The following is a 72089-nucleotide window of genomic DNA, read 5'->3' on the forward strand; positions in this document are numbered from 1 at the left end:
GGAAAAACTGGCAGAAGTGACAGACCCCACGACGGACCGTCATGGGCACGACGGACCGTCGCAGGGTCTCGTTTCAACACTTAGAAAATCTGAAATTGGGTACTGAAAATCGACTCTCTGAACTTCGTAATGGAATGGCAGGACGGACCTTCACAGGCTTGACGGACCGTCACAGATTATTCAGTGGAAATTGAGTCTCTGACCCTTGCGACGACCTGCAGGACGGACCGTCGCAGGCACGATGGGCCGTCGCAGGTTGCGCAATCCCAGTCTGGGTCGGATTTCTTGATACGTTTTAAGGGACGTTTTTTACTATTCTTGCCTTAATTATAAAGTTAGTGGGTTAATGTTAATAAGTCTAATTACTTGGGGGTTAAAAGAGGTAACCTTAAGTTAATTAGTGGGGCATTATTGCCATCTTTTATTCTTAATTATATACTAATTAGGGTAAAAGAAAGAGGGTTGGAATAAGAAAAATAAGAAAGGACAAAGAGAGACAGAAAAAGAAAGAGAACGAGTAGAGAGAGAGAGAAACGAAGGGGATAGCAAGGATTTTGAGATGATAGCTTGTTGATCGCAATTCTTCGGTGGAGGTAGGTTATGGTTTTCATGCTTTCATAAGTAAACTCTTAATAGTGAATGATATGTATTAATGAAACTTTAATATACATTATTAATGATGAGGCCTTGGTATAGAAGAAGGCTTGATGAATTAAAGTAATGGGATTGATGATGCCTTGGTATAGAGAAGGCTTGATGATTTACAGAATGATATTAGTGGATCGGAGTGTCACGTTCCGACACATAGTATTAGTGGATCGGAGTGTCACGTTCCGACACATAGTATTAGTGGATCGGAATGTCACGTTCCGACACATAGTATTAGTGGATCGGAGTGTCACGTTCCGACACATAGTATTAGTGGATCGGAGTGTCACGTTCCGACACATAGTATTAGTGGATCGGAGTGTCACGTTTCGACACGTAGAATTAGGGGGTCGGAGTGTCACGTACCGACACATATAGGGGATCGGAGTGTCACGTACCGACACATATAGGGGATCAGGTGTCACGAAACGATATGTAGAATTAGGGGATCGGAGTGTCACGTACCGACACATAGCAGTAGGGGATCGGAGTGTCACGTACCGACACAAGAGGAAGAAAGATAATGAATCTTGAAAGATGATAATATACTCAACTTAATAAACTTAATTCCCAAATGAGTATGGTGTTGAGGCTTGAGCCCTCATGGATGAACTTGATGGTACTTATTGATGATTATAGTACTTGTTGTTGCTACATGTTGAGTTTTATAGTTGATTTACGATAATATTTGATATATACTGTTCCCTATTTTGAGTTGGCCGATGATATCTACTCAGTACCCGTGTTTTGTACTGACCCCTACTTTTATGTTTTTCTTCTTGTTATTTATGGAGTGCAGCAAACGTGCCGTCATCTTCGACTCAACAGTAACTCAAGTCAGTCTTCGTCACATCGGAAATCCAGGGTGAGCTAATGCTTCTAGCTTGGACTGGATCTTCTTCTCCAAGTCTTGATGCCTTGAACCTCCGGCATGGACTAGCTTCTTATGTATTTTTAGCTTTTAGAATACTCTTAGTTTAGTCATTTGATCGTAGATGTTCTTGTGATGATGACTTCCAGATTTTGGGGATAATAATAGTTATTGATTTTATTAATGAGTTTAAGTCTTCCGCATTACTTTTGTTGATATTATATTGAAATGTTAAGGTTTAGATTTGGTTGGTTCGCTCACATAGGAGGGTAAGTGTGGGTGCCAGTCGCGGCCCGGATTTGGGTCGTGACAGACAATTGTTGACACCCAATTTTTAACCTCCACAATATAAATTAATAATCAAGCTTTCATCAATTTTGAATTATTTGGAATAACAGTTTTATTAAAAAATTAAAAAGTATTTTAAAGTTATTTTTCATTAATTTTTTTCATTTTTATAATTTGTAAGTAATGTATATGTTTTATATAATTTTGTATATAATTAGTATAGTTTATAAATTTTGGAAAACCGTCTCAAAAGTGTTTTGTTAAATATTTGATTAATTAGTTTAGCTATATAATAGTTATATTTTGAATTATTTAGTTTATAATTAATTTAAATATTTTTATTTCTTTCACATTAAAAAAATCATTAATCAATTTATATTGATTCGTCTATTTTAGTTTTTAGCCGAGTCACCAAATAAACCCAATTTGGCTAAATTTTTAACTCTAAAGGGATACAATTGAAATTTATATGGCCATTTTCTTGATATAAATTCTAACCACTTCCTTCCATTCCTTAAACATGATTTTAAGAGACCAAGTTTTGGTCTTATTCCTTTCGAGCAACCCATCCTTCTTAATTCCAATCAGCCCATTTCCCAACTCTTATTCGCAATCTTAGCACACAATTCCAATTTATAACACCCAACAACAATACAACAACTTACAATAGAAACAAACTAGACAACACCAGCGCGTCTTCTTCCCCAGACGTGAATAGAAACCCAGAAACAAAAATGAGCTAGACGCGGCAGAAAAAATTGCGAGAAATCGCATCCACCAGCCTAAGAGTCCCTCTCCTCCATTCTTACCCATTAAGATAATTTTCCATGTGTCTCCATTTCGCGCTTCAATCGTCCTTCTGAAAAAATCAATGGTCCTCCTCGCGAATATGTCGAGAATGGTACGAATTTCAACTATTGGAACTTTATATTCTTAGGAAAAATTTGAACTTTGAATTCAAGTTGGCCCCCAATCCCTCTCGTTTTCCCATCACCGAACCCTAGCTTTGCTCTGTATAAACTCTTTTCTTTCACAGTATTAGAGGTTGAGGGAAAAAAGAAATGCAAAGGATATAGAAAAAAGATATTCATAGCAAATACCAATTTTAAACTCGTCAAATATACTCAACAGAGGTTCTCTTTTCTTTGTTTGTCGTTTGCTGAAGCTCGTTGGAGTTATCAGAGACTTAAAGTGTGGTGGAATAGTTTGCCTCCTGATCGCTTTGGTCTCAGCCCACTGCTCCAAACAAGGTAACACTTCTTCCTAATGCTCTTTGCTAAAAAAGATTTTGTTAAATATTTGGTTGATTACCTTAGTTATATAATGTTGTATTTTAAATTATTTAGTCTATAATTAAGTTAATTATTTTATTTTGTTCATATTAAGAAGTTCATTAATTAATTTATATTAATTCATCTTATTTAGTTTTTCGCCGAGTCATCAAATAAACCCAATTTGGGTAAGTCGTTAACTCTAAATGGATACTATTGAAATTCATATTGTTATTGCTTAATAGCGATTCTAACGATTTACTTCCATTCCTTGAACTTAATTTTGAGAGACCAAGTTTTGGGCCTTATTCCTTTCCAACAGCCCATCCTTCATAATTCCAATCAACCCATTCCCCAACTCTTATTCCTAATTCCAACGAACAATTCTAATCCAAAATACTCAGCAACAATACAACAACATGCAACAACAACACACTAGACGACCCCATCACGTCATCTTCCCCGAGACGCGATGAGAAACCTTGAAACAATAATCACCCAAACACGACTGAACAAAATTGCGAGAAATTGTGTCCACCAGCCGGCACATTCCTCTCCTCCATTCTAATCCATGTATATGAGAATTTTCTAGATTTCTCCATCTCCGCACCTCAATCGTCCATGTGAAGAAATCAATGGTCCTGCTCTCAAATCCATTATGAATAGTACAAATTCAAGGTGTTGGAGACTTATCTCTAAGGAAGAATTCAAATTTTGAATTCAAGTTGGCCCCCAATCCCTCTTATTTTCCCCTTCACCGAAACTTAACTTCGTTTTGCATAAACTCTCTTCTTTCACAGTAGTAGGGGTAGGGGAAAAAATAAACAAAAAGGATCAATAAAATAGATATTCATAGCAACTACTAATTTTAAACCTCCATATTACCCAACAAAGATTCTATTTTCTTTGTTCGTCGTTTGCCGAAGCTCATTTGAGTTTTCAGTCTTGAAGTTTGGTGGAATAGTTTGCCTCCTGCTCGCTTTGGTCTTAGTTTGTTTCTCCAAACAAGGTAATACTTCTCCCTAACGCTTGTTGCTCAAAATGATTTTGTTATATAATTAGGTAATTAGTTTATTTATATAATAGTTATATTTTTAATTACTTATTTTATAATTAAGTTAATTATTTTTATTTCGTTCATGTTAAGAAGATCATTAATTAATTCATATGAGTGCGTCTTATCTATTTTTTAGTCGAGTCATAAATAAACCCAGTTTGACTAAATTTTTAGCTCTAAATGGCTACAATTGAAATTCATATGGTCATTTTCTTAATACTAATTCTAATTACTTCTTTACATGACTTCAACTCAATTTTAAGAGACCAAGTTTTAGGCCTTATTCCTTTCCAGTAGTCCATCCTTCTTTATTCAAATCAGCCCATTTCCTCAACGCTTATTCCCAAATCTAGCCCACAATTTCAATCCAAAACACCCAGCAACAAGACAACAGCGTGCAACATCAACTCACCAGACGACCACAATGCATCTTCTTCCCCATACGCAACAAAAAACCTAGAAAAAAAATCACTTAGATGCAATTGAACGAAATCACGAGAAATTTTGTCAAACAGCCTGAGCGTCCCTCTCCTCCGTTCTTATCCATTTGTACAAGAATTTCCAGGTGTCTTCATCTTCCCGTCTCAATCGTCCTTGTGAATAAATTGACGGTCCTCCTCTCAAATCTGTTCAGAATGGTACGAGTTTCAGCTGTTGGAACCTTATCTTCTAAGGAAAATTTTAAATTTCGAATTAAATTATTCCAATCCCTCTCATTTCCCCCCTTCACAGAACTCTAGCTTCCCTCTGTATAAACTCTCTCTTTCACGGTATCAGGGGTTGGGGAAAAAACCTAAAGGATTTTAAAAAGAGATATTTTTATTTAAAATAGCCATGTATACTTAACATAGGTTTTCTTTCTTTGTTCCGCACTCCAAAGGTCGTTGAAGTTGTCGATTCATGATGTGTGGTTGAATAGTTTTCCTCCAGCTCGTTGTGATCTCAGTTCGCTGCTCCAAATAAGGTAACACGTCTTCGTAACACTCGCACTTCATTTTTCGTTCTTTCTTTTCAAATCATTTGTGTAGCTTTGTCATTATTCGAAATATCTTGAGGTCTTATTACAGTTTGAATGTTGCAATATGTAGTTTTTTCTGTTTTTTTGGGTGATTTTGTAGGCTTAGAAATGATATTAGACTTCGATATTTTCATGAGTATGTTGCTAAACTAGTGTGCTTCGCTTGTGCTTTGCTCTGTCTTTGAGTATGATCTCTCCTAATTTGTTGTTGTTGATGTTGTTTTACTTGTAAAGACAAAATTTCAACTAATTTATCTACTGCCTAGCATGATTCGTGTTGATAAGATCTATGTCATTTTCTGCCTAATTGCTTTTTTAATGTGGTAGAATTTAAGTTTTGTTCTTAAGATTACTTGAAGCATGAAAATATTGGCGTTAATCTTTCATGTGTATGACGTGTTGACTTCTTTTACTATAAAGTCATTAACAGTGGTTTAGTTATGCATTGTATGGCTCATGCACTGATCTATTTAAATGAGAAAGTGAACATATGTCTTAATGAATTTCAATTAATGTGTTAATGAGATTTTTACAGAACATGTGGGTTGATGGAATCATTTTAGGCCTCATTAAAATTGTCTTCATTTTTGCTTGGCATCTGTCGTTTGTTTTGCTTTAACTATCTAATCTTCTTATTCATTTTTCTTTAGCTTAAGGTGTTAAGTGGTAATTCCCTTGATAGATTTATTATTTTGGGATTGGTTAAGTGCTAGTTTGGAGATATCATTATTTGGTTCTAATTTTTTTTCTAGTTTTTGTTGCATGTGAAATCTGTCCGAGTTCGTCATACTCCTCTCCTTGCATTTCCTTGTTGTTTGGCTCAATGCTTCCGTTATCTAGTAGGCTTTCATCATTGATTGTTTGAGTTTCAAAAGCTAAAATAGCAAGATGAAATCTAGAATATAGGTCTCAACAGCTTAAAAATAGATTGTATACATTCATATACATATAATATACAGGAACGAGGGCTGATATACAACAGTATACAAATGTATACAGAAACTGTATTCAATGTTGGGAAACTGAGAAATGGGTTTCAATCCCATGATTTTTGTTACCATCAGGTCCAAGCAACTTTTTTTAAAAAAAATATGGGTTGATACCCATTTGTTACTAGCAAACTTTAATTTAAAAGATAGAGAAGAGACCAAGATCCGTTGATGGCCCAATTTCGAATTCGGGCAAAAAGCCCAAGTTTGGGATTATTTATATTTATTTCTTTACTATTATTTATTATAGTGTGTATTGATTCTAACCCTTTTATTTGACTTGGTTTTAATTTAATTAAATTTCTAAAAGAAAGTCATGTTTCTTTCTTATGCTTGATTTAAAAGATGTTTATATTTTTATTTATTACTTAGATTTAGTTTTTTTGCAACACATGAATCAGTCTTTCCTGAAAATTTTTCAGGTTTATTTCCTTGTAAAAAATAAAAAATGGATTTTATTTAATTAGTCAATATCTTTCAAGTTAGTCAAATCGTTGGTCATCCTCACGTTCGCGGACATTCCAAGGGACTAATACCTTCTCAGAATGTATATTGAGCTCGACCCCTTTTATTTTCAATTGATTTTTATTCCATTTAAGTCATTTGAAAAAAATTATAAATTTTCTTAATTTCCTATAAAAATTAAGTGGTGACTCTATTTTTGAAAATTGATTTCTCTTCAAGTCTTGAGGCTACTCAATTTTTCAAATCAAGTCCTTTTTAGCTTATTTTTTGAGTAAAACAGAAATGACGACTCCGCTAGGGATTTAATTAAGTTCTAACCATAAGAATTTGTTTGATTACTTGCTATTAATTGTTGAATTGTTTATATGCTTTACTTGTTAAGTTGCAATAATCTATTTCATTTATAGGATGACATACTCCGTCAAAAGACATTTATTTTATTTTTTTCACTTAAAGGGAGATTATGCGGGACACAGTCATTCGTTAACCAATTTTTTCTTGGGGCACCCTGAAAAATGTAGTTAGTCATTGGATGGTCACCGGTCGTTAACTGACTCAGCTTATGTTGTCCGCTTGGGTCACCTATATACTACAAATAAAACTCAATCCTAGCCCAATTAGTGTAGAGACAAAATCAATCCCAAACTTTTAACACATTGGCCTAAGTTAACCCAATACCTAAGGCATGTAGGGACCATTAGAGACCACCTTAAGTCCAAAATGGCCCATGACATAAACGAACGCTCATACTTATGTGTTTAAATTCAAAAATTGTACACGTCGTTTGAGAGGTCTTGTCCCTTAGGTTGGGGAGCAGATTTTAATAGGGGAAACTTACCTAAATATACTATAAATAAAAAATATTTACCATTTATAGCAATAACTTTTTTTTTTCAGTTGATCACTTTTAGTACATTTATAATACAAATTTAATTCATATTAGAAAGAACAATTTATTATTCACATATAATACAAAGTTTTATTGATTGATTAATATATTTATCACACATTTTAATACACTTATAAAGCAATGTGTCTACTTCTTACCAAACAAACATAATATATTTTCTAAAACAGTTATAATACATATATATTGCATACTTAATTCACTTTTAATACATATTGTAGATTTAACGTAGTATTGTTATAAATGGTAATAAATAAAAATATCGCTAAAATTTATAATTATTTATTAAAAGACACTCATTCAAGTAATTTTTCCTTTTAATAGCGTATTCCAGTCAAAGAAGGAGTTTCACAAGATACTATCTAAAAGGAGTGGACATCCAGAAATGAAGAGAAATAAAAAAAAAGAAGAAAGGCCTTCCATGGAGGCATAAGTAAGGATGGTACCCCTGCGTGGGATGGATTATTTATATTTCGTTTTTCTTATTATGTATCCCCATTCAACTTTATTCATGAAGTTTGTATAAATTTGAGTTTTGGGGCAATGGAATATTTCAAATGACGTTATACATCCTTCAAATCGTTAGGCCTGCCTTTGGCACAAAAGGGTCATATATTTGTATAGAAAGAGCAATATTTGTTTATGTATTATAACTGCTTCAACGAGTACGTTCCTTTATTTGGAAACTTCCTAGCCTACTCTTTTTGGATTATATCTAGAAACCCCTAAGCACAAATATCAAGTCACTATGAAAGTGTGTCCAAATATTTTTCAAGTCTTTAGTTTCTCAACAAAATTTTATCTTCATTTTTTCATATCTTACTTTTGCATTTCAGAAAAAGGGCTAACCCATTATCTCAAATTGAAATGATATTCACGAGTCGAACTACGCAGGACCTGAATTTTCTTTTCTGAGATACCTAGGCAACTTTCAAGGTTTGGTCCCCATTTTTGATAAATTTATCTTTTCTACCTTTTGCAAGGAGTCTAGAGTTTCATATCAATCGAAAATCAGAAGTCGAGATTCCTTATTTATTAATCCCAAAATTAAATAGACAAATTCTTATCTATTTAGCTATATCTCGACACCTGTGGGATAGTTTTATCTTTGAATGAAGAAACTCTCGTGTGTTTGCACCTCTGTGTGATATCTTGTATTATTTGTCACATATAAACACAAAAACAATTACCTTTTGAGTTATTTTTCTTTGACATGCTCTTAGAATTTATTTGTGTTAGTAAGATGATTGAACAACTGTTCTTTATGAGATCCAAATTTCCTATAAATTCTCTCTGTAGTCGAGATCTATTGAAAAGGAAGCGATAAAGGTTGATAACACTGAAGCTATTTTCTTAATAGCAATTGTAACTACATCCTTCCATGCCTTCAACTTAAATTTGAGTGACCAAGTTTTGGACCCTATTCCTTTCCAGCAGCCTATCCTTCTTAATTCCAAACAGTCCATTTCCCAAACTCTTATTCCTAATTCTAGCCATAATTCCAATCCAAAAACCCCAGCAACAACACAAGAGCGTGCAACAACAACATACTAGACAACCCCAACGTGTCTTCTTCCCCAAACAAGACCAAAAAACTAGTATTAAAAATCACGTTGACGAGACTGAACAAAATCGTGAGAAATTGCGTCCAGCAGCCTTTTCGTCCCTTTCCTCCGTTCTTGTCCATTTGTATGTGAATTTTCTAAGTGTCCCCATATTCTTTTATTAATCGTCTTTACGAAGAAATCGAATGTCCTTCTCTCAAATCCTTTGAGAATGGTATGAGTTCCAACTATTGGAACCTTATCTTGTAAGAAAGAATTTGAATTTTGAATTCAAGTTGGCCCCCAATCCCTCTAGTTTTCCCCCCTTCACTGAACCCTAGCTTCCCTATGTATAAACTCTCTTCTTTCAGTATGAGGGGTTGGGGGAAAAAGAAATGAAAAGGATCTAGAAAAGAGATATTCATAGCAAATACTAATTTTGAAATAGTCATATATACTCAAATAGGTGCTCTTTTCTTTCTTAATCATTTGCCGAAGCTCGTTGGAGTTCTCGGAGGCTTGAAGTGTGGTGAAATAGTATGCCTCCTACTCGCTTTGGCTTCAGTTCGCTGCTCCAAACAAGGTAACATTTTTCCCTAACGCTCGCAGCTCAAAAATGTTTTGTCAAATATTTGGTTAATAGTGTAGTTATATAATAGTTATATTTTAAATTATTTAGTTTATAATTAAGTTAATTATTTTTATTTCATTCACATTAAGAAGCTTATTAATTAATTTATATTAATTCATCTTATTTAGTTTTTAGCCGAGTTACCAAATAAACCTAATTTGAGTACATTTGTTGAGTTTGAACTTACATTTGAAGCAAGTATTATGAACTTGAGAATCTTTGATGATGGTGAATCATAACTTAAATATTTGAGTGCACAGTTGATCCTTCCATAAGTAAGTTAAGTCTTGTTATGTGCATTCATGATTGGGTCTTTTGTAGCACTATTTGATATTTTCTTTTTGAACTTTTGAACTTGGGTTTTACTTCACGAGAAACGAAAGTTTAAGTTGGGCATGCTGATGAGTCTGAGATCTGAACTCATTTAGGGCTTTAGTTAAATATGTGTAGTGTCCTCAAATGCTTATGTTGTGCCAATAACTGATATAAAACCCTTAATTTCAAGGTATATAGATTGAGGAACACAGCAAAGCCATTAATTTGCAAAAAGGAACAAAGTTATTTGAAAGAATAGAGAAATGCAAGACTTGATATTGCCAAGTCCACTTAGCGAGTTGCTGAATGGCCATTTGACCACTTAAGGTTCTAATGTTACAAGACCTGAGGAAATAAATTAAGTTGACGATGGAAAGAAGTAGATGGTGAATCACCGAGTAGTACCGCGATGTAGTGTTGGATCGCCCAAAGTTACAGAACTTGAGGTTATAGAATGCCAAAGCATAAAAGCGTTGAAAATGACCAAATGGAGGCTCGCCAAGTGGTTCCGCGAGCTCGACTTTCTTCGCCAAGTGTCTTTTTGAAACATATAAATACATTTTTGAACATTTAGTTTAGTATCTAATACCATAATATCTTATTATATTAGTTAGTTTTTTGCTCCGGAGACAAGTTTTATCTAGCTTTTTATAAGCTTTGGAGAATTAAAGTATTTCACTTTTGAGAAATTGGAAGTGGGTCTTTGAGATTCTTCAACTTGTAACATTTTAAAGACGAAATCAATCTTACCAATTGATTGAAACTCAATTTGGAAACAATATTTATCTTTTCATGATGTCTAGCTAAAACCCCAATGCTTGGGGAGTGATTATGGTCTGATTTAGTTTATGGGTGTAGCTAATTTTTAGTTTAAATTCTATTTATAAGTGAGTTCAATCATTAGTTATGGTTTATTTTAAGAATTTAGTTGTAAATGCAATTGTACCATTGTGTTTTTGGCTTGCTAGAGAGAGAGATTTTAAAACTAAACTTATTGATTAATGGTTAGTAGGTATTGGATTGATATGAGTTCAACTTCATTCAGGATAAATTGTTCAAGAGAAAGTTTATCTCCTCTGTATTCTAGGTTACTGACTAATATCTAGCTATTTTCTGATAGTTGCAATTAACTATTTAGTTTATAATAAAATCACATCCCAAGAACTCGTCTCATTATTGTTATTTTTTATTCTTTACCACTATTTGTAGTTGGTTATTTTTAAACAAAAACCTCCATTTAACATTCGTTTCACCCCCTGATTTGCATAATGTCTTTATTTCTATTTATACTGTGGATAGTCTATTTTTTAGAGCGAGCGCGAATTGGATGATTCAACAAACAATTCATCAGTTGTTGAATCATGCCATTTTGCCGCTCCCTATGGGATTCGACCCCAACTCATTTAGTTGGATTATATAATGATTAACGACCGTTGAAACTTAGAATTGGATGAAGTGTCTTTGATAATGTTAACTACTAATCAATATGCTCATGTATAAACTATCTTATGGTTACATTATATAGCATTGAGTATCGCTCATATGTAGGATTTAGGCTCATGACATGACAAATTTGGTATCAGAAAACTATGTTTTTAAGTGTCTTAAGATGTCTATGAAGTCTTACCTAGTATCGTCCTTCTTCTAGGTGTGAAGTATACCACATCTATAATATGGCGGCTATAGGACATTATGAAATTATATCATTCTTTCATATTGTAGTTCGTATGATAGAGTTTAACTCTACGAAGTCTCTTTTAACTTGTGCGTTCACATATTTCAGATCATGCCTCCAAAGTGTTCTGCTAGTAAGAGAAATACTACAAGTGTTAGCGATCCTGTTGGAACTAATGCAAGAAGTCTACCTTTATAGAAGTACATATATCGGGAACGAAACTTGCTCGATAGATTAAGGCACAAGTGTCGAGGCTCAAGTTTTGCTTGCTAACTAATGAGTCGAGGATTTTGGATTTATTTTGAGTTTCCAGTTAACCAAAGTAATTTTATAGATGCCCATTTATATCATTCCCTTATCAAAATGTGCTTGTATTTCAGCTATGAGAGAATAAGGATGATATGGAGATGACAGATATCAAAATAAGACAGATTTTGAAAAATAGGCAAAGGGTAATGCTGAGGATTGCCTAAGTTAATTCACCACATCACTGAGTGGAACAAACCATGGATCGTTGATAGAAAAAGTTTAGGTGAGGTTTTATGTTGAATAGGAGGGAGAAAAATGTGAGAGAGAAAATATAATGTTAATGCTTCAAAGAAGGTAGAGTCACTATAATCCAAAATTTTCCTACCATGCCCATCAACCCCATCAAAAACGTTGAAATACTTTTATGATTCCAATGGATCTATCTCATTCATCATTAGGGATGTGTTCAAGCATATGATTAGAAGTATGCATGTTATTCTTTTTGCGAGCGTGAGATTTTTAGTGATTCCTAAATTGATAAATGCTAATGGTTTGTGAGAGAATGAGATCATTCATTGTGTGAGGGCATTTAAATATTTTTGTTGAGCATAATTTTGCATCTTAGTAAGCTAGTGTGAGCATTTATTTTGATTGATAAAGGCTATTCATTACTTGAGGCTTTTTGTAACACCTCGAAATCAAGTATATTTTGTTAGGGGTTAAGTTCTAAGTCAAGGCCTAGAAGAATTTACATTGGCATCCTCCACAAGTTCCCACACGGACCGTGAAGCATCCTACGGCTCGTGGGAAGGGACGTGGAGCTTAAGAAGTAGCTATCCAAGGGAATCTCACCTCCCACGAGATCCAAGATGGATTTTGGTGGTCACCGCAGATCATGGTGCCACTCGTGGAGGTGATACAATAAGCCTCCAAGTCTGCCCACAAGCCCATTGATTGCTCGTGAATGACACGACGTTTGTGGGAGGTGTCGTGGTCTTCACATAGTTTTTAGGGGTGAAAGGGATGTATTCCAAGCTACTGATCGAAGACCATTATGGGGACCACAACTTGCGGTAGGGACCACAACTATGGAGATGGGCAGTGCACTATAAGTTGGAGCTAGGATCAAGGTCAAGTCTCCATAACTGAATCATTTATGGGATTATAATTAAGGTATGCTGTCTTTTCATCCATGGAAGCGTTTCTTCCATGGAGTCCCTAAGTTTTGCCCAATTGAGAAGATGAATTTCCTCAATTTGAGTTAGAGTTTATTCCAATGTTGTGGATATTGATGAATGTTGATCCAATTGAGTGGATTATAATTGTTTATGATTAAATTGATAGGAATACTTTTTTTAGGATGAAATTACATGTACCCATGGCTAACTCATGTCTATAAAGATGAAATGAATGTAAATGAGTTTTATGCCATGAAAAGAGAATTTATGGGCTTAAATGTATTCAACTTAGGATTGATGAGATACATTAGAATTGAAGACTCTATGATGAATCATTATTATGATTTCTTTGTGATGGAAGCTTATGATATGATTATGATATTGAATTTCTTGAGATTCAACATAGAATGATTATGAGATATAGTGCTTTGGGAGTAAACCTTATGTTGTCAATTGTTGAATATTGATGTAATTATTGTGGAAGGATGGTTCCCACATGAATTGTGTAAGTATGAATGTGAAAGGATTGATCACATTGAATGATTTTAGGTTGACATGATTTGTCACATAAAATGAATGTAAACTAAAATGTTAAAGAATAGATGAGGCAAGATGCGTATACCCATGACCTCCAAATGAGAGGGATATGAGGTGATTCATCGTATCCCATGAAGTAAGATAAAGAGGTGATTACCCTTGTTCCTTAAAGTTGAACAAGAGGTGACTCCCCGTGTTCTTAAGATATGAATGGAAAAAAGGAGAGTACCCATGATACTTATAGAATGACAAGAGCCAAATACTCATGTCTCATGATGTTGGAAACAAGGAGAATACCCATGATCCATATGTTTAGAAGGACTAGAGGCAAATACCCATGTTCCCCCATGTTTATAAAAGATAAGCTAGACTATGTTATGATGTATGATTAACTTGGATTGTCTCTTGAGTTGCCTTCCATAATATGTTTGACTAGAAGTGGATGACCCAAGTCTTGACTAAGGATAAGTTGAGGTTACTTCAAGAAGTATTCTTCCTATGTTGATATGAACTATGATATGCATTGACTATGCTTTATGACTTATGTTGTTATTTCTTATGCTCATATTGATGTTTATGTTATTTATCATAGATAGTACATGTTTTTACTAACGCATACTCTTTCCTACATTTCTTATCCAAATGTAGGGTCTGGCGGTATCGACTCTCATCCCTGTGGCTAGGATCTTAGTAGAGCTAGACTTGAAGGTTGGTGAATCCTCATGGTATTCGATGATATGGACACCATTTCTCTTATGTTCTGTAATTTTATGTTTTGAAAACCATTGTATGGGTTGTTTCCCAAGATATTCATGTTTTATATGGTTTGAGACAAGTGTAATAGACTTTCTCTTTTTGATATAAAACTTTTATGTTTGTTGTAAAGTGTTTTAAATTTCTGCTCATCTCTATTATCTTATGTTATGAAAGGTAAGTGTCTTATATGAGGCCTCTCGGGGTCTTGTGTATCATGTTATGTCTAGGGGGTTTCCGTGGATCATGACACTTTAAATGCATAATTGGAAGTTGTAAACTTAGAAACTGACTTTGTGATAGAACTAGCATATTAGCTCTCAAAAAGCACTCTTCATAGAAATCTTTGTCAAACTGATTGATGTTATGTTTTACTTGAGGACAAACAAAAGTTTAACTTGGGATGTCGATGAGTCGGGAATTTTGGACTCATTTTAGGCTGCTTGTTCACCAAAGCAATGTCCTCAATATCCATTTATATTTTTTTCTAATCAAAATGTGCTTTTATTTCATCTATGATCACATAAGGAATATATGGAGATAAAAGAGATCAAAACAAGCCAAAGACTAAGAAAAATAGGCAAAGGGTGATGTTAAGGATCTCCCTAGTTAACTAGATGCATCATCGAGTGGAACAAGCATCTATGAAGGCTACTGTCTTAACCCCCAAGTCTATGTTTGGTGATGGAAATGAGAAGTCAGTGTATGACCAAATTGACTAGGTGAAGAACATTGGTGTCACAGAAAGTTACATGCAATTGGAGGAAAGTCTAAGCACTTGTGTCATTAGCCATCTAGTACGTAAGAATGAAATTGGGTCTAGCCCATACATAATCTCAAAAACTAAAAGAAAGAAAATTGAAAATGATGAAAAATTTTCCTCGAAGCATGAGGACTCACCAAAGCTCGAAATCTCTTAAATCAACCTCTAGCCACGAAACTGAGAACCCTGACTATCGGACCCTACATTTTGGGGAAATGTAAGCAAGAGTATGTGTTAGTACAAACATGTACCAAGTATGATAGTCATGCATATAAACATATAAATCATGCTAAAAAGAGACATTTTCATGATTATGCAATGATTAAACTAAAACATGAGTCTTCGATGTTAGAAAACATAAGTCGTATCATGAAAAATGCAAGTGACATCATCTTAAAACATGTATGAGATACTTACTTGTAGGAAGTAGACTTAACCTACATATATAACCATGAGAGTTATCATCACGGAATGTAGTGTCTACCCCACACGGAAAATGAATCGTCCTTCTTGCTAAGGTAAGAAACTTCTAGCTTACATGGATCCACTAGCTAGTGTCTATCTAGACAATCCTATGTTGACACATAGTTATGGGACATATGTAATCACCACTTGTCCACTTGGTACTAATCTTAACTTCCACGAAATAGTTCTTAATCCTATTCATCTTAGCTCATGAAGGAACATGGGTAGTCGACTCTTGTCTTTTACTTAGAGAGCATGGGTAATCACCTCTTACGTCAACATTGGCATAGTCAGAACTTATTGGTTCATTTTAGGTGAGAAGAACTTTCAACCACAAAACCCTTATTATGTGAGAAATCCTTTCAAATCATGTTTTCCTGTGTGTATTAGAAATCCTTTCAAAAAGACAACAACAATAATATTATTGATACTTCACTCTCAAAGTCTCAAAGTATCCTTAGAACATTTACATCAATTTCATAAGAGCATGCATGATTCCATACTTTAGCTTTCAAGGTTCAAAATTTGTTTTCAATCATCAACGTCTAGAAAAACATGAGTTAGACATGGGTTCATAGAAACTCATCATAAATTCATGTAATTCTATCAATTCATGCTTGACTTCACAAAAATTTTCTTTCATAATCCAAGACCCACATTATATGCTTATAACTTGGAAAACATGGAATTCAATGAGTTCATGGGATCATCATAAAAACATGAGATTATCTCAATTCATACATCATAGATCATAAATCAATCAATAATTAAGAGAACCCATATATAGAAGAAACCCTAACTCAATTGGGGAATTCTAACTTTGAAAATAGGAGAATTTGGGAACACCGTGAATGGAAGGAATCCATGGATGAAAATTGAAAACTATCATACATAAACGCCAATTGCTTAACTTGAATAGTGGAATTGGAGACTTGTCTTCAAAACCCTAGCTTTCTTCTTGAACTTCTAGATTGAGATATATTTTACAGGAAGACTTGTTCTTCTTTTACGAATTTGAGAGAATGATTTAAATTGTTGAAATTAGGGGGTAAAACACTTATATTGGTCTTTAGGTGAAGGGTAAAATGACATGATATTGAAATAAAATAATCTAAAAAAACCTAGAAGACCCCGACTTAAAAACTGAAAACAAGAAACGCTAGAGCTTGCCAAAAGCTACTCAGTGACTCATTGAGTGAGCCTTTAGCTCGTCGAAAGTTCCAATGAGTTGGCTCATGGACTAAGCCAACTAGGTGATTGGGAATGTATTTTGGCGACTCGCCGAATTGAACCGCGAGCTCAATCCAGCTAGCCTAAAGTTCCAGGACAACTGGATGTAGAAATCAAGTCATAAAGGCTAGAAGTTCTACTCGGCAAATCGTCGGGCCGTTTGGCATTCTCGAGTTACATCGTCGAATCGGTTGTGAATGAATAGTTTTCCCTTCTCTGAATCTGAGGTGTTACATTTTATTCCCTTGGAACATTCGTCCTCGAATGATATTCAAGACATCAAATAGAAGGTAGGAATCTTAATCTAACTGTCAAATATGCTTGTAATCACATAAATGCGCATATCCGAGGAGGAAACATCAACTCCGAGCTAAAAGAAGTTCAAAAACATCATATAATGAAGTCTATATGCATCTTACATTCAGATGCACACAAACAAGTAGAAATCATCAAACTGACTCGTCTTCTCAAAAACTTAAGCTTTTCATGAACATGCATAAATATGAAGAAATCATGGAATATCTAAGACACATGACAAAATAAGAGTAACCTATGAGGAACTCATTACCTCAAGCTAGAGTAGGGGTAGAAGGAAAGAGATTAGTATTATTATTAACCAAGAAGTTATAATCTCAAATAATAAATATTTGAAATTACATGTCAACATATGTTAAGGATCATATCGCTAGGTCGGACTACTACTCTATGTGCTCACGGTGAAGGGAATATTATGGATCCACATGCCATGTTACTCCCTAGGAATGTACATGGTGGCTTGCAAATCAGACAATGATGGGACACAATGAACCCAAGTAGTGTTATGTTGGTTATTTAATAATTTCCCCAACAAAAGTTAATGTTTTATGAAAGATGATACAAAATTTGATATTCAAGATGATCTACATTTTAGATACCAATGGGTTCCATTTGTTGTGGAGCATAATTAGTCTGTTCAATTGATTTACTGTATGGTTATGGTGGAGGGCTTAGCCAGATAAATAATTTATTCAGTCATGTTAAAGATTTCATGGACAGACGAGTCTAGAAGTTTCAAGTTAGTGATGAAATTTTCTTTGGTCTTCACGTCACTGTATCTTATGAGAAGTAACACTTATGAATTGATTTCTTTTAGAAGGCTTTAGATTATAGTTTGAACTATTCCCATCGCTTTCTGCTTATGTTTCTATATCACGTTATGCTAGTTGGTTCGCCCTAGCAAGATAAGACATCAAATGCCGATCTCGCCAAAGTCCAGGGTCGAAAAAAACGCCAGAAAATACTAGTAGAGTGTAGCAGAGAAACTGCCAAGTGATATTCCACCATGATTTACAAGAAGAGATTGAAAGATATTTTACAAGTAAATGGACACCGATAAAGTTGAACATTTGCAGTGTTTACCATTGATGTCTTCATTATCCTACCAATGAATGGTTCCAAGGGCAGTTGAAGTCATTACATAAGAACGTAATTTGCATCTTGAATGAACTTATCACCAGCTGTTGGGGGCAAGTTATGCCTCGAGATATGTTTATGAACCTGTGCATGCGTCTCAGCCTCATGTTGGAACATGTTGACCAGCTCCTGCAATTCGAGTTTCCTAATTTCGACCTGTTCTTCACTGATAGGCTTTTTTAACCCAAGGTATAGCAACCCAACAGCAATAAGCACGACACCTAGGACGACAAGGAGGACTGAGAATAGACCGAATGCATATGGTGTGTTTTGAGCTCCAGGGATCCCATCCACATTGATTCCAAAAAGACCGGTGATGATTGTAAGAACAAGGCCACATCCACCAAAGACAGCCAAATTATGAGAAACTCTGAGGCTCTTATCCTAGAAATTGGAATGATGGGCCAAAACATAACATTAGATTTTTCTCAGAACTCTTATGAAAGGGTCTCTAGAGAAATTAAGTTTGATCATCTGGTATTAGAATGAAATTGAACCCTCCTAGTTTATTGAACATCAAACAAACCTGCAACCACGCGCGGAGATTGCTCTGCATGACATCTTGAATAGTAAATAAGCGTCCACGAACTGCTTCTTGCTCTTCAATCATTTCCCTCGTACTCTTTCTTATTCCTTCAAGGAGAATTCTAGTTGTATTTCCTCTCAAATGCTGCTGAAGTTCAAAAATAATCTCTTCCCTAGCATGAAGAGACCATTTCACTCTGATAACCTGTGTTTACACCATATAAGCAGTGTCATTCAAGAACACACCAACTTATATGACTTGAACACTCAATAAAACATGAAAAAGACAAGGATAAATGGCCCTATTTACTTCAAGTTAATTTACTAAAAAAATTGTTTAGAAATTCTGAAAACTACAGAAATTCCTCTTTTGTTTGGCGATTTCTTATGATGAAACGTTTCTCTTCTTGTATTATCTTCTAAAGGGAATACAACTGAGTTACAAATCCAACACTGTCGTAGGTGATTCATCTTCAACAAGATCAAATTCTAGAGTAGGTCATATTTCTCAATTCGAGAGAAATTTTCATGATGCAAGCAAAGTGCATGCTTCAAAGTTCATTGTGTATCTACCAAGAAATGACCAATAAAATATGCAATTAAGTTATGATTGATACACTCTATTTGATATAGAAAAGATTTGGAAAAGTTAAAATTTACTCATGGTGCAAGATAGACCTGTCTTGATAATCTTCTGATTTCCTGGTTGAGAATTATTACTAAGAGACTCAGATCTTCCTTGATCCTCCTATTATAAGAAAAGAAGATATATTTATAACAGAATATGCTACATGAAAGAGCAATATAACTTCAAGGAATCTAAAATATGAGATGCGAATCCTGCACCTGTTAACAAACTTCAATTCCACTTCATCTGCTGCACCAAATATCAATTTCCGAAACAATCTTCACATGCATAAGCACAAAATAAAAGATAGATTTAGAATTAACCACTTTACGGTGTCAAGGTGTTTCTTCATTCTGATGCTTAGAACCCTTATAGAGCAGTTAATCATCCAAGAGTTTGTAAACATGCATTGAAAGTGACCAGCATCAATGTCACCAATCATTTAGAACTCCTCCCACATCCCTAAGAAAAGATAAGGTATTGAACACTTCAGTGCCCACTATGAGTTCGAAAAGTAACACGTGAAGCAGACAACAGCGATAGATCCATCCAGATTGATGCACTTTTTGGTGTCCTCAAGCTGACAAATGCAAGAAAGTGTACCCTTTGGCGAAGTCAAATGAACTGGAGCGAACTTCCCAACAGAATATTGGCAGTTATGACAAAAATGAAACGAGGCAGTCTTACAAGGTTGTAACAATGCCACATAATGATGCTGCTCAGGTGAAGGAAGTGCATATAAAATTGTCAAGTTAGCTGAAATCAAGTATATCCATTGGACCTTAAAAGGAGTGTTGAAGTGGGACTGTGAAATTAGGTCTTAGGCCTAACTCATACACCAAAAGCTAGCTCAAAGGGAGGAAGATTGTTCAAGTCTGCCCATCATTCATTTTGTTCTTTTGATAATTATTTTCTTATTTTGACAAGTTATTGTTAATTGTTCGTTTTCTATATTATATGGTTTAACTTTTTCTAACCATTTTATTCCTAAGGTATATCCAAAGAAGACTATCAAAATGAAGAATTATCAGAACAAAAAATTATAATTGATAATACAATTTTTGAACAAATAAAAGGAAAAGAATTAGACCTAAGTGTAGAAAATATACTTGAAATACCTATATTAAGGAATTGGTTTAAAAGACAAAAAGATGAATATTATGTAGTTAGCAAGAAAGAACACATCATAGATTGCAAATATACAAAAGGAAAGACACAAATACCTATACTAAATAAGAGGATAATTAATAAAGAAATACAAGATATAAAAGGTAAAACACCCATAAAATACGTACATTTAGGAGGAATGCTTTATATGTAATCATACTTCCTTCATTATTAAATCCTGTTACTATCATAGGTGTTTTTAATTTTTTCCATATATCTTCTGGCAAACAATTATATTTACATATATTTGTTTCTGCTCCTGTATCTATCATAGGGGTATAATATCTGTTGTGGTATCCTTCTACTATAATTTTTGCAAGTATATATATTTTCATCATTCATTTTGTTCTTTTGATAATTATTTTCTTATTTTGACAAGTTATTGATAATTGTTCGTTTTCTATATTATATGGTTTAACTTTTTCTATCCATTTTATTCCTAAGGTAATATTTTGGTTTCCTTGATAAATTTTAAATGGTATTATTAATGGTATTCCTCCTATAATTATTTCTTTTTCTGTTATCTCTTCATTTGTAGTTACTATCTCACTAGGTAATCCAGGGCATAAGTGTCTTGTTTTTATAATTTCTGTTTCTAATACCAATTCTCTCGTTATATAATTCTCTTCTTGTCCCGTATTTATCAAAATTTTATATCTTCTTTGGTCTATTATTCCTGTTATAAAGTAATGGTACGGTGTTATCTCTTCTTTATCTAATAAATTTTGTGAGATTTCATAGTTTCTTTTAGATGTGCTCATTCTTGATGAGGTAACTCTTGTTAATGTATTTGGTACGCTTGAAGTGCTTAATATCTTTTTTACAGTTTCTAAATCTTCTTCTATGTCAATTTCTTTATAGCTATAGTCATTATTGTCTATTATAGTAATTATTTTTTCAAAAGGATTTTCTATCTTTATTTTATCAATTTTATTTCTTGCTGTTACTTTATGTTTTGTTGGTAATATATATAGGTTTTTACATCTTGCTGTAAATATTTTACTGCCTGGTGCTAGTTCTATTCCAGACATTTTCCAATATAAAACTAATGATTTATCTATATTTCTATCTGTTAATGCTACCGAGTAGTTGGCACTTATTATGAATTGAAATATTTGGTATATTAAGTTTCCTTTTACTTCACTGATTACGCTTTTTTCTATAGGGTGTATAATTCTATCATCTGCTAAATATATTTCAATGAGTGTATCTATTCCTTCTCTAAAAGAAGCTTTTATTAATATTTCTGTTCCTCCTAAATGTACGTATTTTATGAGTGTTTTAGCTTTTATATCTTGTATTTCTTTATTAATTATCCTCTTATTTAGTATAGGTATTTGTGCCTTTCCTTTTGTATATTTGCAATCTATGATGTGTTCTTTGTGGCTAACTACATAATATTCATCTTTTTGTCTTTTAAACCAATTCCTTAATATAGGTATTTCAAGTATTTTTTCTACACTTAGGTCTAATTCTTTTCCTTTTATTTGTTCAAAAATTGTATTATCAAATATAATTTTTTGTTCTGATAATTCTTCATTTGATAGTCTTCTTTGGATATTATTTTTATGTCATCTTCAGACATTAGATTTCCTCTTCATTATCTAGATCAATATTTTCTTCTTCATTTTAAGTTTCTATACCTGATACTTCATATATACTATCATTTTCACTTAATTCATAGTCTATATATTCTATTTGCATGTATTCATCATTATCTATAATTACTTCTGCAATTTGTTTTCTTTTTGGATCCTTGGGTAACTTACAATCTCTAGCTAAATGTCCTATCTTTCCGCAATTGTAACAAGTACATTCAGATAGTTTTCTCTTTGGTCTATACGGTCTTTTTATTTTATAATTTTTTACATAATATCTTTATCTTGGTTTTTTGTATTTATATCTAGTTGTGGTTTTTCTATAGTTTTTGTGTCATTTAGTTCTTTGTTTTTTATAAATATTTATTTGTGCAACCAAACTGTGGTGCTGTTTTATCTTTACAACATGCTAGATTTTTAATTAGTAGTTTCTCCATTTTTCTTTTTTCTTTTTGGTTTTCGCATAATTGTACAAACCATTGATGTAAAAATTTTATTCTAGCTCCTAAAGTATCTGTTAATCCTTCATTGTTCCAATCTTTAATTATTTTTGTACTAAATGGTTCTGGTAGTTTTGTAAAATATTGTTGTCTTATTTCTTTTGCTTCATTTATATCATATCTTGCTTTGTAATAATATTCTTTGAATGCACGTGTGTATTCTTCTATATAAGACATTTTACATATTGCCAATTTTGTCAAGTTGTCTATTCATTGTTTTTTCTCTATTTTGTTCTTTTATTTCTGTGGTCATACCTTTAAATTCATTTCGTATTGCTAATTCGTATTTATCTAGTATATCTATATTTGTTGTTGATGGAAATCCATCTATTTTCTTGTCACTTCTAAGTGTTTCTAGACTTTCTGGGGGTAAATTTCCTATCCATAATTTTGTTGTTCCAACACATGTTCTTTCTATATATCCTGGTGTTCCTTTTATTGTTATTTTGTTATCAATTAATTGTTTAGATATATTTCATACCCATAGTAATATTGCTTTATTTATATCTGTAATACAATCTAGATTTAAAAAGTTATATTGTTCAGTTATTGGTCTAGGCGTCCATTTTTTATTTAACCTGCTATTCCATATTGCATTTGTTCTATCTAATCGTTCATAATTCTCTGTATAATAAGTTGGTGTTGTCCATCTACGACTACTTCTAGGACTATTATCTGGGGTTTTAACTCTTGATGTGCTGTGTATGTTTCACTTATATCACTCATTTCTGATTTTTGATCATTCGTTGTATCTGATTCATTTATTTCATCTATTTCGTCTATTTCAAGATTTTCATTTAATTTTTGTTTCATCTTATTTATTTCATTAGTTAATTCAAGTTCAAGTTCTTTATCTTTTTCTATTTGTTTTTCTTTTTGTTTTGTTTCATATGATAATTTTAATTTAGCTAATTTTTTTTCTAATTCACTTATTCTTGTATTTTTTATTTCTTTTTCTATGTTTTAACTCTTGTCTTTTTTCAATTATTTTCTCTATCAGTTGTTGCTTATATGTTTCTTTGTTCATATTGTAATAATTCATATTCTATGTATAAGGTTTTTAACGTTTTCTGTGTCTTTCGTACTTTTCTTTCTATTTTAGTTTTTGTTATAGTAGTTACTTTATTTGATGTTTGATTATTCTTCATAGTTTTAAGAATAAAATATTTTTTCATAATATTCTTTTTTAAGTAGATCTAATCGTTGTATTTCATTAGCGTTGTTTGCAATATATTCTAAATATTCATTTTCTCTAGTTCTCAAATATTTCAAATATTTGTATAAGTTTTAAATTAGTAATTTTTCAAGTAGTTCTATTTCTTCTTTAGTTTCTTTCCAGAATTGTAAGTATAAATAATCTATCATTGATCTATGAATAATTCTATATCATCATATAAATCTATATCAAAATCATCTGGTATAATTAATTCTGCCCAACCTTGGGTGTTTCCTCTATTATCTCATACATCAATACCAAAAGCTAGCTCAAAGGGAGAAGGATTACCCAAGCCTTATAAGGAGTCCACCCATCTCATTAATCACTGATGTGGGACTTTGTCATTATTTAACAAGAACTATCTCATCTAAAAGTTTAAGATGCCAGAGAGAATTCTCTTTTATTTACTTAATTATATCCTTCTTTTATACTTCATTATATATTTAACAGAATGCAACCAAAACAAGTGCTAGTTTCATGAGCTTGAAGATGCTAACTGCATTTATGACATGCTACATAGTGACAAGAACCTAGCAATTACTTATCATATTAGAGTTAAAAACTTCTCGTTCAACCTTACATGAATGAAAGTTTCTCACTGTAGCATGCAATATGATCTAGTCTCATAATTATTACTCCCTTCATTCTTAATTTTGAACATGAATTCGGACTAGAATCTTTAAGTTTTTAAATAAATTTATTACGTAATCATTTTTTACTTTTGAAATCCAACACCACCACATAAATTGAAACAGAGGGGGGCAGAAGATAACAAAATTTGTAAGGTGAATCTTGCACCATCACATTTCAAGGTTTCCCGAAGTTCCCCTCTAAGTGGAATCGGCTAAGACAGAGATCTTTCACAGACTCAAGTGGAAGGGCCACTGCCCGCAAGTGAAAGGCACACTTGATACATTAAGAATTTGATGAGTTTCTTCCTACACAAGACTATTTTGAAACTGGTTGCTGGGACAATGCAGAAAGCATCTGGAGAAGTTAGGCTTCAAATTTTTTTCTGCAACCAACTGGTTCTTTAAGGTGACATAGTTCAACTATTTCGCATCAGAGAGCAGTTCTCTTACCTGTCATCCCATCTAGCAAGGCGGCTAGCTAAATGAGCAATGACTTCATGTACTGTCCGTGGTGCATTATAGCCACCAGCGAGAAGTTGTTCCTATAATGAAGAAAGCAACAGATTATAAGTAGCCATAAATGTTAAGAGTTAGACCCAAACTACTTCTGCAACCACAAACCAGATGAGTCAAGTTGAGATAAGAAGGATGTAAAATTGAACAAGGATTAATAACCAATTGCACCAACATATACCAGTGCAATCAACTTTGCCAAAAATCCAGTACAACATAAGAAAACTAAACACATTAACATTCGTCATCAATTTCTTAGTCATGAGCAAGGGAAATGTTTAGCGTCTATAGGAAGGACGACCTGAACTTCTGTGATACCCAAAACGTTGAGGTTTTCTGCTGATCCTTTCACGTGCAAAACCGTAATTAAAAAGTTCTGTGCTTGCCAAGAACGAATCACAACAGGGATGTCATCTTCGTCAATATTTGGATCACCAGCAGATTGGCCCAACAGCTCAAATAACAGCCCTTCAGCCACCCTTACTGGGACCTAATAAAATCCAACCTGGGTTAAAATGGCAAACATGATTTCATCTCTGAAAGCAGAAAGAAGCAATCCTTTTCATTTTAGCTTTTTATATTATGATATTAGGCTGTCAGTTGTCACTGATACAAATAAGATTATTATCTCTTTACATCCAATTTTCAGAAAAAAGATTATTATCTCTTTACATCCTCAGTTCACAATGACAAGAAGTAGAGCCATGAAGCAGAAAAGAAATTTTGAATTCTATTTGGTATATTACTTAACGCAAATCCAATAGTTAAAACTAAAACTGTTAAATTAATCTTATTACGTGATTGGCCTTGAAAAAAGAATCAGCCCCGCGCGTGAGAGGGTGTACTGAAAATATAATTAAATAATAAGAAGTGTCTCTCTCTTACAAGTTAAGCTTTTATATGAGATGGTCACATACTTTAACTAGGTATCAGAGCAGGCAGAGGCCCTATGATTGAATCTCACAGCCACCCAAATTAAAAAGAATTCTAGTGCTTGGCCCATGAAAAAGAATCAGCCCCGCACATGAGGGGGCGTGTGAGATGGTCACACACTTCAACAATTGAAAAGGAATGTCACAGGAAGTTAGTTAATAAATAATATCCAATATGGATAGAAACATAAATGTTAATTCAATCACTAATTACAATAGTCCCAGCTGAATGGTTGAGAAAATCCATATGTAATACTCCCTCCATCACAATTTATATAACACTCTTTGTCAATAGTGTCAGTAGGTCCTAATCATAAATAGTAAGAGTCAAGTTACTGTGTAAATAGTAAAGGTCAAGTAAGTGTGTAAATAGTAAAGGCCAATTGTCTTTTAGAAAAGATGGAGGTCATTATGTATGTGTATAAATAGAGGGTTTCCCCTCATAAATAAAATCATCAATCTTCCAATCAATCCTCCACCATCCTCTTCTCTCTACAATGTTTCCTCTTTCCCGCTTCCACCAAAAAATTGGTATCAGAGCTAGCTAACTAACTAAGCTAATAACTATGGAGAAATCTGAAGCTACAAATCTACAAAATCAGGTATACACTCTTAAATTTATGAGTAGCTAAATAAATTTATTCCTGAAAATCTCTTGTTGATTATAATTGTTTATCATGACTTAATAATGCTCTAATAAGCATCTTTAGAAGGTTTGCTACAGAAATATTCTTCGAATAAGTATGCCCAGACTATGCCATCCTAAAGTTGAAACCAGTAGGCAAAAAGGCCGTTTAGGGGAGTAAACAATGTTGAGGCGCTGTTAGGGTAACTAATCAAAGAAGAAAGCTGTAGTAGTGACTAGACGAGATGATTATTAAATCATTATTATTTCATAATAAATAAGTATAATCCATTAAGAGGTTGGAAGGAATAAAAACTTTTAGCAAAAATGAGTACCTATTTAATAGATAATGATGATAATTATAAGATATTACTACTCTATATATTAAAAGATCTGAGTACTGATATAAAAAGAGAAATTTATGACAAATTGGTAACATATGAGATAATAGAAATAACAACCCAAGGTTGGACTGAGCTAACCATACAAAGTATACAGGATGAACTTATTATGATATGTATGATTTATAAGATGATATAGATATAGACTAATGATAAATTACGAATACTTACAATATTGGGTAAAAACCATAGAAGATATAGATCTACATGAAAAATTACTAATAGAAAATCTATTCGATTATTTGAGAACTAGAGAAGTTGAACATCTAGAATATATTACAAACAATGCTAATGAAATACAACGATTAGATCTACTTAAAAGAGAATATTACAGAAAGACATTTTATGAAGGATAATATAATACCAAGCAAAGAAACTAAAATAACAAAAAACAATATAGGTAAAAAAATAAGAAAGACATGGAAAAAATTAAGACCCTTATATATAGAATATGAACTATCACAACTAGTCAAAACAGATAACGATAAAAAAGATCATTTGATAAATATAATTTCGAAAAAAGAATACAAATATGTTCGCTATTTGAAAAAACAGTATGAACAAAGAAATTCATAAACAACAATTAATAGAAAAAATAACTGAAAAAGAACAAGAATTACAGCATAGAAAAAGAAGGTTAGAAGAAAATACATTAGCAGAAGTATGTAATAAATCAATACTAGCACAAAGAAAAGATATATCTATGTTAAAATTAGAATTAGATTGTCTTGAATATGAGTTACAACATAATATAATACATAAATTATAATGAATAAAGAAGAATTTGCAGTAGACGAAAAAACATATGAAAATCAAGACGGAATGATAATAAAAATAATATTTTCAAATCTAGGAAGAAGATATAAAAAAATAGGAAATAATTTATATTTAATGTTAGAAAAAGAAACAGCAAAATTAGAAGATAGCTTAACAGCTATGGTAAGAATAACAAAAGAAAATGAAGAAATAGACAAATCAAAAGAAATTGAAAAAATAAAAATACAAGCAAAACAAGAAGTACAACATTTAGAAGAAATAAAAAATACAAGAATAAGTGAATTAGAAAAGGAATTAGCTAGGTTAAAATTATTATATGAAAATAAGCAAAAACAAAAGGAAAAAGATAAAGAGCTTGAATTAACTAAAGGAAATGGAACAAAAATTAAATGAAGACATTGAGGTAAATGAAATAGATGAAAATGAAAATGACCAAAAATCAGAAATAAGTGACATAAGTGAGACATATACAGAAATCTTAGAACAGACAAATAAAATAAAAAAATTGGAAATAAACACAGGAGATATGAATAGACCCAGTACGTCAAGAGTCGAAACCCCAGATACTAGTCCCAGAAATAGTCCTAGAGCTAGTCCTAGATGGACACCACCAACTTACTATACAGAAAGTTATCAACAATCAGATAGAAATAATGCAATATGGAACAGTAGATTAAATAAAAATTGGATACCAAAACCAATAAGTGAACAATATAATTTCTTAGATTTAGATTGTGTCACAGATATAAATAAAGCAATATTACTATGGACAGGAAATATATCTAAACAGTTAATAGATAACAAAATAGAAACAACAAAAACATCAAGATACATAGAAAGAACATTCGTAGGATTTACAAAATTATGGATAGAAAATCTACCCCCAGAAAGCTTAGAAGTACTTAGGAATGATAAAAAAATGGATGGATCCCCATCAGCAACAAATATAGATATACTAGACAAATATGAATCAGCAATAAGAAATGAATTTGGAGGTATGACCACGGATATAAGAGAACAAAATAGAGAAAAAATAATAAATAGACAACTTATGACAAAATTAGCTATATGTAAAATGTGTTATATAGAAGAATATACTTGTGCATTCAAAGAATATTATTACAAAGCTAAATACAATTTAGACGAAGCAAAAGAAATAAGAAAACAATATTTTACAAAATTACCAGAATCATTTAGCACTAAAATAATAAAGGATTGGAATAATGAAGGAATGGTAGATACTTTAGGAGCTAGAATAAAATTTCTATGTCAATGGTTTACACAATTATGTGAGAACCAAAAAGAAAAATTAAAAATGGAAAAAGTACTAAATAAAAATTTATCATGTTGTAAAAATAAAATGGCACCACAGTTTGGGTGTACAAATAAAAAACAAAAATCCAGAAGATATAAAAATTATAGAAAAAATAAAACTAAGTATAAATATAAACAACCAAGACGAAGGTATTATGTAAAAAACTATAAAATGAAAAGACCATATAGACCTAAAAGAAAAATATCCCAATGTACATGTTATAATTGCGGAAAGATAGGACACATAGCTAGAGACTGTAAATTACCAAAAAATCCAAAAAGAAAACAAATTGCAGAAATAGTTATAGATGATGACGAATATATGCAAATAGAATACATAGACTATGAATTAAGTGAAAACGATAGTATATATGAAGTATCAGATATAGAAACTGAAAATGGAGAAGAAAATTTAGATAATGAAATAGAAGAAGAAGAAATATAATGTCTGAAAACGAAATAATATCTAAAGAGAATTATGAAGATGAAGAATCATCACACCAAAAAATTATATTTGATAATACACTTTTTGAACAAATAAAAGGAAAATAATTAGATTTAAGTGTTGAAAAAATACTTGACATACCTATACTAAAAAACTGGTTTAAAAGGCAGAAAGAAGAATACTATGTAGTTAGTCAAAAAGAACACATCATAGACGGTAAATATATAAGCGGAAAAGCATATATACCTATAATAAGCAAACGAATAATAAATAAATAAATACAAAAACATAAAAAATAAAGAAGCTATAAAATATGTGCATTTAGGAATAGATACACCCATTGAAATATATTTAGCAGATGATAGAATAAAACATCCTATAGAAAAAAGTACAATAAGTGCAGTTAAAGGAAATTTAATATACCAAAAATTTAAATTTATAATAAGTGCTAATTATACAGTAGCATTAACAGATACAAATATAGATAAATCATTAGTATTATATTGGAAAATATCAGGAATAGAGTTAGCACCAGGAAGTAAGGTATTCACAGCAAGATGTAAAAATTTATATATATTAACAACAAAACATAAAATAATAGCAAAAAATAAAATAGATAAAATAAAAATAGAAAATCCTTTTGAAAAAATAATTACGGTAATAGATAACAATGACTATAGTTATAAAGAAATGAATACAGAAGAAGAATTAGAGAGAGTAAAAGAAAGATTGAGTACCTCAAGTACACCAAATACAAACACATTAAATATGATAACTAGAGCATCCTCATCAAGAATGAGTTCATCTAAAAGAAAATATGAAATATCACAAGATTTAGAAGAAATGACAATATACCATTATTTTATAACAGGAATAATGGACCAGAGAAAATATAAAATCTTGATAAACACACGACAAGAAGAAAATCATATAACAAGAAAACTAGTATTAGAAGAAGAAATTATGAAAACAGGACACATATACCCTGGATTACCTAGTGAAATAGTAAATACAAATGAAGAAACAACAGAAAAAGAAATAATTATAGGAGGAATTCCATTAAAAATACAATTTAAGATATATGAAGGAAATCATAATATCACATTAGGAATAAAATGGTTAGAAAAGGTTAAACCATACAGCATAGAAAATGAACAATTAACAATAACTTGTCAAAATAAGAAAATAATTATAAAAAGAACCAAATGATTAATGAAAATATTTGTACTTGCAAAAATTATTGTAGAAGGATATCACAACAGATATTATACACCTACGATAGATACAGGAGCAGAAGCGAATATATGTAAATATAATTGCTTACCAGAAGATAAATGGGAAAAATTAAAAACACCTATGGTAGTAACAGGATTTAATAATAAAGGAAGTATGATCAAATATAAAGCAAAAAATATAAAAATACAAATATGGGATAAAATACTAACAATAGAAGAAATGTATAATTTCGAATTTACCACGAAAGATATGTTATTAGGAATGCCATTTTTAGATAGATTTTACCCATATATAATAACAAAAACACACTGGTGGCTTACTACGCCATGTGGCCATAAAATAGGAGCAAAAAGAGTAAAAAATAAACAACGCAAATCTATAGAATGGATTAAAGGTAGTGAAAAAATAAACCAGGAAATGGAAAATATAAGTGAAAAACAAATATCACAACTAGAAATCATTATATTTGCAATAGACAAAGTTAAAATAATCAATGAACAACTAGAACAATTATATAATGAAGACCCATTACAAGGATGGGAAAAACATAAAACAAAAGTAAAAATTGAACTAATAGATGAAAATAGTATAATAATACAAAAACCGTTAAAATATAACTTTGATTTACAAGAATTTAAAATACATATAAATGAATTACTAGAAAAAAATTATATACAAGAAAGTAATAGTAAACATACAAGCCCAACATTTATAGTGATAAAACACAGTGAACAAAAAAGAGGCAAAAGTAGAATGGTTATTGACTACAGAAATTTAAATGCCAAAACTAAAACATATAATTATCCAATACCTAATAAAATACTTAAAATAAGACAGATACAAGGATACAACTATTTTAGCAAATTTGACTGTAAATCGGGATTTTACCATCTAAAACTAGAAGAAGAATCTAAACAATTAACAACATTCACAGTACCGCAAGGATTCTATGAATGGAATGTATTATCATTTGGATATAAAAATGCACCAGACTACCTATCGAGAAAAAGGAACTCAAACTGAACCAAATACAATAGAAGAAGTACTCAAAGCCATTACTACACTTTCTATGAAGGTGGACAGTATGAGAAAAGAGTTACAAAATCTAAAAGCTAATAGTCGGCAGCATGACTATAAATATGTGGAGCTACGCCAACATGCAGAGTTACGTCGATCGGAAGACGCAAAAATTCCAGAACTAGAAGAAGATGTTGGGAAACTCCTTAAAGCCCATAACATTAACATTGCTAATGTTGCAGGTACAAGTGCAGCAGCTATAGAAAAAACCACATAAAAAATACAAACCTAAACAGCTTATTTACAAAACCATTTATTCCAAAGACACAGATAGTAGAAACCCCAACACCACAAACATCTACATATGCAGCCAGTCTACACAAGGAAAAGAAAATATATAACCATATATCCCAAACTTACATTGAAAACCTATACAAAATTCAGACTTTTTTAAATCTCAAACCCAAATCTACCACAACTACAGAAAAAACCCAAGATTATTTAACCCAAAAATTACAAGGCTATAACAAGTTAATTGCACAACCTAAAACCAACCCAAACTTAGTTAAAACCTGTTACAGCTATGGATTACTTAATACTGTATATACATATGATGGGACAGAGATAAGTGGAATCCCGGAGATCCACAAAGCCTTTTTAATATACAAAAGAATTACAAAAGGAAATTTATTTTTTATAAAATTTTATACGGCACCAGCTGAGATACTTTATGACGAGATAAAACCAATGATCCAGATAGTAAAAATTGGATTAACACGAGAAATGATAATACCGGAAGACATAGGGCAACAACCAGAGATACCAAAAGTTGAGATACCCAGTTTTTATGCAAATAAAAGAATAATTGATTATCAACTATCATACAAGAATTAGCTAACAACTATCTACAAGGAAATGCTATATGGAGCTACTATTCAAGAGATCATTTAATGATATATGCCAATTCACGAGAGATAAGACAAACAGATATGGAGGAAGTCCAGAAATGGATTTTATCCTTATTAAAACCAGAAGCTACTCCAACAACTAGAGCGAAAAAACAAGGATTCATCTCCGAAGAAATAATGACAAGATATTGCAAGCTAATTGGTCACAAATATTCAGACCATATATGTTCCAAGTGCAACCAAGGTGATGACATAATTCCAGACGTACAACTGGAGTAAGCTGAGAAGAAGAAGGAAAAATAGACATAAAAATAAATGTACAAAATTAGTCATAGTCATTGTCGGCCATTTGGCCAAAGTTTATTTTGTCTTCTTGTAAAAAGTCGTAAAGTAAATAGTGTCAATAGTGTCAGTAGGTCCTAATCATTAATAGTAAGAGTCAAGTTACTGTGTAAATAGTAAAGGTCAAGTAACTTTGTAAATAGTAAAGGCCAATTGTCTTTTAGAAAAGATGAAAGGTCATTATGTATGTGTATAAATAGAGGGTTTCCCCTCATAAATAAAATCATCAATCTTCCAATCAATCCTCTAATCAATCAATTTTTGGGTGGAAGCGGGAAAGAGGAAATATTGTAGAGAGAAGAGGATAGTGGAGGATTGATTGGAAGATTGATGATTTTATTTATGAGGGGAAACCCTCTATTTATACACATACATAATGACCTTTCATCTTTTCTAAAAGACAATTGGCCTTTACTATTTACACAGTTACTTGACCTTTACTATTCACACAGTAACTTGACTCTTACTATTTATGATTAGGACCTACTGACACTATTGACACTATTTACTTTACGACTTTTTACAAGAAGACAAAATAAACTTTGGCCAAATGGCCGACAATGACTATGACTAATTTTGTACATATATTTTTATGTCTATTTTTCCTTATCTTCTTCTTCTCAGCTTACTCCAGTTGTACGTCTGGAATTATGTCATCACCTTGGTTGCACTTGGATCATATATGGTCTGGATATTTGTGACCAATTAGCTTGCAATATCTTATCATTATTTCTTCGGAGATGAATCCTTGTTTTATCGCTCTAGTTGTTGGATTAACTTCTGGTTTTAATAAGGATAAAATTCATTTCTGGACTTCCTCCATATCTGTTTGTCTTATCTCTCGTGAATTGGCATATATCATTAAATGATCTCTTGAATAGTAGCTCCATATAGCATTTCCTTGTAGATAGTTGTTAGCTAATTCTTGTATGATAGTTGATAATCCAATTATTCTTTTATTTGCATAAAAACTGGGTATCTCAACTTTTGGTATCTCTGGTTGTTGCCCTATGTCTTCCGGTATTATCATTTCTCGTGTTAATCCAATTTTTACTATCTGGATCATTGGTTTTATCTCGTCATAAAGTATCTCAGCTGGTGCCGTATAAAATTTTATAAAAAATAAATTTCCTTTTGTAATTCTTTTGTATATTAAAAGGCTTTGTGGATCTCCGGGATTCCACTTATCTCTGTCCCATCATATGTATATACAGTATTAAGTAATCCATAGCTGTAACAGGTTTTAACTAAGTTTGGGTTGGTTTTAGGTTGTCCAATTAACTTGTTATAGCCTTGTAATTTTTGGGTTAAATAATCTTGGGTTTTTTCTGTAGTTGTGGTAGATTTGGGTTTGAGATTTAAAAAAGTCTGAATTTTGTATAGGTTTTAAATGTAAGTTTGGGATATATGGTTATATATTTTCTTTTCCTTGTGTAGACTGGATGCATATGTAGATGTTTGTGGTTTTGGGGTTTCTACTATCTGTGCCTTTGGAATAAATGGTTTTGTAAATAAGCTGTTTAGGTTTGTATTTTTTGATGTGGTTTTTTCCATAGCTGCTGCACTTGTACCTGCGACATTAGCAATGTTAATGTTATGGGTTTTAAGGAGTTTCCCAACATCTCCTTCTAGTTCTAAAATTTTCGCGTCTTCCGATCGACGTAACTCTGCATGTTGGCGTAGCTCCGCATATTTATAGTCATGCTGTTGACTAATAGCTTTTAAATTTTGTAACTCTTTTCCCATACTGTCCACCTTCGTAGAAAGTGTAGTAATGGCTTTGAGTACTTCTTCTATTGTATCTGGTTCAGTTTGAGTTCCTTTTTCTCGATAGGTAGTCTGGTGCATTTTTATATCCAAATGGTAATACATTCCATTCATAGAATCCTTGCGGTACTGTGAATGCTGTTAATTGTTTAGATTCTTCTTCTAGTTTTTGATGGTAATATCCTGATTTACAGTCAAATTTGCTAAAATAGTTGTATCCTTGTATCCGTGTCATTTTAAGTATTTTATTAGGTATTGGATAGTTATATGTTTTAGTTTTGGCATTTAAATTTCTGTAGTCAATAACCATTCTACTTTTGCCTCTTTTTTGTTCACTGTGTTTTATCACTATAAATGCTGGGCTTGTATGTTTATTATTACTTTCTTGTATATAATTTTTTTCTAGTAATTCATTTATATTTATTTTAAATTCTTGTAAATCATCAAAGTTATATTTTAACGGTTTTTGTATTATTATACTATTTTCATCTATTAGTTCAATTTTTACTTTTGTTTTATGTTTTTCCCATCCTTGTAATGGGTCTTCATTATATAATTGTTCTAGTTGTTCATTGATTATTTTAACTTTGTCTATTGCAAATATAATGATTTCTAGTTGTGATATTTGTTTTTCACTTATATTTTCCATTTCCTGGTTTATTTTTTCACTACCTTTAATCCATTCTATAGATTTTCGTTGTTTATTTTTTACTCTTTTTGCTCCTATTTTATGGCCACATGGCGTAGTAAGCCACCAGTGTGTTTTTGTTATTATATGTGGGTAAAATCTATCTAAAAATGGCATTCCTAATAACATATCTTTCGTGGTAAATTCGAAATTATACATTTCTTCTATTGTTAGTATTTTATCCCATATTTGTATTTTTATATTTTTTGCTTTATATTTGATCATACTTCCTTCATTATTAAATCATGTTACTATCATAGGTGTTTTTAATTTTTACATTTATCTTCTGGTAAGCAATTATATTTACATATATTCGCTTCTGCTCCTGTATCTATCATAGGTGTATAATATCTGTTGTGATATCCTTCTACAATAATTTTTGTAAGTACAAATATTTTCATTAATCATTTGGTTCTTTTTATAATTATTTTCTTATTTTGACAAGTTATTGTTAATTGTTCATTTTCTATGCTGTATGGTTTAACCTTTTCTAACCATTTTATTCCTAATGTGATATTATGATTTCCTTCATATATCTTAAATTGTATTTTTAATGGAATTCCTCCTATAATTATTTCTTTTTCTATTGTTTCTTCATTTGTATTTACTATTTCACTAGGTAATCCAGGGTATATGTGTCTTGTTTTCATAATTTCTTCTTCTAATACTAGTTCTCTTGTTATATGATTTTCTTCTTGTTCTGTGTTTATCAAGATTTTATATTTTCTCTGGTCCATTATTCCTGTTATAAAATAATGGTATATTGTCATTTCTTCTAAATCTTGTGATATTTCATATTTTCTTTTAGTTGAACTCATTCTTGATGAGGAAGCTCTAGTTATCATATTTAATGTGTTTGTATTTGGTGTACTTGAGGTACTCAATCTTTCTTTTACTCTCTCTAATTCTTCTTCTGTATTCATTTCTTTATAACTATAGTCATTATTTTCTATTACCGTAATTATTTTTTCAAAAGGATTTTCTATTTTTATTTTATCTATTCTATTTTTTGCTGTTATTTTATGTTTTGTTGTTAATATATATAAATTTTTACATCTTGTTGTGAATACCTTACTTCCTGGTGCTAACTCTATTCCTGATATTTTCCAATATAATACTAATGATTTATCTATATTTGTATCTGTTAATGCTACTGTATAATTAGCACTTATTATAAATTTAAATTTTTGGTATATTAAATTTCCTTTAACTGCACTTATTATACTTTTTTCTATAGGATGTTTTATTCTATCATCTGCTAAATATATTTCAATGGGTGTATCTATTCCTTCTCTGAAACAAGCTTTTATTAGTATTTCTGTTCCTCCTAAATGTACATATTTTATAGCTTCTTTATTTTTTATGTTTTGTATTTCTTTATTTATTATTCGTTTGCTTATTATAGGTATATATGTTTTTCCTCTTGTATATTTACCGTCTATGATGTGTTCTTTTTGACTAACTACATAGTATTCTTCTTTCTGCCTTTTAAACCAGTTTTTTAGTATAGTTATGTCAAGTATTTTTTCAACACTTAAATCTAATTCTTTTCCTTTTATTTGTTCAAAAAGTGTATTATCAAATATAATTTTTTGGTGTGATGATTCTTCATCTTCATAATTCTCTTTAGATATTATTTCGTTTTCAGATATTATATTTCTTCTTCTTCTATTTCATTATCTAAATTTTCTTCTCCATTTTCAGTTTCTATATCTGATACTTCATATATACTATCGTTTTCACTTAATTCATAGTCTATGTATTCTATTTGCATATATTCGTCATCATCTATAACTATTTCTGCAATTTGTTTTCTTTTTGGATTTTTAGGTAATTTACAGTCTCTAGCTATGTGTCCTATCTTTCCGCAATTATAACATGTACATTGGGATATTTTTCTTTTAGGTCTATATGGTCTTTTCATTTTATAGTTTTTTACGTAATACCTTCGTCTTGGTTGTTTATATTTATACTTAATTTTATTTTTTCTATAATTTTTATATCTTCTGGATTTTTGTTTTTTATTTGTACACCCAAACTGTGGTGCCATTTTATTTTTACAACATGATAAATTTTTATTTAGTACTTTTTCCATTTTTAATTTTTCTTTTTGGTTCTCACATAATTGTGTAAACCATTGAGATAGAAATTTTATTCTAGCTCCTAAAGTATCTACCATTCCTTCATTATTCCAATCCTTTATTATTTTAGTGCTAAATGGTTCTGGTAATTTTGTAAAAATATTGTTTTCTTATTTCTTTTGCTTCGTCTAAATTGTATTTAGCTTTGTAATAATATTCTTTGAATGCACAAGTATATTCTTCTATATAACACATTTTACATATAGCTAATTTTGTCATAAGTTGTCTATTTATTATTTTTTCTCTATTTTGTTCTCTTATATCCGTGGTCATACCTCCAAATTCATTTCTTATTGCTGATTCATATTTGTCTAGTATATCTATATTTGTTGCTGAGGGGATCCATCCATTTTCTTATCATTTCTAAGTACTTCTAAGCTTTCTGGGGGTAGATTTTCTATCCATAATTTTGTAAATCCTACGAATGTTCTTTCTATGTATCTTGGTGTTTTTGTTGTTTCTATTTTGTTATCTATTAACTGTTTAGATATATTTCCTGTCCATAGTAATATTGCTTTATTTATATCTGTGACACAATCTAAATCTAAGAAATTATATTGTTCACTTATTGGTTTTGGTATCCAATTTTTATTTAATCTACTGTTCCATATTGCATTATTTCTATCTGATTGTTGATAACTTTCTGTATAGTAAGTTGGTGGTGTCCATCTAGGACTAGCTCTAGGACTATTTCTGGGACTAGTATCTGGGGTTTTGACTCTTGACGTACTGGGTCTATTCATATCTCCTGTGTTTATTTCCAATTTTTTTATTTTATTTGTCTGTTCTAAGATTTCTGTATATGTCTCACTTATGTCACTTATTTCTGATTTTTGGTCATTTTCATTTTCATCTATTTCATTTACTTCATTTACCTCAATGTCTTCATTTTTTTGTTCCATTTCCTTTATCTCATTAGTTAATTCAAGCTCTTTATCTTTTTCCTTTTGTTTTTGCTTATTTTCATATAATAATTTTAACCTAGCTAATTCCTTTTCTAATTCACTTATTCTTGTATTTTTTATTTCTTCTAAATGTTGTACTTCTTGTTTTGCTTGTATTTTTATTTTTTCAATTTCTTTTGATTTGTCTATTTCTTCATTTTCTTTTGTTATTCTTACCATAGCTGTTAAGCTATCTTCTAATTTTGCTGTTTCTTTTTCTAACATTAAATATAAATTATTTCCTATTTTTTTATATCTTCTTCCTAGATTTGAAAATATTATTTTTATTATCATTCCGTCTTGATTTTCATATGTTTTTTCGTCTACTGCAAATTCTTCTTTATTCATTATAATTTATGCATTATATTATGTTGTAACTCATATTCAAGACAATCTAATTCTAATTTTAACATAGATATATCTTTTCTTTGTGCTAGTATTGATTTATTACATACTTCTGCTAATGTATTTTCTTCTAACCTTCTTTTTCTATGCTGTAATTCTTGTTCTTTTTCAGTTATTTTTTCTATTAATTGTTGTTTATGAATTTCTTTGTTCATACTGTTTTTTCAAATAGCGAACATATTTGTATTCTTTTTTCGAAATTATATTTATCAAATGATCTTTTTTATCGTTATCTGTTTTGACTAGTTGTAATAGTTCATATTCTATATATAAGGGTCTTAATTTTTTCCATGTCTTTCTTATTTTTTTACCTATACTGTTTTTTGTTATTTTAGTTTCTTTGCTTGGTATTATATTATCCTTCATAAAATGTCTTTCTGTAATATTCTCTTTTAAATAGATCTAATCGTTGTATTTCATTAGCATTGTTTGTAATATATTCTAGATGTTCAACTTCTCTAGTTCTCAAATAATCGAATAGATTTTCTATTAGTAATTTTTCATGTAGATCTATATCTTCTATGGTTTTTACCCAATATTGTAAGTATTCGTAATTTATCATTAGTCTATATCTATATCATCATATAAATCATACATATCATAATAAAGTTCATCCTGTATACTTTGTATGGTTAACATAGTCCAACCTTGGGTTGTTATTTCTATTATCTCATGTGTTACCAAATTTGTCATAAATTTCTCTTTTTATATCAGTACTCAGATCTTTTAATATATAGAGTAGTAATATCTTATAATTATCATCATTATCTATTAAATAGGTACTCATTTTATTCATTTTTGCTAAAAGTTTTTATTCCTTCCAACCTCTTAATGGATTATACTTATTTATTATGAAATAATAATGATTTAATAATCATCTCGTCTAGTCACTACTACAGCTTTCTTCTTTGATTAGTTACCCTAACAGCGCCTCAACTTTGTTTACTCCCCTAAACGGCCTTTTTGCCTACTGGTTTCAACTTTAGGATGACATAGTCTGGGCATACTTATTCGAAGAATATTTCTGTAGCAAACCTTCTAAAGATGCTTATTAGAGCATTATTAAGTCATGATAAACAATTATAATCAACAAGAGATTTTCAGGAATAAATTTATTTAGCTACTCATAAATTTAAGAGTGTATACCTGATTTTGTAGATTTGTAGCTTCAGATTTCTCCATAGTTATTAGCTTAGTTAGTTAGCTAGCTCTGATACCAATTTTTTGGTGGAAGCGGGAAAGAGGAAACATTGTAGAGAGAAGAGGATGGTGGAGGATTGATTGGAAGATTGATGATTTTATTTATGAGGGGAAACCCTCTATTTATACACATACATAATGACCTTTCATCTTTTCTAAAAGACAATTGACCTTTACTATTTACACAGTTACTTGACCTTTACTATTTACACAGTAACTTGACTCTTACTAAGTCCTAGAAAAAATGTCATTTTTCTATATTTAGTAAAAGTTTTAACTTTAAACTTCTCACTTTACCCCTAATGAGATGGTTTGAAGCCACATAAACATCTGTGGCTTGGTTTAGACCACAAGTTTCAAAAAATATTTCTTCCATTCTTAAGCTTTGTGCCCAATCAGACCTTCACATAAATTGGGTCGGGGGAGCAGTAAGTTTTCAATATCAAGGATGAAATGAAGATGTAAACAGTATACTTATCAAAGTACATAATCATTCACCTTAATAGCATTTCAAAGATTATTAATTTACCATAGATAACATTATGATTGCCTTGGATATAAAATTGGTGTCAGATTTAGCATAGATTAATGAAACACCATCCTATCCATCAACAACCAAATGATATAATATCTTGGGATATTCATTCTCTATAAGAAGAATTCATGTCAGAGTATTGTTGCGTAGACCAATTTTCCTAGTCACCAAGTGAAATATATTTAGAGAATCAAATTACTGACTTTCTTATCACTGTCACTAAGAAAGAACAGTTCACCTCCAGTAGCAACAAAAATGTTTCATGGAAACAGAACTTATCACTCTCCTATAACCAATGGTCCAAGATACAGTATACAAAATTTTGTCAGGTAACTTTACTGGATATTAGAAATAATTATCATGTCTCTTGCATTGGTGTCAAAGAGGAAGACCGCTATGTGTCATACACAAAGCATGACCATATATGTAAGCATATTGTCACATGTTAAGAAACAAATAAACTACTAAAGGTTAATCTTGTCAAGAATGTGAAGATATCAACAAAAATAAATCTAACACAGTGAGCTTAGAAGATTACCTCATACAAGAGGTGTTTCATTTTTTCACTTATTAGCCGACCTTCATCTCTTAAGGCAACACTAATTGCGGGATGTAACCACGGGGCATTACTTAGCCATGCATCTACAGAAGGATGACCAGCAGTCACATGGCACCACCAAATAGGTCCAGCTGGACGCTCCCAGTAGGGAGCAGCTAAATCTGCAACAGTGAGATCATCTTCATCATCAATGAGATCAAACTGCTGGGTGGACCATACAGAATCTGCTTGAACAGTTTGGATAAGGTCAGAAATCCTAGCCCAACCAATAGGAATCCAATGGCTCCCTCCAATTTTTTCCAAATTATAAAGCTTCTGTCCAGGAAAGCTTTGGTTATCCATCTTGCCATCCGCAGGAGAAATCTCCTGTTTTCTCGACCCAACAAGAGAAGTAGAATCCACCAAACTGTTCCCATTGGTTCTTTGAACAGGAGCCTCAGCCAATTTATAAGCACGCGCTGGCCTTTTAACTATTTCATTATCGAGTAAACTTTTGGTAGAAGATTTTGGTCCAAATTTCTTGTCTTCTCTAACAAACTCAAAAGCACAAATAAGTCCATCAGTCCACAGCTCACTCCCTGGCATGACATCCTTATGGAAGTGCACTCTATGGCTCTCTGTCTTCCTAGCCCTATTGCCTTGTGAAGAGTGGCCTTCACTCATGCTACCCTTATTTACTTTCATGCACAAAATCGGCAAACACTACGAAGTCCTGTGATGTCCTCTCAGCATAAGTGAGCGGCAAAACCAGAACCAAATGTCTCCATATTACATGAACAAAAAGCCTTGTGAATTTTGCATTATCATATTGTTAGGATGTTCCTCAAGCCCTGTCTGTGCATCAAGGGTCATGAGTCTAGTTAAGATGACATTGCAGCTTGTGATTAACTACAGCTTTTACAAAATTTTGCTACTTATCCTACAATTGAAACATGATAAGTCCATGCACCACATATCAACCCAACCATACAGAAACATACCAAATACAAAATAGTAGCAAAATTGCAGTAAGAAACAAGGACAATGGAAAAAACAAAAATGCATAATGATACAAAAGAGTACCAACAATAATCAGTTGTCTCCCCCACAAACTCATCCATAAAGTTTTAAATAACAATGAAAGTTCAAAATTTGAAACAAACCCAAATTTTATGCACTTATTTACAAAAGATTCCTTATTATAACTTTGTCAATAATTTAACAAACAATAATTCCCAATTACCACTGCAAGGAACAGGAAGTAAGTACACAACATGTCTCCCAAATAAACTCTTTTAAATTGTCAGTTAATCCATATAGTTCATGGTCAAAACTAAATGAAATCAAAACAAGTAAAAAAGTGTTACAAAAATCCCCAAATTTTGCCATCTTTCGAAGATTTTACACTGTATTTGTATATAACTTGAACGGAGGGGAAAGCATAAAGGGACCAACAAAATTCAGACAGAAGAAAATCAGTAATTGCTTACAAATCTTTTGGAGTCGCCATTCCAACTACGGAAAAGGGGAGAGAGGGCACCCACTAAGATGAAAATAGTAATTCCCTATCACAGTCAACAAAAACGTTATTTTGGTTTTTGCTTAATTAACTTACAAAATTATTATGCTAAAAAATATACTTTTTGATAAACATTGAAGTTAAAAAATAAATTTAAATCAATACTCTCCCTATATTTCAATTTGTTTATATTATTTTAATTTAACATGAAATTTAAAAAGTAAATTAAAATTTTGAATCATGTGGTCATAAAGACATAAATTAAAAATAAGTTAAATATATCAAAATATGTTGTGATTTTAAGCATGTCCAGAAAATTTGAACTAAAAGAGTTGTAAAAAAAAATAAAAAATAGATATTTTTCTGAAAGCATACTAAGAAAAAAGAAATATAATGAACAAATTAAAACGAATGAAATATATAATTGTTCCATTCTCAATCAAAATTTTAGCATTTCTTGTTATTCTTCATTCATTCAATTTAATAAAATAATGTCTTGACCTTTGAGGAGAAAATGATCAAAATGGTTCATAATGTATGAGGGTTGCTATACATGATATTAAAATTTAAAAAAAAAAAAAAGGTGACAGTAAGGTTTCAAAATAAATGGGCAGTGATATAAGTCTTAAGTATTGGTTGTAGGTGACAATTATATCATTAATGATTAAAGATTATGGAGTTGCCTTGAAATTTATAAGTTGACAATTTGGTCCACTAAATTAAATTAAGGGTAAAAGGCTAAATTGACTAAAACCTGATTTAACCAATTTTGGTGGAAAGTTAAATAAGGGGTAAAAGGGTAAATTGACTAAATCAAACCTAATTTAACCAATTTTGGTGGGAAATGAAAGCCACCATCGAGCCAAAAGTGGAAATAGAAGATTTACCCTCCCCCCTGCCTTCACTCGCCGTATTCCTCCTCCTCCTCCTCCTCCTCCTCCTCCTCTTCCTCTTCTTCTTCTTCTTCTTCTTTTGCTCTCGTATTTTCTTGCTTGCTTGTCTTTCTTCATGCTGTCTTCATCATCATCTTCTTCTTTTTTTCGTACATTATGGGTCTTGGCTGCTAGTGCTTCAACTCTTCTTTGTTTCTTCTTCTTGAATCAAATTTAGCTAATTTGTAATCAGTGGACCGAATTTCGTTTTGTATCAATCGGAATTACTTCATAAGCGATTGGATCACACACCATTGTTCTGGTAAGTAAAATTAATAGTTATTTGAAATCATTCATCATTATCTGATCTGGGTACCTACAACTTTTTCAATAATTTGCATTCGTGTTTCTAACATATGGTTATATATGTTGCAACAATTGACTATTATAACATATTGTAACCATATGTAGCAATAAAAATGTCAACAGAATAGTTATATGTTGCTACATATGGCTGTTCTGCTGTGACAAATCAACCACATGTGTCAACATGTGTATGTTATATGTAACAACAGAAATGTTATTTCAATCGCAATAGATATGAAGCAACATACGACTTACATTTCGCAACAAAAAAACTATATGTGGCAACATGTAACATACACATGTTGCCACATATGATTTATTTGTCACAACAAAACAATCATATGTGGCAACATATGACTTAAATCTCACCGCAGAATTGTCATATGTTGCAACATATATTTATTCTTCATAATTACTAATTGTTTTTTAATTAATTTCTTCAGGTACAATAAATGAAGTTATTATTTATAGGGATTGATTGTCGTGGTGAATGGATCAAGAAGAAAAAATAATTCATATGGAGTTGGGAGGATAATAATAAACGAGGAGTCCGTTCAGTTTGGATGTATGTCAAAAGAAATATTTTGTATGATGATTTCTTCAATTTAGTCGTGCAAAAGTCTGGATACAATTTTAAACCGGAAGATGTTGTCATGAGTTACATTCCCCATTTTTATTCATAATGAGAAGATTTTACCTTTTAGAATAACTGATCAACCTAGTTTGGTTGTTTATTTGGGAGGATGAGAGTAACCGACAATATTAAGAGTCTACATGAAAGAAAATTTTATCGAGGAGGATCATAATGTATACTAAGGTCAACAAGATATGTTAAATGATGAATTTGAAACTGCGGACATGAATAATCCCGATGATGAAATTGGAATAGGTGTAGGTGAAGGTGAAGGTGAAGGTGAAAGTGAAGGGCCGGACCTTGAGAGAAACATTCTTCCTACACCTATAAATTGCAACAAAAATCCATGTGCTTCTCAATCATCATGTGTGAATAATGTTCGAGATGATGAAACATGTTTTTATTAGGGAATGACATTCAAGAACAAGCAAAAACTAGCAAATTCATTTTAAATTGCTTGCTTGAAAAAGATTTTAGGCTGAAAAAGGTGATCAATTCTCGTAATGTGTTTTCCTTTAAATGTTCATATCCGGATTGCAATTGGTGGCTGAGGGATGTGAAATTTACAAGTAGCGAAAGGTTTGCCATTAGAATCTACGGAAAGTACCATACATGTAGTTCAGATCATCTTACAAGCCATAATCCCCATGTCACGACAAAAGTTATTGGTAAATACTTTGAAAATAGGTTTCCCAATGATAAATGCTCATCCACAAGATACATGTCAAATCAACTCCGCACATAATTGGATTGTAAGGTAAGCTATTGAAAGATTTATAAAGGCATGGAGCATGCTAAGTCAAATGTCAGGGGAACACATTAGAACGAGTATGTAGTGCTTAATGCGTACCTTTATAAGCTTGAAGTTGCTAATCCAGGAAGCAAGACAACATTGTCGCTCAATGAAATGATAGGTTCCAGTACTTATTTGTACCATATGCTGCTTGGATAATTGATTTTCAAGAAATGAGAAAAGTAATAGCCGTTGATGGCACATTCCTAAGGAGAAAGTATGGAGGAGTTTTGCTATTGGCGGTGGCACAATATGCTGAGAATCATATATTTCTAGTGGCTTTCTAGTGGACAAGGAATATGATGCCTCATCTGAATATTTCTTTTCAAAATATGAGAATCTTTGTAGACGATATTGATGAATTGTGCATTATCTCTATTAGGCATCCAAGTATTCGAAAGATGATTACGAGAATCTATCCTGCATCTCATTATGGTTGTATGAGACACCTTGGAGAAAATATTCGAAATAACTTTTACAATTCAAAGGTAGTGTCCCATTTATATAAAGCAGTAAACACATACGATAGAATTACACTCCTTCAATTCTTTCGAATTCATTGGATCCTTTTCCGCGTTCGAGAATCCCCCCCTTCTTCCTTGTGAGTTCAATGACCATTTCAATCAAATAAGAGATTTGGTACCAAGGGCGGTTGAAGCTCTTGAACGTATTGGATTCCACACATGGAGTAGGGCATTTTATCAGGGAAATAGGTACCATCTCATTTGAGTTTATTTTTATTTTATGTGGTTTGTTTGATTTTTATTTTTTGTTGTATAGATATAACATTATGACGTCAAACATCACAAAATTGGTGAATTCTATGTTTGATGTTGAAAAAGAATTTCTCAATGTCGCTTTATTTGATAAAATAAACAGGAGATTTGCATTGTTGTTTCACCAGAGGCATATGGAGCTGGTGCACTCTGCAAATAAATTTGTTCCTTAATTTAAAAAGGCATATCATAGTATGTCAATGCAGACAACAAGTATTGTCTCATCAAATCGCTCACTACAAGTTTAGTGTCACTGGTCATGATGATATTTGCTATTGTGGATCTACAAAGAAGAACTTGTACTTGTCAAATTTTTGACTTGGATAAAATACCTTGTCTACATGTCATGACAATGCTTTGATCCCAACATGGTGCCGATTTTAGAAATCACATTTATAGTACTCCTTTCCATATTATCCAGTGAAAAAATACATAAGACATATTGTCAAGAAATTCACCTGGTGCCACCTGAATTTCTTGAATTGTCCATTTGGATATCATACATAGAGAAATACTCTATATGTTGATCCAAGTAAACATAGAATAAGGAGATATAAGAGACAACGTGGAGTTGCTGAATCATTTCCAACAAGAAAAAATAAGTGTTCCGTATGTAGGGACATCGGCCACAAAAAAAACTACATGCTCAAATTGAAATGCCCTATAAGAAGTGTTGTTGAATTTTTATGAATGTTTTTTCTTCTTTAAGGATGATCCCTATCTTTTTATTTTATTTAGAATCAACTTATGTGATGTTATTTATATATAATGTGTGATTTATTTAATTATGTGTTGCTATTTACAATAAAGTATATCAGGTATGGCAACATATATCAATTATGTGTTGCTACTTACAACAAAATATTTCATCTGTGGCAATATATATCAATTATGTGTTGCTATATACAACATTAATATTGCATCAGTGAAAACATATGACAATTATGTGTTGCCACTTAATACAAAATATTGCATTTGTGACAATATATGCTAATTATGTGTTAGATCTTACAACTTAAAATTGCATTTGTCCCAACATATGTCAATAATGCCTTACAAGTACCATAGAAAATGAAACTGTACCAACATACTTTAAAAAAAATACTCACTTGTAATGTGATGATATCGTTATTGTCTTTGGAACAAATTCTAAGAAAAAAAATTAATGACGTGACACTTCAAATTTTACCCTTTTTTCAAAAAAAAATTAAGTACTTGCATTTGAAAGTCAGAAGTTTGTCTCTTCTCTTCCAACTTTTCAAAATTCACTGAATATTCAATATGAATTATAAATCTTCAAAAATGACTATGACTAGAAAAAACTGTGTTGAATCCCTTCCGAGGGAGCTACTTATTGATATCTGTAACGACCTGTTTAGTCGTTTTGAGCAACAGACTTCAATTCTGGAAAAACTGGCAGAAGCGACGGTCCCCACGACGGACCGTCAAGGGCACGACGGACCGTTGCAGGGTCTCGTTTCAAAACACTTAGAAAATCTGAAATTGGGTACTGAAAATCGACTCTCTGAACTTCGTGACGGAATGGCAGAACGGACCGTCACAGGCGTGACGGACCGTCACGGAGACTTCAGTGAAAATCCATTTTCTGAACTTTGCGACGACCTGCAGGACGGACCGTCGCAGGCACGACGGCCCGTCAAAGGTTGCGCAAATCCCAGGCAGAGTCGGATTTCTGATGAAGTTTTAAGGGACGTTTTTGGACTATTCTTTCCTTAATTATAGATTTCGTGGGGTTATATTAATAACTAAAATTCTTGAGGGGTTAAAAGAGGTAACCCTAAGTTAATTAGTGGGGTATTATTGCCATCTTTTATTCTTAATTATATTCTAATTAGGGTAAAAGAAAGGGGGTTTGAATAAAGAAAATAGAAAGAACAAGAGAGAGAGAGAGAATCGAACGAGAAGGGAGAAACAAAGCTTTGGGAAAATTCTTGCTTGATTAAACTCTTCGGTGGAGGTAGGTTATGGTTTTCAGGCTATTCGTAGCAAACTCTTAATAGTGAATGATATGTGTTAGTAGTATTGTAAACCCTTCTATATGCTTAATTGTATGCTTGCATGAATGATGTGATTATGTAATTATGAATAAATGAGTATGATGTATTGAATCCCAAATCTTGAAAAGAAACCCTAATCTACTTTGTTAATGATGATGCCTTGGTATAAAAGAACGCTTGATGAATGAAAGTAGTGAGATTAGGGGATCGGGTGCCACGTTCCGGTACCAGGATAGTATATGAGGATCGGAGTGTCACGTTCCGACACCAGGATAGAATATGGATCGGGTGCCACGTTCCGGTACCAGGATAGTATATGAGGATCGGAGTGTCACGTTCCGACACCAGGATAGAATATGGATCGGGTGCCACATTCCGGTACCAGGATAGTATATGAGGATCGGAGTGTCACGTTCCGACACCAGGATAGAATATGGATCGGGTGCCACGTTCCGGTACAAGGATAGAATATGAGGATCGGAGTGTCACGTTCCGACACCAGGATAGAATATGGATCGGGTGCCACGTTCCGGTACCAGGATAGTATATGAGGATCGGAGTGTCATGTACCGACACGAGGGGAATAAAGATAAAGAATCTTGAAAGATATTAATATACTCAATCTAATAAACTTAATTCCCAAACGAGTATGGTATTGAGGCTTGAGCCCTCATGGATGAACTTGATGGTACTTATTGATGATTATAGTACTTGTTGTTGCTACATGTTGAGTTTTATAGTTGATTTATGATATTACTTGATATATACTGTTCTCTATTTTGAGTTGACCGATGATATCTACTCAGTACCCGTGTTTTGTACCGACCCCTACTTTTATTGTTTTTCTTCTTATTTATTTGTGGAGTGTAGCAAACGTGCCGTCATCTTCGACTCAACAGTAATTCAAGCCAGTCTTACTACATCGGAAATTCAGGGTGAGCTAATGCTTCTAGCTTGGACTGGATCTTCTTCTTCAAGTCATGATGCCTTGAACTTCCGGCATGGACTAGCTTCTTATGTATTTTTAGCTTCTTAGAATACTCTTAGTTTAGTAATTTGATTATAGATGTTCTTGTGATGATGACTTCCAGATTCTGGGGATAATGATAAGTTTTTGAGTTATAGAAGTTGATTATTGATTTTACTTATGAGTTTAAGTCTTCCGCGTTACTTTCTGTTTATATTATATTGAAATGTTAAGGTTTAGATTGGTTGGTTCGCTCACATGGGAGGGTAAGTGTGGGTGCCAGTCGCAACCCGGTTTGGGTCGTGACAAACTTGGTATCAGAGCATTAGGTTCGTTGGTCTCATCACACAAGAACAGGTCTAGTAGAGTCTTAACGAACGGTAGGGGGACGCCTTTACTTTTCCTTGAGAGGCTATAAGACTTTAGGAAAATTTCACTCTTTCATTCTTTCTTTCGTGCTACTACTTGAGTCCAATTGGTATCTAGGCGATACGAATTGGTATCTGACCATCTTCACTCTCTTTCGCAGATGGTTAGAACTAGAGCAACGACTACGTCAACACCAACACCGGCCAGACAAGAAACAACTGAGCCAGCCACTGGGGCTGTGGCTCGAGGAAGAACAGCGGCGAGGGGCCGTGGAAGAGGTCGTGGGAGGACGTCCTCTAGGGGAAGAGGACGAACACCTAGCCCATCTGGTACTAGGGCGGTGACTCCTCCACCGACTGAGGAAGTGATAAGAGAGAGGGAGGATGGAGTGAATGAACAAGTGCAAAATGAGGAAATACCACCCCAACCTACCCCAGAGATGATCAATCAGGTTCTGGCTTATCTTAGCGGGTTATCTGATCAAGGTCAGGCACCTCCAGTGTTTTCTGCGCCAACACCTCCGGTTTCAGAAGTACAACATGCGGCTACTATGGCTCCCCGCATGGATGTTCCATTGGACATAGGCACATTTCCACGTCTGACTACTGGGCCTATAATGACAAATGATCAGCATGAACTTTTCAGTAAGTTCTTGAAATTGAAACCTCCGGTCTTCAAGGGTGCTGAATCGGAGGATGCTTATGATTTTCTGGTTGACTGTCACGAGCTACTACACAAGATGGGTATAGTAGAACGGTTTGGTGTGGAGTTTGTGACTTATCAGTTTCAAGGGAACGCCAAAATGTGGTGGCGGTCACATATCGAGTGTCAACCAATAGAGGCACCACCTATGACTTGGGCCTCATTCTCTAGTTTGTTTATGGAGAAGTATATCCCCCGGACTTTGAGGGATAGGAAAAGGGATGAGTTCTTGAGCCTAGAGCAAGGTAGGATGTCGGTTAATGCTTATGAGGCTAAGTTTCGTGCACTATCCAGATATGCCACTCAACTCTGTTTCAGTCCTCAAGAGCGGATTCGCCGGTTTGTGAAGGGGTTGAGGTCAGAATTGCGGATTTCGGCCTTACAGATAGCGGCAACGGTAAAATCCTTCCAAGAAGTGGTAGACTTTGTGATAGAAGTGGAAGGAGTGAAGCCAGACGACTTCACCACAACATCGACATCAAAAAGGTTTCGAAAGGGAGGTGAGTTTAGTGGTTCTTACACTAAAGGACAGGGTTCGGGAAGTTACGCAGTTCGACCCATTCAGTCTTCACTACAGGCTGTAGTTGGGGGTCCACCTCCGACCGGTCAACACTTCTCTGAGAGACCTATGCATGAACCCAGAGAGTGCTATGGATGTGGGGAGATTGGACATATTAAGAGATATTGTCCAAAACAGAGTTACAGACCTCCAAATGTTAGAGGTAGAGGTGGTCATGGCAGAGGCCGTTATTCTGGAGGACGTGGTGGTCGAGGAAATGGTGGTCACCAAAACGGCCGAGGTGATGGGCAAACTGGAGCCACTACACCACCACAAGGTAGGGGCAACGGACAGATGAACGATAGGGCCCATTGTTACGCTTTCCCTGGGCGGTCTGAAGCGGAGGCATCTGATGCTGTCATCACAGGTAATCTTTTGGTTTGTGATTGCATGGCTTCTGTATTGTTTGATCCTGGATCCACATTTTCTTATGTATCTTCCTCATTTGCTAATGGTCTAAATTTACATTGTGAATTACTTGATATGCCTATTCGTGTCTCTACTCCGGTGGGTGAGTCTGTGGTAGTTGAAAAGGTATATAGGTCTTGTTTGGTAAACTTTGTGGGGAGCAACACTTATGTAGATTTTGTTATCTTAGAAATGGATGATTTTGATGTGATTCTGGGTATGACTTGGCTTTCTCCGCAATTTGCAATCTTGGATTGTAATGCTAAAACGGTGACGTTAGCCAAGCCTGGGACAGACCCGTTAGTGTGGGAGGGTGACTACACTTCCAATCCGGTACGTATCATCTCCTTTCTTCGTGCTAAGAAAATGATTAGTAAAGGGTGTTTAGCTTTCTTGGCACATCTCAAGGATGACACTACCCAAGTACCTTCGATTGAGTCGGTTTCAGTAGTTCGTGAGTTTCTGGATGTGTTCCCTGCAGATCTTCCTGGTATGCCACCGGATAGGGATATTGACTTCTGTATTGATCTTGAACCCGGTACTCGCCCCATTTCTATACCCCCTTATAGAATGGCTCCCGCGGAGTTAAGAGAGTTAAAGGCACAACTTCAAGAGTTATTGAACAAAGGCTTCATTAGACCAAGTGCATCCCCTTGGGGTGCTCCGGTTTTGTTTGTAAAGAAGAAGGATGGGAGTTTTCGAATGTGTATAGACTACAGACAACTAAACAAGGTAACCATAAAGAACAAGTATCCTCTTCCCCGCATTGATGACTTGTTCGATCAGTTACAAGGTGCTTGTGTCTTCTCTAAGATTGACTTGAGATCCGGTTATCATCAATTGAAAATACGGGCAACGGATGTGCCAAAGACTGCTTTTCGAACGAGGTATGGGCATTACGAATTTGTAGTGATGTCCTTTGGTCTTACGAATGCCCCTGCTGCGTTCATGAGCTTGATGAACGGGATTTTTAAGCCATATTTGGACCTCTTCGTGATCGTATTTATTGATGATATATTGGTATACTCAAAGAGCAAGAAGGAACATGAAGAGCATTTGAGAATGGTATTGGAAATGTTGAGGGAGAAAAAGCTTTATGCCAAGTTCTCTAAGTGTGAGTTTTGGCTAGATGCAGTGTCCTTCTTGGGGCACGTGGTTTCTAAGGATGGAGTGATGGTGGATCCTTCTAAGATTGAGACAGTGAAGAATTGGGTAAGACCTACTAATGTGTCAGAAATAAGGAGCTTTGTTGGGTTAGCTAGCTACTACCGCCGATTTGTCAAGGGATTCTCTTCTATTGCTTCCCAATTGACGAACTTGACTAAGCAGAATGTTCCATTTGTATGGTCGGACGAATGTGAGGAAAGCTTTCAGAAGCTCAAGACCCTGTTGACTACCGCACCTATCCTTACCTTGCCAGTAGAGGGTAAGAACTTCATTGTTTATTGTGATGCATCCTATTCTGGTTTGGGTGCAGTACTAATGCAAGAGAAGAGTGTGATTGCTTATGCTTCAAGGCAATTAAAGGTGCATGAACGTAACTATCCGACCCACGATCTGGAATTGGCTACGGTAGTGTTTGCATTAAAGCAATGGAGACACTATTTATATGGGGTTAAGTGTGAGGTCTACACGGATCATCGTAGCCTTCAGTATGTCTTTACTCAGAAAGATTTGAACTTAAGACAGAGGAGATGGATGGAGTTACTAAAGGACTACGATATCACTATCTTGTATCATCCGGGAAAAGCGAATGTTGTGGCAGATGCTTTAAGTAGAAAAGCGGGAAGCATGGGAAGTCTAGCTCACTTGCAAGTTTCTAGACGACCATTGGCTAGAGAGGTTCAAACTCTGGCTAACGACTTGATGAGGTTAGAGGTAAATGAGAAGGGAGGATTGTTGGCTAGTGTGGAGTCAAGATCTTCTTTTCTTGACAAAATTAAGGGAAAACAGTTTGATGATGAGAAACTAAGGCGAATCCAAGATAAAGTATTGCGAGGGGAGGCTAAGGAAGCACAAATCGATGAGGAAGGTGTTTTGAGAATCAAGGGAAGGGTATGTGTACCCCGCGTCGATGATTTGATCAGCACTATTCTGACAGAGGCTCATGGTTCAAGGTATTCTATACATCCGGGTGCAACCAAGATGTATCGTGACCTAAAGCAACACTTTTGGTGGAGTAGAATGAAGCGTGATATTGTTGACTTTATTGCCAAGTGCCCAAACTGTCAACAAGTAAAGTATGAACACCAAAGGCCCGGAGGAACACTTCAGAGAATGCCCATTCCGGAATGGAAGTGGGAAAGAATTGCAATGGATTTTGTGGTTGGTCTTCCGAAGACAATGGGTAAGTATGACTCCATTTGGGTGATTGTTGATAGGTTAACTAAATCTGCTCATTTTATGCCGGTTAAGGTGACTTACAATGCCGAGAAGTTAGCCAAGATCTATATCTCAGAAATCGTTCGATTGCATGGGGTTCCACTATCCATCATATCCGATAGAGGTACGCAGTTTACTTCTAAGTTTTGGAAAACGTTGCATGCGGAATTGGGTACTAGGTTGGACCTTAGTACTGCGTTCCATCCTCAGACCGATGGTCAGTCTGACCGAACGATTCAAGTGTTGGAGGATATGCTTCGTGCATGTGTGATAGAGTTTGGTGGTCATTGGGATAGCTTCTTACCCTTAGCGGAGTTTTCATACAATAATAGCTATCACTCAAGCATTGATATGGCCCCATTTGAAGCATTGTATGGTAGGATATGTAGGTCTCCCATTGGTTGGTTTGATGCGTTCGAGGTCAGACCTTGGGGTACTGATCTCTTGAGAGATTCGATGGAAAAAGTGAGGTCTATTCAAGAAAAGCTTCTAGCGGCGCAAAGTAGACAAAAAGAATATGCAGATCGAAAGGTTAGAGACTTAGAGTTCATGGAAGGTGAACAAGTCTTGTTGAAAGTTTCACCAATGAAAGGGGTGATGCGGTTTGGAAAAAGGGGTAAACTAAGTCCAAGGTACATTGGACCATTTGAAGTACTTAAGCGAGTAGGAGAGGTGGCTTATGAGTTAGCCTTGCCTCCAGGGCTGTCCGGAGTGCATCCGGTATTCCATGTGTCGATGTTGAAAAGATACCATGGGGATGGAAACTACATTATCCGTTGGGATTCAGTTTTGCTTGATGAGAACTTGTCTTATGAGGAGGAGCCTATTGCTATTTTAGATAGAGAAGTTCGCAAGTTGAGGTCAAGAGAGATTGCATCCATCAAGGTGCAATGGAAGAATCGACCCGTTGAAGAAGCCACTTGGGAGAAGGAGGCGGATATGCGAGAAAAATACCCACATCTGTTTACAGATTCAGGTACTCCTTTTCGCCCTTGTTTTCCTTCTTTTGATCGTTCGGGGACGAACGATGGGTAAATTGGTATCTATTGTAACGACCTGTTTAGTCGTTTTGAGCAACAGACTTCAGTTCTGGAAAAACTGGCAGAAGCGACGGTCCCCACGACGGACCGTCAAGGGCACGACGGACCGTCGCAGGGTCTCATTTCAAAACACTTAGAAAATCTAAAATTGGGTACTGAAAATCGACTCTCTGAACTTTGCGACGACCTGCAGGACGGACCGTCGCAGGCACGACGGCCCGTCACAGGTTGCGCAAATCCCAGGCAGAGTCGGATTTCTGGGGAAGTTTTAAGGGACGTTTTTGGACTATTCTTTCCTTAATTATAGATTTCGTGGGGTTATATTAATAACTAAAATTCTTGAGGGGTTAAAAGAGGTAACCCTAAGTTAATTAGTGGGGTATTATTGCTATCTTTTATTCTTAATTATATACTAATTAGGGTAAAAGAAAGGGGGTTTGAATAAAGAAAATAGAAAGAACAAGAGAGAGAGAGAGAGAATCGAACGAGAAGGGAGAAACAAAGCTTTGGGAAAATTCTTGCTTGATTAAACTCTTCGGTGGAGGTAGGTTATGGTTTTCATGCTATTCGTAGTAAACTCTTAATAGTGAATGATATGTGTTAGTAGTATTATAAACCCTTCTATATGCTTAATTGTATGCTTGCATGAATGATGTGATTATGTAATTATGAATAAATGAGTATGATGAAGCTATTGAATCCCAAATCTTGAAAAGAAACCCTAATCTACTTTGTTAATGATGATGCCTTGGTATAAAAGAAGGCTTGATGAATGAAAGTAGTGAGATTAGGGGATCGGGTGCCACGTTCCGATACCAGGATAGTATATGAGGATCGGAGTGTCACGTTCCGACACCAGGATAGAATATGGATCGGGTGCCACGTTCCGGTACCAGGATAGTATATGAGGATCGGAGTGTCACGGTCCGACACCAGGATAGAATATGGATCGGGTGCCACGTTCCGGTATCAGGATAGTATATGAGGATCGGAGTGTCACGTTCCGACACCAGGATAGAATATGGATCGGGTGCCACGTTCCGGTACCAGGATAGAATATGAGGATCGGAGTGTCACGTTCCGACACCAGTATAGAATATGGATCGGGTGCCACGTTCCGGTACCAGGATAGTATATGAGGATCGGAGTGTCATGTACCGACACGAGGGGAATAAAGATAAAGAATCTTGAAAGATATTAATATACTCAATCTAATAAACTTAATTCCCAAACGAGTATGGTATTGAGGCTTGAGCCCTCATGGATGAACTTGATGGTACTTATTGATGATTATAGTACTTGTTGTTGCTACATGTTGAGTTTTATAGTTGATTTATGATATTACTTGATATATACTGTTCTCTATTTTGAGTTGACCGATGATATCTACTCAGTACCTGTGTTTTGTACTGACCCCTACTTTTATTGTTTTCTTCTCATTTATTTGTGGAGTGTAGCAAACGTGCCGTCATCTTCGACTCAACAGTAATTCAAGCCAGTCTTACTACATCGGAAATTCAGGGTGAGCTAATGCTTCTAGCTTTGACTGGATCTTCTTCTTCAAGTCATGATGCCTTGAACTTCCGGCATGGACTAGCTTCTTATGTATTTTTAGCTTCTTAGAATACTCTTAGTTTAGTAATTTGATTATAGATGTTCTTGTGATGATGACTTCCAGATTCTGGGGATAATGATAAGTTTTTGAGTTATAGAAGTTGATTATTGATTTTACTTATGAGTTTAAGTCTTCCGCATTACTTTCTGTTTATATTATATTGAAATGTTAAGGTTTAGATTGGTTGGTTCGCTTACATAGGAGGGTAAGTGTGGGTGCCAGTCGCAACCCGGTTTGGGTCGTGACAATATCATTGAATGGTTGCTTCCTACTCCTTACAAGATATAATGAGGGTTAAATTTAGGTATGTATGTATTAATCGATTTTCACTCTTTAATTTTGTTTTCTAATAATTTATTTCATTTCTCAGCTCCAGGTTTCTCAATGAAGTCACTTAATAAACTTTTGTATATTAGAAGGTAACATTGGTCAGGTTTCCTTATCGTAGATGGTCTACCCTTCGTATAGGAAGATTACTTAGTCTTCTACTTTTATTGCGCATAAATATATAAAACATAACATAGTGTCAAATAGTCGTCTCATCTCATAACCATCTAATAAGAGTATATCAAATTTTGCCTAGCCCATACATCAATACAATAATACCACATATAGGTCATACAATGTCTAGTATCTAAATGAAAAGGAAATAACATAACAGTCTTAAAACTAAAGCAACATCATAGGCTTGATAGTCGCATTGCCCTCGGAAAGTGAGGACCTACTCAACTTGGATGATTAAGAACTCCAAGTCTTCTTCAAAGTCGTCTTTAAAAAGTTCTTCAATGACCTCAACCTAAAATGTGGGGGAAAAGAAAGAAATGGGATTAGAACACCACTTGTACTAAGTATGAGACCATATGCACTAATATCATGAAAACATGCTAAAAGAGGACATTCCATTAAGTATGCAATGTACTTTGTAAACTCTATGCACATTCAACAAGACCATACCAAATCAATAAGACATATTCATTAAGTCATAGACATGTACCTCACAAGACCAACAACCTCAAATCTAGTCAATTCAACAGGCATATCATGTAATTAAATACATAGTAAAGTAACTCTACCATAAAGTCACAATAGCAACAAGCATGAATAAGAGTACATTTAAGCATAACCAAAGTAAGATTCAACAAGTGGAATGACCAAGAAAATCCCTATAACCTTAGTCAATCAAGTAACCGAACAAGAAGCATGACCACCATCCACTTCATATAGATTGACACTTAAGATCACATATCATCATACTTTAACAATGTAGACCAACACATATTCATAAGTGAAATTAATCAACATAAAGTATCAACAATGTGAAAGTTCATCATATACATATCATTTACCATTATAAACATATTCATACAGAAGAACATCCTTTTAAAACTTCCCTCAAGGTTAACTAGTGCAATGTTCACGTAGAGTCTCATAACTCTACCTAGACTTTGCAAAACCCCTTAGGTTATGTTAGTTAGAGCTCATTCCTTTAATTTGTTTAACCTTTTGGTAACATCTTGCCTTAACCGACTTAGACCACATGAGCTAATGTGAAATCCGGTGTCTGGGAATCCTACACCGAAGAAAGGCGGACTACTTGCCAAGGTAGTACCAAAACATGAACATAGTAACTAAGTGGATTCACTAGCTAGTATTCATATGGGGGCAATATAGTTCAACAAGTAGGAGATATAGTTCGCACCCTCTTCATGATACATGCATTATAGTCTGCAATCTCAAGAGTACATTAGTGATCCTACCTTCCCTATGTGGGAAGAGACACTTCTCACTCTAGTTTACTTGGTGCTAAGCTAGAGTTCCTTTTGAAATGTCTTTACTACATTTATTAATCATCATAGCTTAATATAGGTCATAGGGTCTAACCCTTGTATAAACATCATCGTCATCATAGCTCAAAAAGAATGCATGAGTATAATCCTTTCATTACAATTCATATAAGTGAGGTTAGCACATTTACATATCACTTCATAATAAGGCACATTGGTAAATCATTCACCATCTTTATAAAATTTACATCTTATACAACACCTCACAAACCATAGTCAAGATTTTTCAATTCAACATCATACAAACCCTATCAATATTAATACAAGGCATACTCCAATACAACATCATGACTTAATCACAATTAACCATAATTGAAGTAAAGAATAGGGATCACAAGACTTACCAAGTGTCCTTCATAATTCATCATCAAGGTCTTATCATAAACCCTCAACTCAACCCAATTAGGGTGTAGTATCATCATATAACCATAAACAACATAATAAAAAGTCTAATTGAATCACTACATCACAATCCAATACTAGTTTATAGCTTATGATAAGATACATAGATCAAAGTCATAATCTAAAGCAATTACTCAAGAACTAGCATGATAGGACTATAATTCACCCTAATATATTCATGATTGGTTCAATAACATCACCTTATAGTAATTCAACCAATAACAAAGTCAATTGAACCATTATTACACAGTTCACATCAAGATCATCACCTAGGGTTAAGGGGTAAAGGTCATCCTCCACAAACTAGACCAATCCAGCAAGATATATCATAATTGAGTTAAAATAAATGTTAATATATTCATAATATCCAAAATAAAACATAAAAAATCAATTCATAACATCTATTTCGAGATTGGATGAAACACACTTGAAAACTTAACTTTTGGATTCAATTTGATGGAAACCTTTGAGGAAAGAGGTCTCAAAGGTGAAAGAGATCTCATTCCTTACTAATTGATGAAAATTTATGGAGTAAATTGACACTTTCCTCCCATATCTTGGTCTTCAATGGAATTCTTCACTATAAAGAGAAAGAAGAGAGAAGGAAGAGAGTTTTTGGTTTGGGAATTATGACAGTTTTTGGTTAGGCTAATTAGGTTAGGGCTTTATATAGGGGGTTAAATAACATAGTTAGACCTATCCTAACCCCTAATTAACTTACTAACTAAGACAATTAATTAATTAACCTATGTGAAATTGTGCAGTGAAAACGAGTCATCACTGGCGACACCATGATCCCCGGATCGTGAGTCAATTGACGATTAGTCCCTCTTACGTGCTGCACATCCATTGATAGGTTTAGAGAGTTGTCAAAATGAACCTTCCAAGATTTTGTATAAGTGACCATCGACGCCCCGTCGATGACACTCATTTGTGCACACTGCCTTGGGCAGTCCTTTGAGCCCCAATTGCATAGGTCCTCCTCAAGGGCCCTTGGTTGGTCCTTGGGAGTCGTGCCCAGACGTTCAGACTATGAATTAACTGTAATACATGTTATAAACCATTCCACCAATTTTCATCAATTTTCCGACTCCTAAAGGATAGTGAAATAGGCTAAGTCACACTAGCACCTGTTTGAACTAGTTTTCAAACGTCATGGACATTCTTGGACGTTTTGGTTTCTAGACTTCCTAAATGACTTATATTTACTAAAGAAGACCTTAAAACAATTTCTAAACCTTATGACACTCATGTTAGGATCTAGAACACGTCTTGGATTTTTGAAGTATTACATTATCCCCCCCCCCCCCTTGGAACATTCGTCCCCGAATGACACAAAAAATCTTTTGAAGGAAGGAATAGACTCAAGACTAGAAACCTTACCAACAACAATATGTAACAACATCAATCATATCATTTACACAAGGTAATTCAAAACATCAATTACAACACATAAGACTCAAAATCACATTATGAGGAATTTCCTTCTCACAACAACTACATGAGCTTAACTTATCATATATGAGTCAATTATGCAAAACTTTGACTTATCAACATGCTACATATCCTTTCATAAATACTCACCAGATCAAAATGCACAACATGACTCAAAACAAGCCACAGAGCAAAATTGACAATTTTCAAATTAAATAGGCACATTTCATTGCAACTTCACTGTAATGACACCAAAAATGCACATTTTGCAAAACTTCACTAAAAATCAAGCAATTTAAATTTTTAGCCATTATTTTTCGTTATTAATAGGAATAACTAAACTTAGTTATAAAATAGATGAGGGTAACGGGACTTCATGTCGGCCTCGATCTCCCATGTTGCACCCTCAAGTAGGTGATTCTTCCATAATACCTTTACGAAAGCCACCTCCTTATTCCTTAACTCCTTTACTTGCCTATCAAGGATTTGAACCGAAACCTTCTCATAAGAGAGGTAATTCTTCAGAAAAATACCCTCAATTGGAATAATATACTTGGGATTATCGATACACTTCTTAAGCATAGAAACATGGAAAACCGGATGAATCGAAGCCAATTCACTAGGCAACCTTAACTCATAGGAAACCTTACCAACCCTTTGCGAGATTTCATAGAGACCCACATAACGAGGACTCAACTTCCCTTTCTTGCCAAATCTAACCACCCCCTTCATAGGCAAAATTTTCAGATACAGTTTATCACCTTCCTCAAAATCTAATTCCCTTCTCCTATGGTCGACATAAGACTTTTCCCGACTATAGGTTGTTTGCAACCGGTTCCTTATAATGTTAACCTTCTCCAGTGTCTTATAAATCAAATTGGGACTGCAAAGTGAAGATTCACCAACTTTGAACGATCCAATAGGAGACCTACACCTCCTACAATACAAGACTTTATAAGGAGCCATGGATATGGATGAATGGAAACTATTATTGCAAGAAAACTCCACCAAAGGCAAATGCTTATCCCAATTTTCCTTGAAATCAATGACACAAGCTCTAAGCATATCTCAAGGTTTTGAATAGTACGCTCTGATGGACCATGTATTTGGGAATGAAAAGTGGTGCTTAACTTCTCCTTAGTACCCAAACCTTGTTGGAGTGACCTCCAAAACCTAGATATGAAGAATTGTGCACCCCTATCAGATATGATGGATAATGGAATACTATGGCGACATACAATATTATCTATAAATATCCTTGCATAATCTTCCGCCGAATAGGTAGAATTGACGGGAATGAAACAAGCGTACTTGGTCAACCTATCCACAATTAGCCATATAGATTCATATTGCTTTTCTGTATGAGGCAAACCTACCATAAAATCCATATTGATTTCTTCCCACTTCCAAGTAGGAACTTGGATTTCTTGAAGTAAACCATCCGATTTTTGATGTTCGACTTTCACTTGTTGACAAATCGGACACTTAGCAACAAATTCTGCTATGTCCTTTTTCAAACCTTCCCATCAAAACACTTCCCTAAGGTCATGGTACATCTTCGTCGAACCCGAATGAATAGTGTAATGGGACCCATGAGTTTCCTCAAGAATCTGACTCCTCAAACCATATATATAGGGAATACATAACCTCCGGTGGTACCTCAAGGCACCATCCCCCCAAGGAGAATGAATCATTGAGTTTACCAAGAATTGATTCCTTTAACTCTATTAATGCTTGATCAAGGTGTTTTTTGGACTTCACCTCGACCACCAAAGACGACTCGGAGTTATAACATACCACGACACCACCTATAGGAGAATCTTCAATCCGAACCCCTAAACGAGCTAAACTATAAACATCCCTCACCAGGTTTCTATTGGCTTTCTCAAGATGGGACACACTTCCCATGGGCAAATGATTTGAAGCATCCACTACCACATTAGCTTTACCAGGATGATAGGGGACACTCATGTTGTAATCTTTCATCAATTCCAACCACCTTCTTTGTCGGAAATTCAACTCATTTTGATTAAACACATATTGGAGACTCTTGTGGTTGGTATACACATGAACATGAACACCATACAAGTAATGCCTCCATATTTTCAAGGCAAATATCACGGCCGCTAATTCAAGATCATGAGTTGGATAGTTTCTCTCATGTACCTCAAGTTGTCTAGAAGCATAGGCGACCACTTTACCATGTTGCGTAAGCACACAACCTAAATCCACTCGGGATGCATCACAATATACAAAGAAACCCTTTGTACCCTCCTATAAAGTCACCACTGGAGTGGAAGTAACCCTATCTTTCAAGATCTGGAAACTTATCTCACATGCTTCTGACCACTCAAATTTCATACTCTTTTGGGTCAAAGTAGTAAAGGTATATACAATGTATGCAAAACATCCACAAAACTCTGATAATAATCCGCTAGACCCAAGAAATTCCTAATGATGATTGGAGTTAATGGTCTAGGCCAATTATTGACCTCCTCGGTTTTTCTTGGATCAACCTCAACTCCCTCACTACAGATGATATGACCAAGAAACGTCACTGACCTTAACCAAAACTCACATTTGCTATACTTGGAAAATAATTGGTTCTCCTTAAGCACTTGTAACACCACCCTCAAATGTTCCATAAATGCCGCCGGGGCATTAGTGATACTAGAGGATATTACTAGGAACTCATAGTGAATTTATCTAGTCCAAAATGGTGTCTTAAGTATCTCCTCATCTCTCACCCTAAGATGGTCATACCCCGAACTCAAGTCAATCTTAGAAAAGTAGCTTGACCCTTAGAGTTGATAAAAAGAGTCGTCAATCCAAGAGAGGGGATACTTGTTCTTAATAGTGACTTTATTGAGTTGGCGATAATCAATACACATTATAACGGAACCATCCTTCTTTTTCACAAATAAAATCGGAGCACCCCATGGAGAAATACTAGGTCGAATGAAGCCTTTGGCTAGTAATTCCTTGAGTTGAGCCTTTAGCTCTTTCAATTCGTCCGGAGCCATCCGATAAGGAGGAATTTGAACGGATTTGTATCTGGTAACAAGTAAATACCAAAATCAATTTTCCGCTAGGGAGAAATACTGGGAAGATCATTAGGAAAGACCTCCGGGAATTGCCTCACTACGGGTACCAAGTCAATGAGGGAATCTCGGAGTCTAAATCTTTTACTCTTACTATGTGGTATAAACACCCTTTAGAGATCCTTCTACAAGATTTAAATCGAGAAATGGTACGACCTCTAGGAATAGAGTTTCCCCTTTTCCACTCTAAAACGGGCTCATTTTGAAAGTTAAACTTCACTATCCTTCTTTTACAATCTATATGGGCAAAGAAAGCATACAACCAATCCATACCCAATATGACATCAAAATCAAGCATTTAGTTCAACATAAGTAACTCTATTGGGCAATATCATAGGACAATTTCCATATACCGTCTTTGCACCAACCGACTCACCCACTGGGTAGACACGATAAAATGTTCATTTAAAATGTCGGGCGAAATTTCAAACTTCTTAGCTATCAAGGGAATAACAAAAGATAATGTAGCACCCGAATCAAGTAAAGTAGACACATCAATAAGAAAGACTTTCAACATGCCGGTCACCACATCGGGAGAAGTCTCTTGTTCAAGCCTTTAGCGAAGTGCATAACAACGATTCTTCTTCGGAGCATCATTAGAACCACATGGTTGTACACTCTCCTTGTCTTGCCCTCCTCACAATTGAAAAATCTCAAACCTTGTGACTACTCTTACCACAACCAAAACAATTAACCGTCCTCTTAAGACAATCACCATAGTGTTTCTTGCCACACTTTCCACAAGTTAGCTTCTTGGTTGGTGAACTAGTATCCCTTCCATTTTTAGGCTTAGTGTTAGATACCCTATCATCCCTAGCCTTAGGGAACTTGGAAGGAACTTCATTACAAATCCTCTTCTTAAAGCTAGGCTTTTCTTGAATCTCAAGCCGACTCTTTGAAAAACCACCATAAAAGGATCATGCCCTCTTGGCATCTCTTCTCTTCCTCTTATACTTTGCCTCTTACACTTGTTGAGAACGAACCATTATATGAGAAATGTTCATATTGTCATGTAGAATAGCCTAATGACACTTTTATTGCAAGTCATCTGACACCCCCTTCACAAAGTGGTTCATTTCATTTGTAAGGTCGGAAACCAAAAAGAAGCATTTGACGATTTAGTGAATTTCAAAGAGTATTCAAGAACACTCATACCTCCTTGACGAAGGTTGATGAACTCCACTACCTTGGATTCCCTTTTCTCCCTAGGAAGGAACCTATCAAGAAAAGCCTTCTTGAACACCTCCCAAGTCACCGGTCCACCCCTTAACGGCCTATTGTCCCTCCATTTGACATATCAAGTTTGGGACACATCTTTGAATTGGTAAGTGGCTAACTCGGCCTTCTCAATAGTAGACAACCCCAATAGCATAAAGTACCTTATATATTTCATCAATGAACTCTTGGGGGTCTTCTTCAACCTTGGACCCATAGAAAGTAGGGGGATTCATCCTAGTGAAATCCCTTACATGGGAGGCCATGGTAGAACCTTTTTGGTTTGCTCGGGGTACAACCCCCGATTAGCTTGGGACGTCATGGATTGAGCTTAAGTAATGGCGGCTTGTGCTTGGGTAGTAATGGCTTGGGCTATTTGGAAGAGTGAAACCCTTATGGCACCATCCGTCAAAGGAGGATTGACCGGAGCTTGGTCATCATTCATATCTTCATCAAGAAGAGGGACTTGATCACCACGGGGATGAGATTCTGAATTGGCAATCTCTTCCTCTAGTCTTCATGCCGCATTTCTTCAAGTATTCATTGCCTATAATCACAACAAGAGGACTAGATGCAAAAGCACATAGAGCTAAACTCTAAAGGAACGATATTGGAATTCCAAGAAAGTAAGGAGTTCCCTAAACATCACATAGATTCCTATTCATAAGTGTGGTGCACTTTACAGCTATGATAGGAATCTACATAAACGTGGTTGAGAGAGACATTGACTCAAAGATATTTAGCCTTATGCTTTGTTACCAAGTTTGTCACATCTGGGAATACACCATATACGTAACCGGCGTCGCCGACATCTTTGAGGAGTAAGACTAGCCTCTTAGCTTACATCATTACATTCATAGGTCAAAATTAGTGGAAATTTAAAACTTTTTACTCCTTCAACGTTTAAGTTTTACATAGACCTCTACATTCACATAGTATATCGATATCGAGTATACATAGACCCTCGTATAGGAAGATTACTTAGTCTTCTTCTTTTATAGAACATAAATATATAGAACATAACATAGTCTCAAATAGTCGTCTCATCTCATAACCATCTAATAAGAGTATATCAAATTAGGTCTAGCCCATACATCAATACAATAAAATCGTATATAGGTCATACAATGTCTAATATCAAAATGAAAAGGAAAGAACATAAGAGTCTTAAATTAAAGCAACATCATAGGCTTGATAGTGGCATTGCCCTCGAAAAGTGAGGACCTACCCAAATTAGACGATTAAGAACTCCAAGTCTTCTTCAAAGACGTCTCCAAAAAGTTCTTCAATGACCGAAACTTATAATATTGGGGAAAAGGATGAAATGGGGTTAGAACACCACTTATACTAAGAATGAGACAATATGCACACATATCATGAAAACAAGCTAAAAGAGGACATTTCATTAAGTATGAAATTTACTTTTAAAACCTTTATGCACATTCAACAAGACTACACCAAATCAATAAGACATATTATTAATTCATAGGCATGTATATCACAAGACGAACAACCTCAAATATAGTCAAGTCAACAAACATATCATGGAATTGAATACATAGTCAAGTAACTCTACCATCAAGTCATAATAACAACATGCATGAATAGGAGTACATTTCAACATAACCAAAGCAAGACAATTACCCATGAACCTATATCAAGTCAACAAGTGCAATGACCAACCAAAGACCCATAACCTTACTCAATGAAGTAATCCGACAAGAATCATGACCACCATATCACTTCATATAACATGACACTTAAGAGCACATATCATCATACTTTAACAATGTATACCAACACATATTCATAAGTGAAACTAAACAACATATAGTATCAACAATGTGCAAGTTCATCATACACATATCATGTACCATTATAAACATATTCATACATAAGAACATCTCCTAAGACTTCCCTCAAGGATAACTAGTGCAATGTTTAGGTAGAGTCCCATATCCCTACCTAGACTAAGCTAAACCCCTTAGGGTATCTTAGTTAGAGCTCATTCCTTTAATTCATTTTATCTTTTGTGAACATCTTTCCTTAACCAACATAGACAACATGAGCTAATGTGCAATCCACTGTCATGGAACCCTACACCGAAGGAAGGTGGACTACTTGCCAAGGTAGTACCAAAATATGAACAGAGTAACTACGTGGATCCACTAGCTAGTATTTATATGCGGGCAAAATAGTTCAACAAGTAGGAGATATAATTGGGACCCTCTTCATGCTCCATTCATTATAGTCTCCAATCTTAAGAGTACATTAGTGATCCTACCTTCCCTATGTGGGAAGGGACACTCCTCACTCTAGTTCACTTGGTGCTAAGCTAGAGTCCCTTTTAAATATCTTTAATGCATTTATTAATCATCATAGCTTAATATAGGTCATAGGGTCTAACCCTTGTATAAAAATCATCATCATCATAGCTCAATAATAATTGCACGAGTACAATCATTTCATTACAATTCATATAACTGATGTTAGCACATTTACATATCACTTCATAATAAGGCACATTGTTAAATCATTCACCATCATTATAACATTTACATCTTATCCAACACCTCACAAACCATAGTCAAGATTTTTCAATTCAACATCATACCAAACCTATCAATCCTAATACAAGGTATACTCCTATACAACATCATGACTCGATCATAATTAACCATAATTGAAGTAAAGAATAGGGATCATAAGACTTACCAAGTGTCCTTCATAATTCATCATCAAGGTCTTACCGTCAACCCTCAGTTCAACCCAATTAGGGTGTAGTATCACAATATAACCATAGACAACATCATAAAAAGGCTAATTGAATCACTACATCACAATCTAATACTAGTTCATAACTTAGATACAATACATAGATCAAAGTCATAATCTAAAGCAATTACTCAAGAACTAGTATTATAGGACTATAATTCACCCTAATCGATTCATGATTGATACGATAACATCACCTAATAGTAATTCAACCAATAACTAAGTCAACTGAACCATCATTACACAATTCACATCAAGATCATAACCTAGGGTTAAAGGGTAAAGGTTATCTTCTACAAACTAGACCAATCCATCAAGATATATACCATGATTGAGTTAAAATACATGCTAATATATTCATAATATCCAAAATAAATGATTAAAAAATCAATTCATAACATCAATTTCGAGATTTGATGAAAGCCACTTGAAAACTCAACTCTTGAAATCAATTTGATTGAACCCTATTGCGGAAAGAGGTCTCAAAGGTGAAAGAGATCTCATACATTACTAATTGATAAAAATTGATGGAGGAAATTGATTCTTTTCACCCCTTAAACTCTCCCCTAGATTTTTCTTCAATGGAGTTCTTCACTAGAGAGAGAAAGAAGAAAGAAGGAAGAAAGTTTTGGTTTTGATTATTATGAGAGTTTTTAGTTTGGCTAATTAGGTTAGGGCTTTATATATGGGGTTAGCTAACTTAATTAGACCTCATCTAAACCCTAAATAACTTCCTAACTAAGACAATTAATTAATTAACCTAAGTGAAAAAGTGCAGTGAAAACAAGTCATCACAGACGACACTAGGATCTATGGATCGTGGGTCAATCAACAACCAGTCCCCCTTCCGTGCTGCACATCCTTTGATAAGTTCAGAGAGTTTTCAAAATGACCCTTCCAAGATTTTTTCTAAGTGACCGTCGATGGTGGCCATCAGCGCCCTGTCGATTTGCACACACCCCGTCGATGTCACTCGTCTATGCACACTGCCTTGGGCTGTCGTTTGACCCCAAATTGCAAGGGTCCTTCTAAAGGGCCCTTGGTTGGTCCTTGAGGAGTCGTGTGTCACATCCCAAAACCACACCCTAGAAGTTAGGGGAAATCTCGGATTGAAACTAGTGTACTTGACCTTTCGGATGTCTTGTACAAGCCCTGACATATCATTCATCGCATAAACATTCTGAAAAGTAGTGCGGAATTAAAACTTTTCACAAAACATAACATAGTATTTAAAAATCTCTTTCATATAAAGTCATAGAAAATACAAAGTCTCAATCTCATCATCTTAAGACACAAGAATACTTGGGACACGACCCATACAAAATAAGAATATAGAAATACTTAGTCTATTACAATACTTTAATAAGAAACCTAAAAGACATATATGACTTCGAGTCAAATGAGGACATAATTCATCTTCTCTTAAACGATGCTACGGTTCAAGTCTTCACTTCCCAAAAATTCCTCATCTACCAAGATCTATAGAGATATATAAAAGCATGGATTAGTACAACCACATGTATTAAGTATGGCATAATGCATAAAAATCATGAAAATGGACATTTATTGGAAGATATTCATATTTTCATTTGTAAGTCATATAATAATCAAAAGAACAACATTTAACAACTTAGAAACACATAAGAAAACATTTAAATCAAACATTATAATTTTAGTGTCACTTTACAGTGAAGTGCTTTCTTTTCCATTTTTAACACCTCCTAGGATATAGTCTCCTCACTAAAAGCTATCCTAAGAGTCACTTAAGCAACACAAAGAGAGAACGCCCATACAACCTCCCTAATTATACCTAAATGACCCTCAAGAACACTTATATTGAATCACATACACACTTACAAGAACATCAAAACATCAACACATAGATAATATGAAATTCTCCTTCCAAAGGCTATCAAAAAACCTACTTAAGTAAATCAATAAGATAACGTCCATGATTGACCTCTTCAAGATTACCTAAATAATCCTTAAGAATACCTAAGGCTTAGATCATGTCACACATAATCAACTAACTTCCCTAACTAGAACCATTCTCAAGACTTCCAAAGATAAGACAAGAAGATATCATCCCTTATTCCCTCTTCACACTTTAGCTAAGGAATCTTTAAGTCACTTTAGATTAGGTACTCATTCATTTACATATTTCATAACATAATTCATAATTTCATTTCGGATACATTCAACACATAAAGGACATTCAAGTAATGGTCTTTGACAATACCTAGGAACTTCAACTAAAACCTTCAAAGCCTATTGTGCAATGTCTAGATAGTGTCCCATACCACCACCTAAACTTCATAGAGCTTCTCTAATGATAGTAAGTATACCACATGATGAGAATAGACAATAATTGACATAGACCATGATAGCAAGATATGGAATCTGAAGTTCTAACCTACTCCGATGAGGTTGTTTTACTTGCCAATGGTAGAATTTAGACACATCCTATGTAGGCATATGGTTAAGGAATATTAAGGGCATGCTTTGTAATTTAGTCTCACTCTTTAACTAGAAATACTTTCCTTACCATACTCACTCGGTGCTAGCCTTGTTTCTCACAGAGTAATTTACACATCAGGTTCATATAAAAGGGTTCCATAACAAGTTCATAACCCAGTCACATTTACCCTACCAAAGAAAGGTCCACTGGGGCTACCTCACAATGGTGAGAAGAAGCTCATGATGACTTTCCTAAGGATTAATATCATGCTGTTCCAAACAATTAACCTTAAGTCTATCATTCCTTTACTTTGAAGGATACCATTACGGCTTACGACTTCAACATTCACAACCTTACCACTACGTTCAAGGTTTCACATAAAAGACCCTCTTAACTTCATTTAAGGTCACATGTCATGCATACATTCAAGACTAAGAGACTTTAACCTCCTAAGTCAAGACATCACATATTCACATTCATATATACATCAAGTAAGTCATCCTATGTACTATTATATCAACATCAATATGACCAATATAGACTCATATAGTCAAGTAGGAATGACATACATCAACTCTATGACTACACACACAAAGCAACATTCGTAGTCTAACATGGTCACCTACATAACATGAATAGAAGAACACATATATGACTTCACATGTTGATATACATGGACATGACTCAAATAATCAACTACACTAATATCCACATTACTTCAAGTAGTGCCGATAAGGCCATGATCATCATTTTGCATGAAGTAAACCCGACAAGGCCACATCAATTGCAAGTAAAACACATAACACTGCCACCATAAGTAGACCATACTAATCATAACATAATTGAATTATAAATAACATCAAAATAAAAGAAGTATGGCAGCATACCACAACTCCATCCTCAACACCTCAATTCGATGCTAAATAATCCAATTCAATAACATAAGGTTCTTACCAATGGCCATGAACATCAATTCAACATAAAAAAACTATAATAATCAATGAACTAGGTAAATTCAATGTAAATTAGTAAATATAATACAATCCATATATCAATAGAATACAATTATTACATCATTAGATAGCCCATAGAAATTTATACCATAATTCACCAACATTAGGTCAATATCAAGTAACCCATAACTTAGTAAAAAAGCTAGGATTCATCCAATTCATGGTTTCATTGATAATTTAGGTTAAAATCATCAATACAATGACAATATAATCCATAACAAACGTTTTAAAACAATTGATGCAAGAACCCATTGTAGAATCATGAAATTGGACAATTAAACTTTGAAAACTTTGGAAAGCATCTTGAGAATTGGACTCCTTGATGAAGAGAGTTTCAAGGATCAAAATACATACCTTGGTGAAGATAATTCTTAACTTTGATGAGGAATCTTCACTCAATTCGTCACACCAAGAGCTTTTTTTACTTGGACTTCAATGGAGTCTTCAGGAATTTCTAAAGGATTTTGAGGTTTTGATTTGGAAGAATGAAATCTTATAAGTATTAAAAAATTATATAAATGTTTAAAGTACCTAAAATACCCTTAAATAACCTCCAATACTCTTATTTGGAAGTGGGGTGAAATTTCTATTTCACCCCTCACTTAACAGTGGCCTGCGCAGGAACATAGACCACCATCGACAGGTGTCCATTGACGGGGCATAGGTCCATACACGGGTCGTCCTGTCCTTCGTAGATGGGTTCAGAGACATGGAATCAGTAGCTTAGCTCCCCAGGCTAAGTATCAAATGAGGCCCACCACCTTCGGGGCGTCGACCAGGCCATTGGCCGTCGATTACCATCCGTAGGTCGACTGCCTTGGGCAATTTTGGCTACCAACATGGGTCCTTTCTCAAGGACCCTTGGATGGTTCTTGGGGATGTATTGCCCAAACGTTTCAAACCCAAACATGATCGTAGAATAGTTTAGAACCTCTAACATGAATTTTATGCAAAACGAACATGTGAAATTCGACGAAACATGCTTAGACACACAAGGTCGTTTCAAGACATCTTGCAAACGTCATGGACGTTCTTGGACATTTGACATTCAAACTTCACGAAACTCTACACACTATAAATACATGCTATAATATCTCATTTAAGGACCTTAAAACCTCATGAATCACACATAAACACATAGAACCACATATGAGGCACATAGGTGACTTAATTGTCAAACATCATAGTCGTCCCTTGATGTTTGACTTCTAATACACCTAAACTCTTAGAAACTGGCTCAATATCATAAATAGACCTTTTTAGGGCCTTGGACATTCATGAAAACCATGTTAGGATCTATTTCACCTAAGTCACTTTTGGGGTCTTACATCGTGTCCAGACGTTTTGACTATGAATTAACTCTAATACATGTTAGACACCCTTCCACCAGTTTTCATCATCTTATGACTCCTAAAAGATATTCAAATAGGCTAAGGCATGCTAGCACCTCTTTGAACTAGTTTCCGAATGTCATGGACGTTCTTGAACGTTTTGATTTCTAGACTTCCTAAATGACTTTATTCATTA

The 72089-nt window shown here is 34.1% G+C and overlaps 1 protein-coding gene, 1 long non-coding RNA gene and 2 pseudogenes across 3 annotated transcripts; 2 read left to right on the forward strand and 2 right to left on the reverse strand.

Moving 5' to 3' along the window:
* Window positions 1-4493: 4493 nt before the first annotated feature.
* Window positions 4494-8200, forward strand: LOC101260777 (uncharacterized). Its single transcript, XR_182431.5, has 3 exons — window positions 4494-4773; window positions 5016-5099; window positions 7839-8200. It is a non-coding gene; the product is annotated as an uncharacterized lncRNA (long non-coding RNA).
* Window positions 8201-18111: 9911 nt separating this feature from the next.
* Window positions 18112-42931, reverse strand: LOC101260978 (uncharacterized). Of its 2 annotated transcripts, none has more exons than XM_004231496.5 (8): window positions 42791-42931; window positions 41301-42155; window positions 25387-25575; window positions 25023-25114; window positions 19678-19737; window positions 19510-19579; window positions 18833-19036; window positions 18112-18690 (listed from the first exon to the last, which is right to left on the reverse strand). In XM_004231496.5, the coding sequence occupies exons 2-8, from the start codon at window positions 42003-42005 to the stop codon at window positions 18307-18309; spliced, it is 1704 nt and encodes a 567-aa protein (XP_004231544.2). In that variant the 5' UTR covers window positions 42006-42155; window positions 42791-42931; the 3' UTR covers window positions 18112-18306. The 2 variants fall into 2 exon arrangements, with proteins under 2 accessions (XP_004231544.2, XP_010315617.2); XM_010317315.4 differs by having other exon boundaries at window positions 41301-42240; window positions 42791-42920.
* On the forward strand, window positions 31798-34209 carry LOC138342328 (uncharacterized; annotated as a pseudogene).
* Window positions 32823-36509, reverse strand: LOC138341689 (uncharacterized; annotated as a pseudogene).
* Window positions 42932-72089: the final 29158 nt, after the last annotated feature.

The sequence above is a fragment of the Solanum lycopersicum genome, chromosome 2, assembly GCF_036512215.1.
Source record: "Solanum lycopersicum chromosome 2, SLM_r2.1".
Lineage (NCBI taxonomy): Eukaryota > Viridiplantae > Streptophyta > Magnoliopsida > Solanales > Solanaceae > Solanum > Solanum lycopersicum.

Coding starts and splice junctions, on each gene's coding strand:
- LOC101260978 (XM_004231496.5), bottom strand. CDS start 42,005: ATGAAAGTAAATAAGGGTAGCATGAGTGAAGGCCACTCTTCACAAGGC. Junction 25,115..25,386: donor TGGGTATCACAGAAGTTCAG/GTCGTCCTTCCT, acceptor TCTTCATTATAG/GAACAACTTCTCGCTGGTGG. Junction 19,580..19,677: donor GAATTGAAGTTTGTTAACAG/GTGCAGGATTCG, acceptor TTCTTATAATAG/GAGGATCAAGGAAGATCTGA.